This window comes from Hibiscus syriacus, unplaced genomic scaffold, assembly GCF_006381635.1.
Source record: "Hibiscus syriacus cultivar Baekdansim isolate YM2019G1 unplaced genomic scaffold, ASM638163v2 tig00110895_pilon, whole genome shotgun sequence".
Classification (NCBI taxonomy): Eukaryota; Viridiplantae; Streptophyta; class Magnoliopsida; order Malvales; family Malvaceae; genus Hibiscus; species Hibiscus syriacus.
In genome coordinates, this window is record NW_024062903.1 from 1 (window position 1) to 51,133 (window position 51,133).

The following is a 51,133-nucleotide window of genomic DNA, read 5'->3' on the forward strand; positions in this document are numbered from 1 at the left end:
TTTAAAGGAGAATGGCAACGATCGTTCCAGGTTTTGAGGGAAATGAAGAGTAATGGGATACAACCTGATAGACATTTTTATAATGTAATGATTGATACTTTTGGAAAGTATAACTGTCTTGATCATGCCATGGCCACATTCGATCGGATGCTATCAGAGGGGATCGAGCCAGATACTGTTACTTAGAATACGCTAATAGATTGCCACTGTAAAGCTGGGTGGCATGACAGAGCGGAGCAATTGTTTAAGGAAATGAAAGAAAAAGGGTATTCACCATGCACTACTACTTATTATATCATGATAAATTCATTAGGAGAGCAGGAGAGGTGGGACGATGTGAAGAGCTTGTAGGGGAAGATACAGGCCGAAGGTTTGTTGCCTAATATTGTAACATATACCACACTAGTAGATATTTATGGAAAGTCTGGGAGGTTTAATGATGCCATAGAGTGCTTGGAGCTCATGAAATCTGATGGACTAAAACCTTCCTCAACCATGCATAATGCCTTAATAAATGAATATGCACAAAGGGTAAGTTATACTATCATTGTTTCAGTGCTCGTTCTCTGCTGTTAGGCCGAAGTTTCCTGCTTAACCCTGACTCGTGAATTACTATGATACGAATTCTTTAATCAATTCGTTGGCTGTAGAGTTGATTGCTGCTGCCTTAATCATAAATTCATGTTAGTATATATTCTCCACCAATGGGAGTCACAGTTAGTGAGTTCATAGTATATAGATTTGTTGAGAGTTCTGATCCTCTTCAATGCAGTCTGTATCATGATAATTCTCGTGCATGATTCCTGATTAGTAGGGAACTGTTTGGGCAAAGGGTGCCAGGTATACTTTTGACGAGTGAGTCGAGATGCTTAGGCAGGATTATCTGGGTCTATGTAGTCACAATAACAGAATATACTAGTCTGATGATCTGCTTGGCACAAAGACTGCATTTTCTATTGCTCTGTCAGTTTATTATTCTACTTAAAAGGTTTGAGGTTTAGCTAGAGCTAGCTTATATTGGATGAGATGTTTGTAGCTTACCTTTATGATCTTTTGTTTGCTTTTAAACAGGGTTTATCTGAGCAAGCAATGAATGCATTGAGGGTTATGGGAGCAGATGGCTTGAAACCTAATCTCTTGGCTCTCAATTCATTAATAAATGCTTTGGAGAGGATAGAAGAGATGCCGAGCATTTGCTGTGTTGCAATATATGAAGGAAAATGTGAGTACCCTGTTACCTACGTTGCCTGATTTAAAATTATTAGTACCATTCATTTGAGTGATACTTATGACACTGTTATCTGGTTTGGTTCATATACAGGGTGTGAAAGCGGATGTAGTCACGTGTACCACACTTATGAAAACTCTTATCCGTGTTGACAAGTTCCATAAGGTATTTATTAACATGTTCTTTCTGCTATGAGGATGAGATGTTAGCCCGCTGCTTTCCTGTATCATAAATAATATTTTTTGTATACATAAGCATTTAGATCAGTTGCCCAGTGTATTATTTTTTTGCTGTTTTTGTATTCTTGCTCTTTATATGCTGGGTCATGGTTATAAGTCACCCTCAAAAGAAAACAACTATATATCTCCATATTACCGACATCTCACTATCTCCCACACCTTCGGTATATTCTCTTTCATATAGCACATTGAGTCCAGTTTTTCTAGTTGTCCTTTTCACTAAACATTGAAAGATCGAATAATTTGTGGTATTGGTCTAATCAATGCTGCTTCTATCATAGTTGCTGTGGATGTAATGCATTGCACCATGGCATCTGTTTATAATTAACATACATGTTTTGTTATTGATGCCCTGTGGTTTGGATTCAGGTCCCGTCTGTCATTGAAGAAATGATTTTGTCTGGTTGTGCTCCTGATAGGAAAGCTAGGACAATGTTGCGGTCTGCTCTGAGATACATGAAGCAAGCGGTGAAGTCGTAGTTGACAATCCATGATCTTTTGATGTACGGACCTTTTGTATAATGCCATCACAAAAACGAGCAAAGCAAGTTTTCCTTGCGGTTCCGGCTAACAAGTTCCTCAGCTAAAAGAACCTACTCAGACTTTTTTTTGTATCGGACACTTTTAACGTACATGGGAATCTTCTGCTACATCCAGTAAACCTTTTTTTCCTTCATAAACTGTTTTGCAGGAACAATCTATTCATGTTGCCATGCGGGGTCATCCTTGTGACTCATCGGAGTGATCGAACTCTACGAGCCGTGTTTCAAGCTTGGAATGAGGAACATTCGCCATATGTTAGGACTATTATACGTAACATGAAGAAGTCCGCCATTCTCATCTTTGCATATGGGTCAGACACCATTCTTTTCACCATTTCGAAATAGAAACATTATATGTTGTGTATCATACATCATAACAAGTAACACTATATAGAAAACAACATTCAAAATGTACTTTAAGTTCTGTTCTCCATATTTCATTTATAGAAGAAATAATATATTTGACATGCCTGCAAAAGCTCTAAATAAACCCTCGAAATTCAAATATAAAAATAAAAATGAAGTGTAATGAAGTCAATAGCTGTAGCTTGTGCCTTAATTTGCTAACAAGAATTAGCTTTGCTACACCGGAAATGGTAAAAATAATATCTACAGTATCTAAGAAGAATGTAATCGACATACAAAAAAGGAGGCATCTAATTAACGTGTACAAAATCACAACATTCTCGTGCCGTTGCCCTGAATTTGTATCCAACATAAAAATTCAAAGAGGAATGGCTGAAACAATCTGTCTGCCGGCTTTCGAAATTCGAGAACAGAACATGAACAATAGCAGTACCGAGGACAACAGGAAAAGTCTGAAATACGTTCTTATTTCCTGGCCGACCTCGAGAACCTCCATCTTCTTCCCGTATCTGTTTCTCCTTCCCATCAGGAACCATCAAAGTATTCGTCAATGGACACCCATTTGTCCACCTTATGTGCCTTGGACTGGACATCAATCTGCCGTGGTCCCAGCTTAACTTTGTGAAAAAAGCAGCAGCCCAGTCATTGAGAACTCTCTGAAAACCCAAACAAAATCTTTGTTTAGCTGTTACCGATACACCAAATAGTGAAAGAGGCAAATTAACATACCTTGAAGGTGGTGTGGTCAACTGGATTGAACATTTTAAAGCAGTCTTTTGTTGTGGCCGTACTATCTCCATAAATCTGCCACCCAACATACAAGTATGGCTATCAATGAGATAAATTCGCTTTATTTATTTTTGTGGAAAGAGAGTTTACAATCCAAATACCTCAAAGGTGAATGGCATGGGAACTCTTACAACATCGTACATGTAATCTGTTGCTGTCCATGTGCTAGATACCTGAAATTAATAACATTCATATCTTAGTGGAATGAAATTGCATGAAAACAAGTAAAATATAGACACAACTTTTTTTTTAGTTTTAACAATGTATTTGAAACCAGTGGTCGCTTTGTAGTACCACCTGTATGACGGGTTCAACCGGCTGGTCCAATAGGATATTTTGCTATTATGTACATGATTTTGATGATTTTGCTTGCATATATAGCAACTCACTGAAACTATAGTGTTCTAGTACAAAAATAGGTAGTTTAGGATTGATGTTATTGTCAAGGACCATTTACACTACTAGTAAAATGATTAATTCAAAAGCTCTATTGAGACTGATCCTATCACTCACATTCTTGGAGTATTACAGTATTACAAGTAGATATTATATGCATATATAACTATCATGACTTATCATCATTGCTTCAAGTATAAGAACACAACCCGACAGAACCACCAGAACCAATCATGCAACGCTTGTGGCAATGAACATTATTCAGCTCTTCGAGCAACAATCTCATTTGTTGAGAAGGCAATCCATCCGGGGTTCTATTTTTGGTCATATGGCATAAATAGTGCCTACATGAATTAAATAAAAAAACAATAAGTGTGTCATATAGGAAACAAATCTGACCTATTTCTAAGAGAAAAGTCGAATACAAAAAGCATAAAGCAACATTATACAGGATTAGACATCCAAATTTTCTCTTGATTATGGATTAATATCATTTTATTTAGAGATTTTATGTTTTGTCATGTATGGAAGCATACTGAACCAGCAGGATTGATTCCTCTTCACAATAGGTGAAAGAAAATTTCCTATTAGTGAATCTAGATCTCCTAGAGGTTTCAATGTCCAAAAAAGGTACTTTATGACAACCATAGAAAATAATAGCTTAAAGTTGCACAATAGTTAAGGAAAACCAGTACTTGAAGTAAAAGAAAGAATTGTTACATGCAATTCATGATCACTCACCTCCATTCCAGAGTGTACATTAATCCATATGTGAGGATCAAATAAGGCAGTTTACGCATGATCTGGGTCTCAGGCTCACTAAAAGGAGCAATTCCAGGATTCTCTTCAAATGGATCATAGTCCTATATTTGAAAAAATATTTGAATGAAAAACCACATCATGTAAATGGACATACAACATAAACATGAAACTGTAGTAAGAACTCTGTCAAAGAGGATTTGCATGAAGAAAATGGAGAAATGATGAACCTTCTCCTTCTTTCCCCAATCTACACTCCAATTCCTATTAAGATCAACTCCTCTCCCTGCCAAAGAAACCCAATTTAAACATTTCAAATTTATCACAAGATCATAGGTATTTTATATCGTTAAGATAAAATTGAACTACCATTTCTCCTTTCACAAAGATTTCCCGCTTCAACAAGCTTCCGACCGTTCAGATTCTCCATCGGCACTACCTGCCATATTATTGGATGTTAGCACTCAAGTGTAAATGGTCTGTATATTATCTCAAGCAATCTAGCATCACATGCTCGTATTAAGTAAAAAAAAATCTTATTCATACTTCCTCCTGTAGCAAGCTCGCAGTTGAAGTTTGAGTAAACTAAATTTTCTTAAACAAGTCACTTCACTATACAGAGGCCCAACATAAGCCAGGAATGTTCTTGCAAGTAAAAATGTACCTTTACAACAAACATTCTCGAGGATAGCATTTAAGGAAGCTCGGTCCATCTTTGGTAGAAACTGTTCTTCACTTAAGATTGACAAGATCCGCAATGCCAGTTCAGATGTAATAAGCTCCCGTCCATGCTGCCCAAAACTCTGGAAGACAAGGAATAATCTGTCAAGAAAACCAGCAAGTACTAATCTGAGATCATGTATTAACTACATACCAGACAAGAAAAAGGTTAGCAGATACGTTGACTGTATGCAAATTTAAACAGTGGATTCAATCTGGTACCATCTTCAATAACTACAAGGCAAACTATCAATTGTTCTTGCCGTACTATTTACCAAATATGATTAACAGAAACTTACAAGAAGGATCCGGAACTTGGATTTGTCATCACTGTCTTTCTTACTATGGAAATAAGTAACAACAGTTATCTCTGACTTGTACCCTTTGTTTCCAGCTCGGATTGTTCTACCTGTTTATGGCATGAAATATAAAACAAAATTCTCATACAAAAACTGTTTCCAAATATAAGATGTAGTTCACCTACAGTGAGTTTGTCAGGGTGTCTATGCACCAAAGACTTTATTTGTTCAATCAAAGCATCACTGCAAAAATATAAAATAAATTAAAACATGATAACAAAACTCTGAAATAAAGTTCAGCGGCACTTTTAAAACGAGGATTGAAAAAAATTGAGCATATGTTTGGTTTCTGAACTAGATTCTTCAACCATTTCAACAGACTTGACTAGATTGGTTCATTTTGTTCTTCCAGTCTTACACTTGGACTGTTACTCCTTTTGTTCTCATGTGTCTAGATCTAAAAAACACTCAACTTAAAAAAGTATGGCAGAAAGGTCAAATCTGACATTCAATTATTGCAGATTCCACCATGCCAAATTAATCTCAAAACAAGATGATAGCATGTAATTCTCCAAAATTAATCTGGAGGTTTAAGGCTTCAAATCTCTGCTTGAAAGAGAGATCACACAGTCAATTTGACAACAGAAGGCTAAGGAAGTATCGAGAACACATTTTGCTATAGAAATCTCCCGACTTGAATCAATAACACATTTTCATAGAGATCGCTCTACTCGAATCTACTAAGATTTCTAATCGTAAGCTGTATTTTAAGCTTATCTATTTCACGCACGAATTTGCAGCAAACCTACTCTTTCCAATTCTTTCTTGGATTCAAAAGATTCGTTCATAAATGTTATAGAAAAATCAAATTAGTCTAACCTACTCTATTTGACGATGCTATATTTTTCAAATTAAATCGAACGCCATTAAAAAATACAAATAATTTTAATCATGATTGAAAAACAATAAAGAGTTAAAAACAACAACAATGAAGAAAAAGAGAAAAACATACCTGGAATGGTAAAGATCCCGGTTGATAGGAGTGAAAGAAGGTTGAGTGAGATCAGCATCTGCTCTAGCGATAGCAATAGAGGGAATTGGCAAAGAGGCAGAAGCGGAGAGGAGATAATAGACGATAAGAAATAAACCACCCATCGCCGATAAAACCAGAAGAATCACGCTGACTCCGCGGGTGGTGGACTGGACGGGGCGGGCTTCTCTGTTAATTTCCATTTAGTTTTTCTGGGATATATAGTATAGAAGATATATACTTTCACTAGATGACTGGAATTTGCAGTTTTACTTTCATAAGATTAATTATTGCTTTTATAGGTTAAAAAGTTAATGAAATTATTATAATCATTAATAAAAAATAAATTTATTTTAATACTTTTTTAAGAATTACCCGATCAATGATGTATTAATTATTCATACATATTTGGATGATGATGATTAATGTTATACCAATGAACGAGAATATAGCGGATTAAATTTTTAAATAGTTATAAAATATTATATTCATATTTTTTTTAATTATTAAATAAATATTAATATTAATATTAGATAAAATAATAGTAATAAACGATTATATAATAAATGTATTCAAAGTGACAACGTTAAAATATAATAATAATATAATTAACTAATGAATGAAAAAGTAATGACTGAAACTTAGCTTTCGATGAAAAAATTTCAATCCATTACATAAATGCAATTAAAGTGAAGACGTATAAAAATGTTATATATCAATTAAACTAAAACTCAGTCAACAACTTCTTTTTATTGTAATTTTTTAATTAATTAAAATAAGAATTAATTGTATCACATATCCTCAAAGCATGAGCTTCATTTTAAATTGGTCCTTAAACTTTTAAATGTTTCAATTTAATTCAAAAATATGGTTATCATTCTAAATTAGTCCTTAAACTTTGAATATTTCAATTTCATCACCAAACCATAACTTTCACTCTAAATAAGTCCCTAAACTTTTTGAACATTCCAAACTGATTGAACCTAATTACTTATTATTTGGATGAATTTGAGGATGAAATTAAAATGTTCAAAAGCTTCAACCATTTTGAGAGAGGGTCATAATTTAGGGATGAAATTAGAGCGTTCAAAAGTTTAAGGATTAATTTAAAATGAAGTCGTAATTTAGGGATGAAATTGAAATATTCAAAAGTTCAAAAACCAATTTAAATAAGAGTTATAGTTTGGGGATATATACTAATATGTTTTATCTTGCAATCTCTTGTAACATTTTAATATCTTTCTCTATGACATCGCAACTTTGAATTCTTCAGAACTAAATGTCAACTGTGGTTAATTAACACAACTTCAAATGTTAGATGATCTGTCTTCTTCATTGTTAAACAACAATCCAGTCCCAGAATACTTGATAGAGTTCTACCCAAAATAAAAGAGGCAAGACATCGCCATCAAAAGTCAGGTTTTGTAAAGAAACTTCCAAGAATCAGCTGTAAGAATTGTTTGCTGCAGAGTCTTTGCCTTGAGTCGCCGGCTATTTCTCGCTTTAAACAGATTAAAATGATTTTCGTGACAGTTATTATTATATGTACCGAGGTCATGTAGTGATCATAAGATATATGAGGCCTTTTAGGTACTCTACGATTTCAGATCCGCCGATCTTTGAACTTCCGAACACTCTGTCAACAAAAGTTATCGGAACCTGTAGACAGTAGAAAACAAATCAATGAGATTGAGAAAGGTGGCTTAAAGATGAAACAGGGGACGGGACGAAAACCAAATAGGGTATAAAGCATATGAACACTCCAACGTAGATAGTTTCTGTACTATCTGGTAAATGCAGGGGAGGACATTCAAATGTAAGAGTTGATGATGGTAGTTTCCATCACCAATTCTCGTCTATAGATAAATAGGAAAAGGGTGAGTATTTGATGCACTAACAGTGTATAATTCCATGCATCTTCATGCTCACTGGCAGTCGGTGCAAGAAGAAAGTTCACTCGAGGTTTGAATATCTGTTAGCTTTGTTCGTTAGAGTACAACTGATGAAATGAAGTTTACCTCTTCCATGCGATATCCTTTTCTTGAAGCCCTAACAATCATCTCCATTTGAAATACGTATCCCTTGCTAACACGGAGGAAATGACATCTTTGAGGACCGATTTCTTATAAAGCCTTTTTGAAGAGGAGAAAAAGAAATGTTAGGTCTAAAGATTGAAGCTATAACAGCATGAAATAGCCCATTTTCTGTTTTGATTAGTTCTCACACCTGAAGGATCCAGTTAAGTCCGATACACCAGGCCACAAAAGAGTCTGTGCAAGAACATTGGCTCCCCTACTCGTTAGCTTGCGCATCAGATTCCATCCATGCACACTGCCGCCTGTGACATATCGTGTTCCAGTAACTATACTGGCACCGGTTTCCAGCTGCTTCCTAAAAGATGTCATGGATCGGCACGTTAGAAGGATTTGAGCAAATCGGGTATAATTATAGCCCAAAATGGATCAACCAAAGGATTGCTTACTTGATGAAGCTTGGCAAGTATTTCGGCTGCAAAATGAGATTGAAGAAATAGATCAGCATATGTGATAGTAAATAGGCACTGAAGTGTTCTAAATGGATTTAACTGGTAGAAAAGGCATATAAAAACACAAAACTGCACTTGCATGATGTGATAGATCGGCATCCATGATTACAACAAAGTTTCCAGATACATGCTTCAAAGTTCAAACCATGTATATAAGCTGTTCCTGAAACCAATAACGATTCAAAGGTCAACTCCAGATTACTCCTGAAAGGGAATGATTTTCACTTACCCAATCCAAGCTTCTTAGCTCTCGGTCTCAATAACTGCATGATTAAGGGGAAAGAAGCAGATGTAAGCATACAAGTCGATTAGCAAACCAACTGTATATGAATCAAATTTCAAAAGTATATTAGCATGGAACTTACTATACGATCTTCCCCATACAGTTCTGCAGATGTTTCACAACTTCTTGTGTACCATCAGGGCTCCCATCATCCACACAATTATTTCAAAATCAACATCCCTGCTCCAGGGCCCAGGCATGAGAAGTTACAACAGCTTATACCCGAAGATATCACGAATAGGAGGAAAGGTTTTTTAAAATAGGTAAACCTATCTATGTTAACTTATGTACTGAGTGTTATGTAGCAACATTGCTACTCATTTTGATGAATATAAATAAATCCATTATAAATCAGAAAATGTTTTCCCTTCCATGGTGTCATCTCAATTCAGCAAAAACTCAGTTTCCACAAACACAATTCTTAGGAAATTTTAAGATATAGATATAGGAATTCGAATTTACAAAGACAATAAGTGGATCATTGATTAAAGTCCTGCGGTTGAATTTCACACAGGTGATGGTATAATTTTTTTTCGGCACTCTTTCCTTCCAACCAAACACCGAGTAAACTATTTTTCTACACCCATCATCCAATTCAAATCATTTCAAGAATAAAAAAACAATAAGATATAAAATTACATATATAATCAGCAGAAGATTCAAAGACGGTGGAGACCCACAACATAAGCTCGATGAGAACAAGAAAAGGGCGCGAATTTAAGAAAAGTAACCGGAACTCCATTGGAGCTCGTCAAGAGACTATTATGAAAGAGATCCAAGTAAAAAGAGGGAGAAAAGGAGAGATTCCGGAGTTGTTAGGGACATACCAGAGATGTTTGAAGATGAGATAGACGATAAGAGCAATGTTGAGGCGCTCGTTATAAGTTGGAACTATTATACTGTACTTGTTCTTTGCAGAATCCATTCTCTCTCCTCTCCAAACCTTGACCTTTCTTAATTCTTGCTTTCTTACCCTTTTCTTCCTTTGAGAATTACTGCTGTAATTTGAGTTTTCAGTTTAGGTAAACTATCTGTAAAGTCACTATTATAGTATTGTTCTATTTTAACCACTAAAGACTTTTTCAATTAGGTCACTAAATTAAAATAGTTTTTTTAATATCTCCATATTAGTTGGCAGCAGATAACTATAAACGCATAGATAAGATCTCGAACAGATTCACGTGACACGTCAAATCAAATTCAATACTGACTATTAGGTCTACCTAATATGACAACCGATAAATAGTTACGATAAACCTATGACTGACACACGCACTAAAAATTATTATAAATACCTTAATTGAGATTGAAATGACGCCTTTTACAAATGTCATTCTCCTCTTCCTCCTTTATAATCAACTCTTTACAATATAAAAATATCAGTTAAATGATCATTCTTTCATCAGCCATGATTCACCTAAATCATAAGAGATGAATCGCTCACTAACGAAATCACTTTGTTGTCATCAACAAATTTCAATCAAGTCATTACCGTTGATTGTTAATTGAAATGCTAATATAGAAGTTAAGTAAATTTGTATAATTATATTTTTTGTGACCGTTATATATTTGATCTATTTGGTCCTAATTAATCAAATTGATAAAATTCATAGTTATATAGTCAAACTAGTCACTCCTAATTTAGTGAAGTTACCCTTTTATTTTTCAACGATGTCTTACTTCTATTAAATTGGGCTAACAGAGCAAGCAAAGCAATATAATATAAACTCAATTGGGTAAAGGGCATAGTAGAAGACCCATCAAGCAGTGCAGAGTCAATTGGGCTAATCTTAGACCGTCCCTTTTGGGGCCGACATCTAAACCGGAGAGGGTGTAGAATGAGAATTAATCAGTGAACAGCCCAGCCGAGTATCATCTCTAGGGTTTTGCGATTTTCACAGAAGCAAAGCAGGCGGGCGAGAAACAAGTCGGAGTTTGGGCATACCGGTGAAGCTATTACACGAGGCGTCGGGTCACATCGTAACGGTGGAACTCAAGAGTGGAGAGCTTTACAGAGGAAGCATGGTCGAGTGCGAGGATAATTGGAATTGCCAGCTTGAGAACATCACCTTCACTGCTAAAGTACCTCACTTTTCCCTTTCCCCTTTATTTTAAGATGCTCATAATGTGTGACTCCTTTATGCTTATTTCGATCTGACGAATTCAGGTTTATGGTTTTTGCTGTGTTAGTGATAAATCTTAAAATGCTATAAACATTTGATTTAAATGTAGCATCGGAATCTGGACCTGGACTTAAGTTTATAAATAGGTTGAACCATTGAGTGGACTCAGCTGTAAAAGGAATTTTGTTCTCTCTATAGGACACGAGGACTCGGTTTCTAGCGGCTATGTTTGTACTATGTAGGATGTACGTGTTGTCAATTAGCTAAGAAAAATTGTAGTCAGATACTATATTGTAATCATCCCAGATTATTCCAAAAAAAAAGTATCGGCAATCACTGCTATATCGTACTTTGTCTGAGTTTTGATCAGTGATGACGTTGTGTTATTCCAGTTTGTTTTTTGTTTCAGTCAAATTTGGAACGGATACCATGTCCTACAAATGTTAGGCTGTGAACTGATTTAATGAAGTAACGCTGTTTCCGAGTTTCTTGCATTATGGTTCCTTACTATTTGTTTCCGTTTTTCTTTTCAAAATCACTCTGGTTAAATTTGCATGTTTTCATCTTCCCTCTGGTTTACATGAATTTGCAACTGAATTTATAATGATTGCTTTGGCTTGGTTTCAGGATGGAAAGGTTTCACAGCTTGAGCATGTTTTCATCCGAGGCAGTAAAGTCAGGTATTATGACCGTCTCCCATTCTCTACCCCTCACCTTTTTTGTTGTTTTGATGGGTTTAGATCAGACAAACTTGACTTAATAGGAAATATACCGCAACAGGTTCATGGTCATACCGGATATGTTAAAGAATGCTCCTATGTTCAAACGTCTAGATGCTAAAATCAAGGTACATTTTACTTGCACGTTTATGGTTTTCTGACATATACTTGATGGAATTTCTGACTTCGTTTTGTAACTTGATTAAGGGTAAGAGCTCATCTCTTGGAGTTGGCAGAGGTAGAGCTGTTGCAATGCGAGCCAAAGTAAGTTCATCCATCCTGTAATGAAGATCACTTATTCAGTAGCGTCCTTGTGTCTGTGCATGCGCATCAGTTCTCATCTTTAACTTAATTCACTCTTGTTTTGCAGGCTCAAGCTGCTGGCCGTGGCACAACTGGCAGAGGTGTTGTGCCATCTATTCGTAGGTAAGTGTTGATCCTGTGAAGTGCTTTCCAATCTCTTCCATCGGGAGAAGTATTCATCTTTGCAAGCTGTTTGGAAATTGCTTACTATAACCAAACTTGTACTCTTCATATTTGATGTGAAAAATAAATTAGATCAAAATAGTGCTCATTTGCTGTGTTCGAATTGAACAATTGCCAATCTGTTATCATTTCTAATGGCTTTTTGTTCACAAGGATCGGGTACTTTTGTTTTCAGTTCTGATTTTTATGCTTGCATAAAGAAAGAAATGCAAATAATGTCAAATTAGTTCTTTTATTCATAGGGGGAATATCCAAGTTTTCATGATCTAAACAATATCTTGTTGGAACACTACAATTATTTTTCTCTGGGAAAGATAAAAAGGAAAATCATAAATCTCTGGGAAAGAGAAAAAAACGAAAACTAAATGAGAAAAGGCATTCTTCATGGACGAAAACTCCTAGTCAGTATCATGATCATAAACCCAGGGAGCAACTTGTGTTGCTCGATTGCACCCAAATCACCACCGGTTCCTACTTGGTGCTGCTGGATTTGATCAATCAAGCAGCAAATGCTTCTCTTTGTGCTAGGATTTGCCCTCCAACAGAAAAGTTGCTGGCTCGGTTTTTGCAGCATAACCATACTTAGATGTACAGTATTTGCGGTGTACGCCTGTAATTTTCCCCGACGCTGCCTTCTGATGGAAATAACCATCATTTGAGCAATCCCTACACCAAAAATACAAGAAATAACAAAAGTAAGCTTTGCAAGAACATAACTTTATGGTTACTTAAGAAGATGAGCTAGACGGACTTACATTAGTTGCTCTTCTGAGTAGTTAATATACCACTCACTGGTCTTGCTCCAGTGCTTAAACCCACCAATAGTAGACTGAGCAGTGAAAATAGCAGCGGCGGCTAATAAAGAAGGCGGAAATTGAAGCATTTCACTCAACTAGGCAAAGCTCAATCATGAAGAACGACAGAAGTTCAAGCTGGTTCAAAGTCGCATTTAAAACTATCTCAGGTTAATCAATATTGTTGGATGAAAAAGCAAAATGACAATGTTTTGTGGTCACAAACCTTCCTGCTAGATTGAGCAGCTTTGAGAAATCTCCTCATAAACACATACGGCGTTGGAAAAATAGATTGAATTGTAAAGTATTGATCATCAATCTCTCTGCAAATCAAGAGGTATGCATGTATCATCCCCTATTACTTATAGATTCAATATATTTTAGAAACAATGTTGAATCACAAACCATGTCGAGCACTTCTTTCCTGTCGTAAGCCTTGTCAGAAATCAGAATCAGATCCTCTACAACCGGAACAGAAATTTCTTCGTATTTGCAGGCAACAAGCATGGCTGTTATTCCGACCAGCTGAAGTTTCTTCCTCACTACCTGATGAGCCGATAGAAACCTATCGATTATATTGACAGTCAGATATAGGGTTTCTTCCATCAACTCAAACTTGTAATGAACCTGTCAAATTCATGAAATTTGAATTACTACCTAATTCATCTCATAACAAGGAGCATGTCAATTAATGTAACATTTCGCTTACCTCTATCAGCCAGTCGTGGGATAGCTCATCCTTCCGTTAATGTCTCGCTGTTGTGCCATATAGTTTGGAGGAACATGACCGGCACACTGCAAAAATCAATGAAAAAAGTTGAGAGAATCAACCACTCAGTAACTACTCAATTTAAGTTGCAAATGAGCATGAAATCACCTCTGCCTTCCTGTAGAACTCGTATAAATCATCAATGTACTCGACAACTGCAAGAGGATTATTTTTATCACAGTTGTCAATGTCCAGAAAAGGCTCTACATCAATGTCTTCCATTTCAACCTCCTGCAAATGGAAGCATAACATCAGTGCCTTTCAAACAAAAACAAACCCATGATACAAAATCGATCGATGAGTCAGTAAAGGGAAGTGTCCTATACCATCCGGTCAATCTCCTCGGACATAGCTTCAGCATGTTGCACAAACATCTGCATATCGGATTCATTACTTGCCTTGGTGTCATCCAAATCTATGACAATGCAATCATCAGGTTGATTTGGAAATGGCACCGGAAGGACTGATTCCTTGATTACCTGTAAGAGTAAACTAATCATTATCATCAAAGTTTCAATAATACCTAAAAATTATCATTGTAGCATTAGTACCTGGGGTTTGATTTGCTGCTTGTTAGCCATCTCGGCAGCAAACTTCCTGATAAAAAGAACCATAAGCAAAAGAGGCAGAAGAATATGTCTTCTGGAAACCAAAACAAATCACAAAACATAAAGAAAATTTCACTGACCCAGTAATAGGTCTATGCACATGCGTGGATGGGATCTTATTAGAGACTTCATTTCTTCTGAATTAAACACAAAAAGAAAATGGGCAAAGAACATCAACACTATTCCTTTATTACAAATCATCATTTTTTCTTGCTGCTGAGAAAAAAAGAAATACTCATTTTTGGCTACCAAGAGAAACCCACTCATATACATCATTTACTCGTATATTATTCAGGAATCAATCAAACAAAGCCAACAATAGCAAAGAGGAAGGAAGAAAAAGGGGAATACTTTCTTTTCTTTTTCGGCAACCAAACAGAGAGGATTTTAAGAAATTACTCACTCAGATAAAGGTCTCTTTTTGACAGCACATGGGACAGGTGGAGCTCCAAGCACATCACGGTTAATTGTGCACAATGCTCTTCGATTCTGCTCGGCCGCCGCCAGACTTCACACCTCTGCCGGCACGCAAACCCCCTTTTATTTGAAATTAAAAAGAAAACACGTTTCTTTAAAAACTTGAAATTTCCACTAATTATTTAAACATCAAAAATGGGGTTTAATCAGTCACCTTGAAGATTTGAGGGTCCAATAACTCCAGGATTGTTCTCGTCTGATCCAGCCATATATTCCGTATCTACAGACAACGGATTTATGGAATAAGAATCCCCTAATGAAGGTCGTCAAAATCAAGACCCGTCGATCAAAACTAAAGCAAATAATTTTTAATGATTGAAACTGAAAGAAATGATAAAGACCCATTAAAGAAAGAAACAAATCTTCGATTAGAAAACAGTCAAGAACCTGTCTCAATTGAATTTTCCTCGTTGATCTTTGAACTCCAATCAGAAACCCCGTCTCGTTTGATGTTTCACTTCACGGAAAAAAGGGGGAAATGAAATTAAAAAGAGAGATTACCCAAATCTGTCATTTGCAAATGGACAGCAATGGAGTCTCTCTCTCTCTCACTTTTCTATTTTCTTTCTCCCTTCTTTTTTTTGGGCGGGGGGGTTTCTTTTCTTTTACAGTAAAGGACCAAATTAAATAGAGGCCAACAGAACATCTCTAATTTCAAACCTAACGGCTACTTAATTGGATGTATAGTCACAACGCTTAACTCCGATGCCATGTGTTTTCAATTTGTAAGGCCTTTTTTATTACTATGGTAAACTGTACAAATGGTCACTGAACTTATTTAGTACTTGTACTTTGGTTACTGAACTTTTATTACATGCGATATAGTCACTAAAATTTTAATATACTTTTATCACAATCAGTGTCATTAAGAAAAAAACTGATTTAGCACTTTAAAATCGTTTTCCCTAAAGAAATCTTAAAGTATTCTTTCAAATCAACAGTCCTCGACCTTCTTATATCCACATAAATAGTTATTAAACTTATAAAATAATTACATATTGTACCGTTATTTGACGACTTCTATCATTGTCAAACAACACAACGCTCAATATACTAAAAGATCGCCATCCTCAAACTTTTCTACCAGCTACCCCTCATATGATTCACTCAACATTTCTCAAAGTTCTTGACCAAGCATCAATAATTCATCTCCTACTTGGAATCATACTCTTCGCACTTCTTGATTCGGTTAAGGTTCAACTAAGTCGTGCAAAGAGTCGATTACGATGTTGTTTTAGGGTTTTGTACGGTCGAAACACAAGACTTTGAGTACATCGGACATGCTCGAGCTAACAAGTTTATTGGTTCACTCATCCATACGAGCTGATCATACAAATATGATTTCGAGATTAAAATTAAGGGTGCGTTTGGTTCACGGAATGTAAGATTACCGGGGAAAAAGATTCGGTGGGAATAAGATTACTGAGAATGTAATATTTTTGTGTTTGGTTCGTTTAACAAGAATGTAAGATTACAGTGTTTGGTTAAAGGAATAAAAGATTATTAGAATGTATATTTAGCAAATTGTCCTTATTATATATTTGTTTTTTAACAAGTTGAATTCTATTTAATTTTACTATAATTAATTTATATATTTTAATTAAAATTTTAAATTCATAAAATTCATTTAATTTTTTTACAAAATTGAAAATATAAATAGGTTTACTGAAAAGGTAAAATTTTATTTTAACCCCTAAACTTCATATAAAATTCTAATTATGAACTTTTTTTGCAAATCTAAAATAATTTAAGGATAAATTTGCAATTTGACCTTCATAGAATTTTTTTTATTCAACGACCGAAGAATGATATTTTTGAAAAAAAAAATTAAGGGTATTTTAGTCCAAAACGTCGGGAATGTAACAATACCTAAGGGAATGAGGAATCACATTCCCGGTAATCTTACTCAAAAATACCACTGTTGGGAATAAATGATTACCGGAGGTTGGGAATGTTTGTAATCCAAACAGTGAAATGACATTTCATTCCCCCCCGATAATCCAATATTACCTGAATCAAACGTCCCTTAAAGGGTTTGATTGTTGGATGAGGAAACTCCGATATGGAGGTCAAGTTGGACCCTTGTTATTACAATGCATTAATTTCCCTCAAATGGTTGTTAAAAACACAACAAATCATGATTCATTTATTGTTTAAAAATCATTGTTACAAAGATATTATATGTTTGTTGTTGTTGATGTTTTTATTGTTCATATAGGCATGTGTTACAGAAGGAAGTGTTTGGTTCCTCAACAATTGGGATAACAGTAGCACTTCAATGGTAACTGATTTCATCTTATGCAACTCCATCCAATACCCTATTAAATCGTTACAACTTCTACTTTATTCGTGGCAAATGATTGGATGGTAAGGATATTTTAGTTGTATTTGAGACTTGGATGAAACAACAAATTAACAGTAAAAAAATTTAATATGACGAGTGTTACGTCTTTCGGTCGTCGTATTATAAGCAAAATAAGGTCAATGATTGTCGATTTAAAAGAAGATCTTAAGTCTTTTGGGAAAGCAAATTTTAATGTTTCGTGTCGACTTTCTTAATAATAGTGATTATAGTAAAAGTAAACTAAAAGTTTAGTAATTGTATTATAAGTTTTAAAAAATTGATAAATAAAACATAAACACTCTAAAAGTTTAGTAATCATTTATATAATTTATCTTTATTATTATTTCTAATTAGTTGTTTTTGGGTCAAACCATGCTGAATTAAAAGAGTATTAAGAAATTTGGGCTATGGAATATCATGACCCAAATACATAATCCGACCACTCACAAATAGGGATGACAACAGGCCGGATCTGGACTGGATCCAGCTAGATACAGATCTAAACCCATTTTCACATCCTGGATCTAGATCCGTCCCGATTTATGGGTCTAGAAAACTGAGACCAAGATCCTAATCCAACAGATCTCATGGATTTGGGTCCAAAACGGGTCTGTTTAAAAAAAGACCATTCGACCTATTTTTTAATGTAATAAAACTGTCATTAACTAATTCCACATCGCATCACCGATGGAGAAAAGATTAATTTCAATAAAACTAGTAAAAAAAAAAGAAAAAAAAAGATAAACTAAAGTCTTAAAAAAACTCCAACACAATTACACAAATGTCTTTTGAATAACACAAATATTAAAAAAATGTAGATCATGAAACATTCTATTTTCACAAGCCTAGTTTAAAACCTATTAGAACTCAACCCTATAAGAACCCAGTCTCTTTGTTTATAAATATTTATTTATATTTTAAAACCTATTATGTCATTTATATATATTTTAAGAGAAAATCGCCTCAGTGACCAAAAAAAGTTATAATATACGATTTTAACCAACTTTTTTTGGATTTGCCAAAATGACCAACAAATCGCAACGCGAATAAAAATCGCAACGCGATCCCCAGAATCGCAAATCAGTTTCCAGAATCGCAAATCAGTTTCCAAAATCGCAACGCGATTATGGAAAATCGCAATGCGAGCGATTCTTGAAAATCGCGATGCGATAGTACAAATTCGCATTGCGATTTTCCATAATCGCAACGCGAATATGAAAATCGCAACGCGAACACATAAATCGCAACGCGTATCCGTAAATCGCAACGTGTATCCGTAAATCGCAACGCGTATGGGTAAATCGCAATGCGTATCCGTATCGCAACGCGTATCCGTAAATCGCAACGATAATACATAAAATCGCAACGCGTATCCGTAAATCGCAACGCGATATTTAAAGCGCCATTATAATCGCTACGCGTATTTTATTTTCAAATTACAAAAAGAATATTAAGACAAAATCCCGTAATCGCAACTCATAACCTAAAACCTAAAATCACAACTCAGTCCCATCTCCATCTCTCACTCTCTACGGCGAAGAAATCCGTCCCCATCTCCGAAGATTTCCGTCCCCATCTCCGGCGAAATCCCTCACAACCATTCACGGTCAGAAATCCCTCACAATATTCAGAAATGGAAATCAACCTCCGAGGGTTTTTTTTTAATTATTTTTATTTTGAAATGTTTGCATTATTGTAGGTTTTTCATATTGAAACTGATGATAAGTTTACTGGTCATTTCAATAATAGATTAACCATTTCACTTAGATTTCATTTCGCGTTACGATTCTGTCGTTGCGATTTTCATTTCGCGTTGCTATTCTCTCGTTGCGATTTTCAGTTAGTATTTGTCTTTATCTTTGTTCTGTCTTTTGGTTGAAGTAATGCAATCCATTCAAGTTTCAATTTGCAGAAGAGTCGCAACGAGATAAATGAAAATCGCAACGAGAGAATGACTGTCGCAACGAGAGAATCGCAACGCGAAATGAAAATCGCAACGAGAGAATCGCAACGCGAAACCAAAATCGCATTGCGATTTTCATTTCGCGTTGCGATCTCTCGTTGCGATTTTCATTTCGCGTTGCGATTCTCTCGTTGCGATTGTCATCTCGCGTTGCGATTCTCTCGTTGCGATTTTCATTTCAACCAAAAGACAAAACAGTGTTGCAAATTTTAGTTTCAAGAATAAACTACTACTTTTTATGTTTATTGTTTTTGGTATATCTTCACAGTGTAGTTTTTGGTATATCTAACTTGTATGTTTATTGTTTTTGTAGAAATTTTTTTCGGCTCAATTGACCTTGAGAAATAAAGTCAGCCTGGCCACTACAATTGCAAAGAAGCTTTCACCTGCTCAAAGACAATTGTTTGAGGAAACCTGCTTCGGGCCATGGCTGAGAGTACAGCATCCGGGTGGAGATGCTAATTTGACCCATTTGTGGCTTCAGACCATGACATCAAATCTACCCGACAGTATACAACGTGGTGAGGAAGAGATATGGTTTCATTTTCCACCAGCGTATACTTGCTTTGGGCGGAAGGAGTTCTGCTTAATCACTGGTCTACGATTCGGACACGATGATGTAGGCCGGTACACTCGTCATATCGCCCGCCCATCATGGTTATCCCGGGTTTTTCCGGATGAGTCAATGGAGAAGCCGAACCTACATGTTGACGACCTGAAGAAATTATTTAATAAGAAAGCTGGTTTCACTCGGATGGAAGACGTCGATGTTGTCCGAGTATGCCTTCTACTACTTGTGTATGCCGGCTTTTTAGGCAGAGAGGCCAGACAACCTATTCATCGGGAGCTAATAATATTGGTAGAGGACCTGAATGCATGAATCTGTTTCCGTGGGGTTCGTATATGGAAAGCTAATAATATTGGTAGATTAGCCATTTCACTTAGATTGCTTAGTAAATTTATTCGGTTGCTGCCAATTCTGCTAAACTGTGTATTCTTTAACACTGTGAATAGTATTTGTCTTTGTTTTGTCTTTTGGTTGAAAGTAAATTTGTTCGGTTGCCAATTCTGCTAAACTGTGTATTCTTTAACACTGTGAAATATATTTGTCTTTGTTTTGTCTTTTGGTTGAAAGTAAATTTGTTCGGTTGCTGCCAATTCTGCTAAACTGTGTATTCTTTAACTGTGAAATAGTATTTGTCTTTGTTTTGTCTTTTGGTTGAAAGTAAATTTGTTCGGTTGCTGCCAATTCTGCTAAACTGTGTATTCTTTAACACTGTGAAATAGTATTTGTCTTTGTTTTGTCTTTTGGTTGAAAGTAAATTTGTTCGGTTGCTGCCAATTCTGCTAAACTGTGTATTCTTTAACACTGTGAAATAGTATTTGTCTTTGTTTTGTCTTTTGGTTGAAAGTTTCAATTTGCAGAAGAAGAAATAGTTTACTTTCGCAACACGAAACTTAAAATCGCAACGCGAAACCAAAATCGCAACGCGAAATGAAAATCGCAACGACAGAATCGCAACGCGAAACCAAAATCGCAACGACAAGATCGCAACGCGAAACCAAAATCGCATTGCGATTTTCATTTCGCGTTGCGATTCTTTCGTTGCGATTTTCATTTCGCATTGCGATTCTGTCGTTGCGATTTTCATTTCGCGTTGCGATTTTGGTTTCGCGTTGCGATTTTAAGTTTCGTGTTGCGAAAGTAAACTATCTTCTTCTGCAAATTGAAACTTGAATGGATTGCATTACTTCAACCAATAGACAAAACAAAGACAAATACTAACTTCAGGGTATTAGTTTGAAACATATTTTTCTTTGTTATCTGATGCATTTTGTGAACTATGATAGAATAATGACTTGGGTGAATACAATGCAAGTTTGAAACATATTTGTCTTTGTTTTCACTGTTTAAATATCATGTCTGTTTATTTACTGATTTTTGTATTTAATTATTTAGCGGCCCGATAGAGTGGATGCTTTACGTCGGGTTATGCTTGCACGACGGAGTTCACGCATCAGACAGCGTGCACGTGCTATTAAGTCTCCGTACACCCCAATAGTGCGAAGACACCGTAAGAAGAAGCCCGACTCGCCTGTCATCCCTCAAGAGTCCACTCCTATCGTTGAAGAGGCCCCCCATATCATTCCTCGAGAGTCCCCTCCCACCGTTCAAGAGGCCACTGTCATCATTGAAGAGGTCCCTCCCACCATTCAAGAGCCCGATTCACATGGCGTCATATGTAGGCTTCTTGAGAAACCCTCTGACGTGCCGGACATGATGGATTCAAGTTGGCTCTCGTATGAGTTACCGGCCAGTACCATACCGGTATCTGAAGAGGAGAGGGAACAACTACCGGACACAATTTTGGATAACACCCTTTGGGCTAAGACCGCAGTTGATTTTTATCTACATGAGCGGAGCAAGGGGTGTTTCACTGACATATGCAAGCTCACCGATGATATCTTTTTGTTGCTTGAACGGCCTTGGTGGGGCGTATTATTAGGGGTCGAAGACAATGGCTATTTCGATGGGGGGTAAGTCTTATATTTTTCTTATATTTCAATTTGATTAATTTTTTTTTTAAATTTATGTAAGTCACTAATATATGTCTTTTTTTGTAAAACAGCATATCGATGCGTGGGTGACACGTCTTCTAATAATAAGAAAACTTAAGAAAAATAAAAATATACGATATACAATAATGCCGACGTCTTTTCACGCCGTTCACTTGAAGAATGCACGAGATGAATCATTTGATTTGGGCAATGGACAAGCTAAACTTTATCCTGCATGGTGGGAGGTCGATAAGGTTAGTATTTATTTTAGATTGAGTTTAAAGGTTTTATGAAATAAGTGCGCAAATGAATGAATTATTACTTATGATTGCAGGTGTTTATCCCTGTTTTGGAACGTAAACATTGGATTCTCGTCGAGCTTCAGCTCCCATCCCTTAAGACAATAGTGTATGACAGCATGATAAATTACATATCATTGGCTGATTTAAGAGATGTTATTAAGGGATGAGCTCTCATTTGGCTAAATTCTTGGATGCGATCAATTATTGGACTCGTTCTGGAAACAAGAAGCCAAAGAAGCTCATATTACAGTTATTAGAGACGAGACCGCGCCACAACAAACGAGCGGAGCCAGAGGAGATTGTGGTCCTCTCGTATGCTTGGCGTTGGAGCGTTTGACGACGGGAAGCATCAAGTATCTACCTCCCACCGATAGAGATAAAGCTGCAGTAGGCTTGTGTTTCGGCATTATATGGCTAAATCGATATATACGAGACGCTGCCTACCTGCTCCGCGTTATAAAAATGTCCATAAACAATTGGTAAGTTTATATACTTTTGGTTTGAAAATGTTTGGTTAAGTAACTAGAATTCAATAATTTGCTGTTTGTAGGTTTTAGATGTGTAGAAAGTGTTGTTTGAACAAATGTTTGGTTTCTGCAGGTTAATCTCAGAAGTGAACTGCGTGAAAATGATGTCGAGCTGCAAAAGTTGATTCAATAGTTTAATTGATTGTTTTTTGATTGTTTAATTGATTTGTAAAAGTTGATTCAATAGTAGATGATCGGAAATAAGAATTATTGCTTATTTTTTGATTGTTTAATTGATTTGTAAAAGATGATTTGTAAAAGTTGATTTGTGTAATTGATGCGAACATAATTCTTATTTGTGCTTGTTTAATTGATTGAAATGTAATGGTTGATTTTGTTGATTTCAATCTGCATTATGTTGAAGGCAAAAATGACTATCGCAATGCGAAATGAAAATCGCAATGCGAAATGAAAATCGCAACGAGAGAATCGCAATGCGAAATGAAAATCGCAATGCGGAAATGAAAATCGCAATGCGTTTATAATTTCGCATTGCGATTATCTCGTTGCGATTTTCATTTCGCATTGCGATTCTTTCGTTGCGATTTTCATTTCGCATTGCGATTCTTTCGTTGCGATTTTCATTTCGCATTGCGATTTTAATTTCGCATTGCGATTCTGTCGTTGCGATTTTCATTTCGCATTGCGATTTTCATTTCGCATTGCGATTTTCATTTCGCATTGCGATTCTCTCGTTGCGATTTTCATTTCGCATTGCGATTTTCATTTCGCATTGCGATTCTCTCGTTGCGATTTTCATTTCCGCATTGCGATTTTCATGTTGGGATTTTCATTTCGCGTTGCGATTGTATTTTCCGTGTTGCGATAGTCAAATGCATGCCTAATAGTGATAACAACTGAATAACAAGAGTTGGTTAAGTCAAAATGGTTGGCCTGAGTCATTAATTCAACTGAAAATGTTAAAAGTTCACACATAAAATCCACATAATACAACGTTTGCATTTAAAAATCACCTAAGTTAACAGTCTCAAAAGGTGAAGCCAATCGTGATTGGGATTTTAAAGATGATTGCCTTTTGCTTGACACCATATGAGCTTTGGATTTTGATGAGGATCCATATTTTGGTAGAGGAAAGATGATTTTGATGGCACTGGTGATCCACATGTCAACCTTGTATGACCACTTTCCTTGCACCGACTACATGTCGATCTCTTCTTCTCTTCACCCTTAGACGGTATACGATCGTGACTTTTTGGTCGGCCAGGTAGCCTTCTGTCCATGGCTGGTGGCAAAACTGTTTGTAAGTCATCTGGTATGTCCCACTCAGAAGGATGTGGAATAGGGTAGACAATCTCGGCATAAGTCTGTCGATAAACTTCTGTAGTGTAGCAATCCATAGCGTATGCGCTTGAATCATCTTGGTTTAAATGAAGAGCAACTTTTATAACATGGCCACACGGATAACCAGATGTTTGCCATTTCATACAACTACACGTCTTTGCATTTAGATCGACTAGCCCATTTAAGTTATTATCCAGTACTTGAAACAAAGTGTTTGAACATGGTTCAACTCTCCATGACGTTGACTTCACAACACGTTTCGTTATCTTTTTTTCAGTCCATGGTGTAACACGATGTTCCAATGTTCCTGTAAATTTAAATAAACAATACTTAGTAAAATATATAAATATGATAAGTTACGAATTCAAAGAATAATACCTGCATGGTTTCTTTTCTTGTAGTACCACTGTTGAATAGAGGCTCGAAAAAACTCCATTAACATAGTAATGGGTAATTTCCGGGAATGACGACTTAGAGCGTTGATTGATTCTGCACTATTAGACGTCATGAAACCATATCTTGCTCCAAGTTGATGTACTCTTGACCATCTTTCAAACCCGACATCTTCTAGTGTTTGAGCACACTGAGGCAAAACACGTCTTAAACAATTTATATGCTTATTGAAATCCACTTCCCGATAAGCTTTTACAGCCTTCCAGTATGTCCATTTGTGCTTTTTTATACCAGCAGACCTTGATTTTAGATTTCTATACAAATGAACACCACAAAGTCCATGAAAAGCATCTGGGAAACACCTTCTAACAGCGTTGTCAATTGAGTTTGCCCTATCGGATATGATTGTCAGATTGCTAATAGGACCTATGCAATCCCTAAGATGCCCCATAAACCATGTCCATGAATCAGAGGTTTCAGATTTGCCAACCCCGTAAGCTATTGGCAATATCCCATTGTTAGCATCCATGGCTACTGCTAATAAGTTTACTCCAAGGTATCGACCTTTCAAATGTGCTCCGTCAACTATAATAACTGGGCGCATGCAAGTAATAAACGAACGAATCTACAAAATAATATACACAAGAAATATAATCATTTAAATGTGAAATGCATGTAACTAACAAAAATGAGTCAACAAAATTATATTGATTTACTAACCGTAGCACCAATGGCGATAAACAGCAACTCAAAGCGTCCATCTCTATCTGTTTTGATATGAGTTACCGACCCAGGATTTTTCAGCTTTAAATTGTGACAATAAGCCGGCAGTTGGGCAAACGATGCTTCTGGCGACCCCCTCAACAATTCCAAGGCATAACATTTGGCTCTCCAAGCTTGAGAATATGATATACTAATCTTGAACCGAGCATTCATGTCAGTCATAATTTCATGTCCCCGATATACCCTGCCATTCAAAAACATTAACTCAGCCAGAAAACCACCCAACACCTTTTGTTTGCCTGTCTATGGTGAGGAAAAACTTGGGTTCTTGAACATGTATGTTTATCAATAAAGTCCTAACTTGAAACATTTTGCAATCTTTTATTCTCTTTGCAATCATACGCCACGTACAGTTTTTGTCAATCATACACCTTGTTTCGAAACGATCTTTGCTTGATTTGTTAACTTTTAGTTGATAGCCATCTTCCACACATTTCGTATATAAAGCTATCTTCAAGTCTTCCTTTGTATCAAAACAATCATCTTTCTTGATACGAATAACTTTTGTGTAACAATCAACTGCTTTCTTATCAACTCTTCTTCCGGTATCTGAAGTAATTCTGGCATATTCCAGTTATACGCCCTGGCATTTCTTTTCTTCGGGACTTTTTCTTCTTCTTTTTCTTCTTCAGGATTATATGAATTACAGAATGGATGTTCAACATGTTCATTCACAGTCGTAACTTCCTCCTCATTATCATCAACATTACATTCTTCGGCAACGGCTGTTTCATCATCAAAATTCGGGTATTGACCAATATCAATATCATTACACGCATGGTCTGTTTCTTCTTCTGAAACATCATCAAAATCCGTGTATTGACCAATATCAAAGTCCGGATATTGACCAAGACCAAATTTCGAATACTGACTAGTACTCACAATTTTTTCTGTTGGCTCATCATCGTCTAACTGGTCAATACGAAAACCGGAATTTGGTGCTGAAAGTTGATTGGGATTTGGATTAGAGAAAGGTTGTGGGTTTTGAGAAAAACTTAGTTGATTACTACCCGCTACTGACCCAACAATACTACTTCTAGGTTCAACAACATACAATGTAACATCATCTTGTGAAACACTAATGTAAGCAATGAATCGTTCAACATCTTCATTGTCGGTTAACAAATAAACTTTACCATTTCTCTGATAAGATAGCCTAAATCCACTTAGGGGCTCTAAATTCAATTTATTTGAAACACGTAGCATTAGAGTTTCATAAGTTAACTTTTGTAAAGACAATTTTAGTTGAAGATTCATGGGTAAAGGCATATATTGTAAAACACCATGAACATTATCCCATGACCCTCCAAAACACAATCTATCCAAACATGATCAACATTAGATGATTTCATGGTTGTAAATTAATTTACTAAACAGACGAGCTGCGAAACTAAAACCTGTTGCCGGATTGGGAAGGATGTCGTTGGATATAGGAACGGATGTCGCCGGAGAGAGTGATAGATGGAGATGGAATGAGTTGCGATTTAGGGATTTAGTTTATGATTTCAGTGTTATATACCCAAAATTTCAGTGTTGTGATTTACAGATTCTCGTTGCGATTTACGGATTATCGTTGCGATTTACAGATTCTCGTTGCGATTTACGGATTATCGTTGCGATTTACGGATACGCGTTGCGATTTACGGATTATCGTTGCGATTTACGGATACGCGTTGCGATTTACGGATACGCATTGCGATTTACGGATACGCGTTGCGATTTACGGATACACGTTGCGGTTTACGGATACGCGTTGCGATTTACGGATACGCGTTGCGATATACGGATACGCATTGCGATTTACCCATACGCGTTGCGATTTACGGATACACGTTGCGATTTACGGATACGCGTTGCGATTTATGTGTTCGCGTTGCGATTTTCATATTCGCGTTGCGATTATGGAAAATCGCAATGCGAATTTGTACTATCGCATCGCGATTTTCAAGAATCGCGTTGCGATTTTGGAAACTGATTTGCGATTCTGGGGATCGCGTTGCGATTTTTATTTCGCGTTGCGAATTTGTTGGTCATTTTGGCAAATCCAAAAAAAGTTGGTTAAAATCGTATATTATAACTTTTTTTTGGTCACTGAGGCGATTTTCTCTTTTAAAAATCAAAGGTGGACTTTTCTATAAACGGATAAATATGTCCAGACTCGATATTTTAATGTCAGATTTGAATCCAAATCCATACTTTAATCAGAGGATCCATATCCGATCTGGATCTGTCGGATTTAAAATTTTAAGATCCAAACCCGGATCTAAATCTACAAATTTGGGTAGTGTCCAGCATCCATCGTCATCCCTACCCACAAATTCCAACCTAGTACCTTTATTCTTGCTTTAAAATATGGCAAACTACCGCAATGATCATTTACATTTTATTTTATATATTTTACTCATCAATTTTTAAAAAAATAAGTTTTGATCACTGAAACATTAAATGCAATTAAGTTATTGACGCGAGACGTAAATAGAAGAGTTAAATTATTTGAATTTATATATAAATATAAGTTGTAACATTAAATTTTAATAAAATTATTTTTTTCAACATCTCAAATTTAAATGGTCTATATAATAAGTGTTCAGTATATAAATTTTTATTATTTTGAATATACTTTACATCAAATTTAAATTGGCATTTAACTCCCAAGATAATAATTTAATGACTAAATTAATAGGACATATTCAAAATAATATTACTAATTTAAAATTTTAACTAAAATATTGTAAAATTTGAGATCAATTATATTAAGTTAGGGATGTTTGGTACCATTAAACATTGAAATAACTAAAAAACAATTATGATAATAAGTCGGAAATAATCAAAGCCTAAAAGAAAACTTAGAACCTCGTGAAATCAACCCTTCATCTATAGGTGAAATTTGGTTTTTGATCCCTATACTACTAAATTTGTTATTTAATCCTATAATTTAGTAACAGTTATTTCACTTTATAATTTCATTAGTTAATTTGAATAGTTAATTATTTCAATTTAAAATGTTATATACTCATGCATGAATCAAACTACCTCAGTGATCAAAGGGATAAACGTTATCTCTAGATGTTTCAAGTTTGAGCACAATAAATTTTAAAGGTGTTTAAACTTTCATAATTAAATGGTTAAGAACGTTTAAAATATATACTACATATAGGGATGGGCATGGGTCGGGTTTTTGGTCCACCCGACCTGACCAGAGAACAATGAGTCCTCCACCAGAGACCCGACCCGACCAAAACAAATTTTCACCCTACCTGAACCCGACCCGATATATAACTTAAAAATCCGACCCGAAATAATAAAAAAATTATTTTTATTCAATAAAAATAGTGACTTAATTGAAAAAAATAATATATAGAGAGGTGTTATTGTAGTTATTCATAAATATTTAAGGTAAAATTATATATTTTTCGAATCGGGTCGGATATTTTTCACCCTAAACTCGAACTCGACCCGACCCAAACCAGATTTAAAAAAAAAAAAAAAATCGACGCGACCGAGTTGGGTCAAAACCCGTTAGATTGGGTCCCATGCCCATCCTTAACTACATATAATCATCGTAGATTAATACCAAAATACTATATGTTACTGTCTTAAAAACATATATTCCAACACAAAAGAATTATAACAGGCGTTTTTTATTTCGAAAAAATAATATTAAAACTTTAACTAAAATAATTAATTATTTGAACTTACAAAAGCAAATCATGGCCGTCCATTTAAGAGTAACAAACTTCGATTATATTTTAAGAAATAAGCCGCGAAAAAAAAACCTTTATTCTAACAGATAACACGAAAAACCCGCAAAAGAAATTCACTCACGTGCCAATAAAACACTCCGGCGTTCATGCAAATTTAGGATTAGGGTTTCTTTGCATGTCCCTATGATGATCTGCCTCTTTCATTCCCGGATAATATTGTCAATGATTCATGTTTGACGTATAGATAATTGGATTTACATCTTGAGTTAGTCTAGCCAAAAATTGAGCCGGCGCTTGGCAAGTCAGTCACATCATATTGATAGTCGTCTAGATCTAGGGAAATGAGGTAGCTATAGCAGAAAACAACTTCAGATGGTGATGGATGTTGGAGAAAGAGACGGAGATAGCGAAGACGGAGGATTTGAGAAGTTCGGGGAAGATAACGGAACGAAATCGCCCGCCTGTTTGGTTGATGAAATGGTGAATATGATGGAATGCGTTTCTCGATTTGGGGATTATCGGAGAACCCAAAAGAAAGAGTGTTACAATATGTTTAGGCGATTGAAGATTTTCTTGCCTTTATTCAATGAAATTCGGCAGTTCCCCGATCAGCTCGAATGGTGTGGCTTCTTTGTATAAGTTGAAGAAAGCGATTCGTTTGGCGGTGAAGCTGTTGAAAACTTGCAACGAGGGTAGCAAGATTTACCTGGTAAGAGGGATACATCAATTTGCTGATATAATCATTTTTATTTTGTAATGTCAATTTAGGGATGTGCATTTTAACTTAACTCGGCAGGTTCTAATCTTATTTAGTTTGATTGGTTCAGTTTTTTATTTTAAAAATTTGGGTTTGGATAAGTTTAAGCACTTAGATTTAGACTGAAAAAAACCAACCTGATATGAGATACTATAATTATCTAAATAACTGTAATAGTATTTCTATTTATTTTTCAATTAAATGTTTATTTCACCTAACAATAACATATATATATATATATTTGTGTGTGTGTGTGTGTGTGTTATATTTGAGTAGAGTCGAATTAGGTCAGTTATGGGTTTTAATCGCAAAAAATGGGGATGGATGTACCTTCCTAGATTTGAGTCAAGCTAAATGCAGGTGAAAATATTTAATTTTTTAGTATGATTCGGATAAGTCAAAAACCTCATTTGATCTATGACCATCCTTAAATATCATGGATATGAAAAAATTCTAATTGTTGCTTTAAACTTATGTTCTGAGTTTTGCCTTTGTAATTCAGGCATTCGAGAGTGAGGCCGTAATGATTAAATTCCACACTGTTTTCTGGAAGTTGACTCAAGCTTTGGAAGAGTTGCCTTATGATGAACTTCAGGTATCTGACGAAGTGAGGGAACAGGTAAGAAAATATTATCTTTCTTGCATGTCAAGATACATATATCTATATATGCATATACACATACATAGATATAAGATTATGAAGCATAAACACTTTTGATAGGATATGTTTCGTATTCAAAGTAGGTAAATTTGATTATTGGTAAATAATATGTATATGATGTTTATATAAAATTGTATCTGGATTGTAAAACAGATTCAGCTGATGCTGACACAATTAGCCCGAGCCAAAAGAGAGCAGATACACAAGATATAGAGCTTGCTGTAGATTTGATGGCGGTTTCCTCAAAAACTGATGAAAGGAATGCTGATATTGCCATTGTAGAAAGGCTAGCCAAAAAGCTAGAACTACATACCGTTGAGGACTTGAAGATAGAAACCGTAGCTGTACAGAAACTTGCTAAAGAAAGAGGCGGCATTTCAGAGTCTACACAGCAGCAAATTATACGACTTTTCAACAAATTCAAGCATTTTGTAGGCATGGAAATTACCAATGTTCTTGATGATCCTTCCATTCCACAAATATCGGGGAAATCCCAATCTTCGGTCATCCCTCATGAGTTCCTCTGTCCCATCACAGTTGAAATAATGAGAGATCCTGTTATTGTTGCCAGTGGACAGGTAACGTTATATGTATACACTTGAAAGAAGAAATGTAGAAGTGTTAGAAAAAGTTGGGTTGGAGCGGTTGTTGGCAAATAATCCCTTTTAGATTAGACGGAAAGTAGCGGCCGGTTGTTTGGTGGAGGGGAAGTGGAAAGGAAGCCTTGTATGGTGACCTATATAATGATCCTTTGTTTATCGTTATCTTCAGTCCATTTACTCTCTACTTTTTCTCCATCGAACAACCACAACACTCCACCCAAATCAGAAGAGGTAAACCGTTAACAACCGTTACAATTCAACTTTTTCATTCAACAAAAAAAAAGTTTTGCATCAATGAAGAGCCGACCTAGCTTGGGTCCACATTCGGTTCTTTTTAAAACAGTATGAAATGTATATGTATCATGATCTGTCAATCGGTATTCGGTAAGGTACTGCAACTTTCTTAGGCCATGTCATTGAGCACAAGCCAGTATTGTCGACTTTGGGTACCTTGTGCTCATGACACCGGTATGAAGCGACCCAAGGAAGCATTAGAACCTTGTCAGTCGACCGATCATGACAGTTTATCATTTATTTTACAAGATGATCACCATTTTATGCTATGGGAAACTTGTTGATTTTATATGTTTCCTGTTTTTTTGATGAAATTCAGACATTTGAAAGGGAGAGCATCCAGAAGTGGTTTGATTCTAATCATTGAACTTGTCCAAAGACCAGGCAGACTCTAGCTCACTTGTCAGTGGCACCAAATTATGCCCTCAAGAACCTTATAACACAATGGTGTGAGAAGAACAACATTCATCTCCCCAAGAAAGAGGATCAACCATCTTCCAAGAGATTCTTAGCTGATCACAAAGACGAAATGTCGTGTCTGGTTAACAAACTATCTTCCAGTCAATTAGAAGTGCAGAGAAGGGCCGTGAAGAATATCCGTATGCTTTCCAAGGAGAATCCAGAGAAATTAGAGTTTTGATAGCCAAAAATGGAGCAATCCCACAATTAGTGCATCTGTTGTCCTATCCGGATTCTAAGATCCAAGAGCATGCGGTTACAGCTCTATTGAACTTATCCATTGACGAGTCTAACAAGAGGCTCATAACCGATGAACGCGCCATACCCCCGATAATAGAAGTCATGCAAAAGGGAAAGTATGGAGACTAGAGAGAATTCAGCAGCCGCTTTATTTTTGCTTGTCGATGCTCGACGATAACAAAGTGACGATAGCTCTCGAAGATGGCATTCCCCCCCTTGTGGATTTGTTGCAGAACGGAACGATTAGAGGTAAAAGGGATGCTGTCACTGCACTGTTCAGCTTATCTCTCAACCACTTAAATAAGGTAAGGGCTATTGAGACTGGCATTGTCCCACCATTACTGGAGTTACTCGAGGACCAAAACCAAGGCATGGTTGATGAGGCTCTCTCCATCTTATTACTTCTTGCAACTGCCCGGAGGGGACACGAGATCGTACAGCTCTCGTTCATCGAAACTCTTGTCGACTTCATCAAAACTGAACCCCTAAGAATAAGGAGTGTGCAACCTCAGTTCTTCTCGAGTTGAATTCAAATAATTCATCTCACATCCTTGCAGCCCTTCAGTTTGGGGTATATGAGCATTTAGTTAAGATCAAGCAGAGTGGAACAAATAAAGCTCAGAGGAAAGCAACTGCTCTTTTACAGCTTATGAGCAAGTGTGAACAAATTCCATAAATTTTGTCAACTATATACATATATGCATGCATATCCATATATATAGATAGAAACCCCAAATCTAAATTAGCTGTTGATTATTCTTTTGTCTTCACTTTTTTGGGGTTAATCCTCTCTGTAAAGAGATGATGATAATCTGTTCACAGATATTAGAGTATGTATTCCACAATTAATTGTGGCCCGTAACTTAGTAGAGGTATTTTGCTTGTACTGTATTCATAGATGAGGAGCCATACTGGTTTTCCCTTAATATCTTAATTTCCCCTATAATTTCTAATTTATGCAGAGTTGTAGATAAATCTTATTAGTAGGTTTTTGTTTTTAGATTTTCAGTAAGATGTATGTTGGATTTAAAGTAAGGCTGAAGGTAAGATAAATTATAATAAAAAAGTAAAATTGAACTAAATTTATATAAGTCTATTTTGAACACCCCTAAGTAAAAACGTTATTTCAATCACATAATTTATTTCTATTAAATTTAGAATGAATTATCATTATGAAATAGTTACATTTTTTTAGCATTAACTAATAGATACAATTGACCATAAATTTTTGAAAGATATAACTTACAAATCACGTTTTTAAGGATCTTTTTACTCTAATTTAGGGACTTTAAGATTGGTGATATATGATTTTTTTAAGATTATTGTTTCATGGAAATTTTAGGTCTTAATTTTGGATTTACACGTATGCACTTGTTCCACTTAGTCTTTATAATTTTTTATATTATATAAATTTGTTAAATAAAAAAGTTAAATGATACAAATAATAAAAAAACAAATATTTTAAGCTATGAAAAATGACTAACTTAAAATTGAGACAATATTTTATCTAGGTTTGAGGATTATATTAACATATGATATATTAATTAAATTTAAATTTAAAATGTTTTTAATACATTAATAATAAATTTAGTTATTATGCATAAATTTGGTGATAAAAGTTACCATAAAATTCTCAAACTCGAATAAAAAGTTAATTTTTTATTAAAAACTTTTACAAATCATAAAAGTTAATAAATTCTTTCATTATCATAAATTTGTAAATTATCTTTAAAGATGGACTAAAAATCATACTATAAATAAATAAATTTGATATTCTTTTAATTATTAAAATCAAATTAATTCAATTTTCTTTCCTTCTTTTTCTTTTTGTTACTTAACTCTAATGTAAACTAGGTTGAACCTATTGAACGACATCAATAATAAAAGAAAAAAATTTGATTCGAACAAGGTTCAAATTAGAAGATCGGGCTTACCGTGACCACCAGACTTAGCCAATTCTTGGAGAATGCTTAACAAGTCCGTGAAGGAACTATTCCGAGGCGTCCGAGAAAAGTGACGAGGGCGATGGGGGCAGTGTTGTCGAGGCTCGTGGATTCGAACCGAGACATGCGAGCAGATATCTGTAAGTGAATTATACAGACTATTGGGCTTGCCCAGAACCATCAGATCTGGCTCGTTCCTTGGAGGATTCTAGAAGGATAAGGTTAGGTGGGATTGCCTTAAATTATGGGAGGTGAGTTATGTGGGAATCAATCCTAGCCCTTCATGTAAAACGATCTTAGCCATCGATTAAGAAGGAGCTCCCCTATAAATAGAGAGCTCTCCTCCTCATTTGTAATTACCCAATTCCATTCTTCTCTTTGTGAGAGAGTAATAAAACTCCGAGGCATTTGCTCTATTCTTTCTGAGTTCTTTAGTTCTTGTTGCCTAGCTTGGTGGCCAGGAGTAGGCACCTTCGTGTTAGCACTTTCACACGATAGTCCGACCTTGTATGTAAGATATATATATTGTAGACACTAAATTTTCACTGCAGCTGCTTCAAGTGCCGCATCCCTCGCCCGAAGAGTCCTCAATCCTCACGTCGATACTACCACCCCCGATATTCTCGACAGCAAACAAGGACAACCAATCAAAATAAACATTTTAGCTTCAATAGGAAACTCTAAAAATAGCTAATCCTTAGGCTATTTAAACGATGCAAAATCACATACAAAGGGGGAAGCTCAAAACACTCTGCTAATCATCTCTCTTTCGAAACAGTGGCCAACTGAGCTAAAAAATTTCACACACACGCCACTCAACCCGAAATCAGCGACCAAAGCTTGGAGTTCCTTGCAGTGAATTTGACTGAGCTTGACATACATGAGAATAACTTATATGTTGTGGTTCCGAAATTCCTTGCTCGGCTTTCAAATTTGATTTCTTGCGTCTCAGTTCTTGTAGCTTGCATGGACCATTTCCAAGAGAGATATTCCAGAGAGTAAAATACCATAAATTTGAACCAGTTGAAGAACAAGGTTGGAGAAGGCCGCCTGGCGATCCGAGGTCTCTAATGTTTGGAATTTCAGCTTCGATGATGATGAATCTAATGGGGACAAAGTGCTATTGAACTTTGACCAACAAGAATGTCTCCAGAAGCAGAAAAGAGAGAGGAATAGATAAGCAAAAAGAGAAATGAATGGAGAAATAACAAAGCAGAAAGGGGACCATGTTTTAATAGCTTGATTCATTTAATCTTGGGAAGCCCACGTGACCAATAGCTTTGGGTAAATTCTCCCATTGGTCCTTCAAATATTATGGGTAAAATCTTCTCAAGGCCCTCTAGACTTTGTACATTTCCATCAAGGTCACTAATGCAGTTTTTTTCCTTATTTCGATCTCTTAATTCTATAATAGTTGCGTTTTAGTCATTATTTTTGTCTGTTTGGTATTTTGGGTTGATTTTTGAATTTTACCTTATGATTTATCTTTTTTTCTTTTAGTCACTATGTTACATTTAGTTTAATTATCATTTACTCCTTCATATTTCTTGGTTAATTTAATTATTATTAATTTATTTTAATTTTTTTATATTTTCATTTTATTATTATTATTTTTTTTACTAATTTCATTTATATTTATTTGTCTATTTTCTTTAATTTTATCGTTATTATACTAACATTTTTTTCTTTTTCCTTTTTCCTTTTTGCATATTTACTTTTATTTTATCTTATTTTTTAGTAGAAATTCCAACCAATCAGAGGTAAGTAACTCGAATCGGGTTTTTAAATTTTTAATTTAAATTTCAAATTTTCGCAATTAAAGGCAATCGAAAAATTAATTGGTACCGAAAGGGCGGTTCAAGGGTGCTAATCCTTCCTTGACCGTAACCGACTCCCGAACCCGACACGTTTTTGGTACAACGCAGATCAGGTAAGATGGTGTTCGACCCACCTAAATTCGTTTTAAAGTGGTCCGGTCGAAGCTCAATTCCGGGCCCAACCGAAAGACGGTCGCGACAGCTTGGCGACTCCACTGGGGACAGGTAAGTGAGTCTGGCCATAATTAATTTTCAGTTGTCTTTTTATGTGAAAATGATAAATTTTAATTTTAATTTATTTATTCGATTCCAATTATTTACCTTTGATTTTTTTTCCAAATAAATAGTTGTACTAACATTTTTTCAATGATTTCAGATTTTTGAAAAAAATTCATCTCAGGCTCTATTCCCGAGCTCCAAACCCTATTTAAGTGGGGGGTGAAAGAGACGCCTTCGTGTGAATTTATTCACCGTGCGGGCCTAGCAAGTAACCTTCGGGATTAATATACCTTATGTCTTCGTGTGAATTTATTCACCGTGCAGGCATAAGGGAATGTTTCCTCTCGAGTTTAACTTAGTCCACGTAAGCTTGTAATGGGCTTAGGACTAAGGGTCTGGCAAGCCCAATGGGGCACCGGCAAGGAGAACTCGAGTACCTTTTTAGAACTTAAACCGGAAGAGTACAATGAATTAGAGCCCACCCCAAAACCTCATTCCAAACCCTAGACTGCTTTTATTTCCTACTTTATTTTTTGCTCAAAGCATGCGAACTAGACAAATATGCGGTTAGGATTTGTTTGAAATTAGCATGCGGGATAGAGATCATGTCTGGGTAGGAATAATAAGCATGTGGGGTAGATATCATATGGGGTAGGACTTTTCATTTGCATATTTTTTTTATTATTATCCTTATCTCACTAACTTTTTTTCTCCTTTCATTTTTGTTCTTTTGCATTTTTTATCATTTGCATCGTTAAAACGAGGTGTTGATCCACCAAAAATGTGTTTGTTAAACATAAATAATCTATATTAATGGACAAAGGGGTTATAATACAAAGAGATAAAAAGCTCAGAAGTCCAATTGTGATCAAATAATACTCAGAGACAAAGGTTACAGGGGCAAGACAAGGAAATGGTTACTGACTCGGACGCTCCTTGCGAAAACTACGAGAACAAGATGGTGAAACCCTAGCTAAGCTGGAGACCATTATTGACGAATTCCAAAAATAAGTTGACAAACTTCGGATGGAGGGCTCCAATGGCACTTTCGTTTGGAACAAGCTAAGCATAGAGTGAAGGCCGGGGATGCAGTCATTCGAGACCTTTTTTGGGGCAAGTAACTCGTCACCCGTACAAGTTTAGCCAAAGGAGCCGGAATGGTTCGACAGGATATTCAACCGGTGAAAAAGAGGAAGACGAATCAACTTTCCCAAGGTTGTGCGGGATCTATACCATCAAAAAGTTTTTTGTCTCTTCAGACGTAACATTTTTATCCCCAATAAGGATTATTCAGAATAATAGACACATTTCTCGGATCAATGCCTCGAACATTTCATGCATCATGCATTCAGACATATTGTGCATTTTGTTAATTTTCTTTACATTCGCATTATTTTCCTCTTTTTTATTACATTCACATGTCTCATAAAAAATGAGAACATTTCGATCCCATGACCTACAAAGAGCTCTACAAATAACTTTTTGACACACACATGTGGTGTCACAATATCCAGAGAAATCCATGAATCCCCGTACCCCAGGTAGTATGATGAGAACGCTCATTGCAAAAATCATAGCGGAGTCCCAGGGCGCACTATCAAGAATTACTCCACAATCAAGAGAATCATACAGAAAATACGTAATAAGAATCAGATCGACTTCAACAACTTGGGGGCATTCAAGTGAGGAAGATCATTTCATCATTTGAGACATTCTGTTTGAATATGTTTTTTCATTATTTCTCAAGTTTTTGAAAGGAATTTTGAATAAATTTATGTTACTTTCAAGATGTTAAGCAATGAATCAGATTTGCAAACTTGCAATTCTTTGAATATCATTTGAATTAAGAAACTCTGTAAATGGTTTAAAGTTACAGATCTTTTGACAAAGTAACATGATTTAAAACAAGGACTTTGACCTTACCCAGAATATACCCTCAAACACCGTACCCTGCTCTTGCTATTAACCAATATAACATTTTCCTTTCATAAGGTGCGAACAACATGGGGCATCATTTGCATATGACAATTACTATACTTTTTGTTTAAGACGTTCAATGATGATCATTATCTTTACAGATGAAATAGTCGAGTAAGTGAATCTAGTTTAGGTTAGTTGCTTGAAAATTAAACTCTAAAGATGAAATTTTTAACTTTCAACAACACCTAGACTATAACAGGTTCTTCTTGACAATCTTAAGAAATCCGTAAAACTGAGCTATTCCGCTAAGGCAATTGGTTATAGAGGAAACTTGAAAGCCCTGGCCTTATGAATATATTATATTCAAACCATGACATTGCTTGAACACTTGGCAATTCGGTGTTTGCTCCACTGCCTTTGTCAGGCCAAAGACTTTGTGATGAGATGAACCTTTCAGTTAAACCTGATAAAAGTGATTACAATATTAAGCTATCCCTCTAAAGCAATTGGTTGAATGCCCCCGCTTTATGGATTCAGCTAGCCAGATCACGACAAATTAAATCAAATTTATCTAAGCAAGAAATTTTCGGTAATGATGGACTAAGGGAGTTAAGGAACACCTGTTATAGTCAAATTCACACGAGCACTCAAGAATTTCATTTTTAGACCGATATTTCTACACTACCTTTATTAGAGGAGTTTACAAAGCTTGAACAAATGGAAGATTTCGGAGGACTGAAATAGAAGGTCTAATAATTGTTTATGCTAGTTGCGTCATTTTGTTTGCACCCAATTAAAATGCCAGACTAAGAAAGCATGTGGCGATATTTCAAAAAACAATGATGACATTTTGGGTTACCGAAACCTTAGGTCAGCCTAAATCCAACTCATCCCTTTGAACATTTGTCAAAGAGTTGTAACTCTGAAAGCATTAAAAAGAGCTATTGATTCATTTGATATACTTTGAACTAATGTTTACAATTTGATTCAATTGCGAACAATATTTTACAGAATTTTCATCATTTTCCCTCCTAAAACAAGAAAAAAGAGAAAAACATTTTCAAACAGGACAGTCTCAAATATGAAAGATCTGTAAAGCCAAAGCTCGATAAGCAAATGGGGCACGATCAATTCCATGAACCAGATTGGCAAGCAAAACACGAGACTCCATCCAAGAGATAACACATAATTCATTCATGTTGCATGCATCTTAGACGTACGTAGGTGCATCACATTCATCATTTTAGCAAACATGATTTTTTGCAGCTTTTAGAGTCAAGTTTTGACTTCAGGATAATGGATACTCGATTTTCAAGCGTCTTTAAAGAACGAAGGTGGTTGCTTAACTCAGCAGTGAGAAGCTTCACCTCAACCGACTTGACATCTCATAATCAATTTCATATAAGTTCGAGAACTGATTCAGAACAAATCCAGTTTAGCTCAACCCAACCATGAGCAACATGTTTCCAGTTAACACTTTCAAGCCAGATTTCAATTCCACAACGGAAGATATTCGGCTGTCAGAATTTGTCAGTGGGCTTTCCGTAAAAGGGGGGGTCATCCAAAGATCGTCTTACTTGATTCAGACTCGCTCAAAGGAACCACCTGAAGAATCATGATCGGCTTCGACCCGTGAAGGGAAGCCTTTTTTTTAAAACAAATCTTTTGCAGCTTAGCTCAAGGCCAGAAGGGCTATCTGCCATCAAGACCTTCAAGTTCAACTACGCTCAGCTTCGAGGGCATATCATTTACAGCATAACTTAAGTCGAGAAGGGTTATTTGCCAACCAAAAGACCTTTGAGTTCAACTACGCTCATCTCCAAGGCATATCATTTGCAGCATAGCTTAAGTCGAGAAGGGCTATATGCCAAAGACCTTCAAGTTTGATTACACTCAGCTTCGAGGGCATATCATTTATAGCATAACTTAAGGCTAGAAGGGTTATCTGTCACCAAAGACCTTCAAGTTCGACTCCGCTCAGCTCCAAGGCATATCATTTGCAGCATAACTTAAATCGAGAAAGGTTATCTGCCAACCAAAGACCTTCGAGTTCGACTACGCTCAGCTTCAAGGCACATCATTTGCAGCATAACTTAAGTCGAGAAGGGATATCTGCCAAAGACCCTCGAGTTCGATTACACTCAGCTTTGTGGGCACATCATTTACAGCATAAGTCAAGGCTAGAAGGGTTATATGTGACCAAAAGACATTCGAGTTCGACCCCGCTCAGCTCCAAGGCATATCATTTGCAGCATAACTTAAGTCGAGAACGGTTATCTGCCAACCAAAGACCTTCGAGTTCGACTACGCTCAGCTCCAAGGCACATCATTTGAAGCATAGCTTAAGTCGAGAAGGGCTATCTATCAAAGACCCTCGAGTTCGATTACACTCAGCTTCGCGGGCACATCATTTAAGTATACCTCAAGTCTAGAAGGGTTATCTGTGACCAAAGACCTTCGAGTTCGACTACGCTCAGCTCCAAGGCACATTATTTGCAGCATAGCTTAAGTCGAGAAGGGCTATTTGCTAAAGACCTTCGAGTTCGATTATATTCAACTTAGAGGCAAATCAAGCTTACAGAATAGTTCAAGGCAAGAAGGGCTATCTGTCAATAAAATTGTCGAGTTCGATTCCAATCAACTCGATGACACATCATTCACACTACTTGTCGTTGCAGTCGAGGTTTTCAAGTCGAGAAGAAGATCTGGGTTAGCCGTGCCTTAGTGACAAAGAACCGTTTTTTGACAGCATAACATAAAGTCGAGAAAAACTACTTGTCAACGAAGACTTTTCGAGTTCGATTTCATTAAGCTTGAAGGTCTATCAACCACATGGTGGAGTCAAGAACTCTCACATGAGCAGGCTTGTTCACAAGCCTATGTGTACCGAACGAAAATTTGTGTCCTTTTATCTTTGCCCTATTTTTTCGTTCCACGAAAAATGACAAAGAGGGGCAGCTGTAGACACTAAATTTTCACTGCAACCGCTTCGAGTGCCACATCCCTCACCTGAAGAGTCCTCAATCCTCAAGTCGATACTGCCATCCCCGATATTCTCGGCAGCAAACAAGGACAACCAATCAAAATAAACATTTTAGCTTCAATAGGAAACTCTAAAAATAGCTAATCCTTAGGCTATTTAAGCGATGCAAAATCACATACAAAGGGGGGAAGCTCAAAACACTATGTTAATCATCTCTCTTTCGAAACAGTGGCCAACTGAGCTAAAAAATTTCACACACACGCCACTGAACCCGAAATCAGCGACCAAAGCTTGGAGTTCCTTGCAGTGAATTTGACCGAGCTTGACATACAGGAGAATAACTTATATGTTGTGGTTTCGAAATTCCTTGCTCGGCTTTCAAATTTGATTTCTTGCGTCTCAGTTCTTGTAGCTTGCATGGACCATTTCCAAGAGAGATATTCCAGAGAGTAAAATACCATAAATTCGAACTAGTTGAAGAACAAGGTTGGAGAAGGCCGCCTGGCGATCCGAGGTCTCTAATGTTTGGAATTTCGACTTCGATGATGATGAATCTAATGGGGACAAAGTGCTATTGAACTTTGACCAACAAGAATGTCTCCAGAAGCAGAAAAGAGAGAAGGAATAGAGAAGCAAAAAAGAGAGAATGAATGGAGAAATAACAAAGCAGAAAGGGAACCATGTTTTAATAGCTTGATTCATTTAATCTTGGGAAGCCCACGTGACCAATAGCTTTGGGTAAATTCTCCCATTGGTCCTTCAAATATTATGGGTAAAATCTTCTCAAGGCCCTCTAGACTTTGTACATTTCCATCAAGGTCACTAATGCAGTTTTTTCCTTATTTCCATCTCTTAATTCTATAATAGTTGCGTTTTAGTCATTATTTTTGTCTGTTTGGTATTTTGGGTTGATTTTCGAATTTTACCTTATGATTTATCTTTTTTTAGTCACTATGTTACATTTAGTTTAATTATCATTTAGTCTTTCATATTTCTTGGTTAATTTAATTATTTATTAATTTTTTTAATTTTTTTATATTTTCATTATTATTATTATTATTATTTTACTAAATTTCATTTATATTTATTTGTCTATTTTCTTTAATTTTATAGTTATTATACTAACATTTCTTTTTCTTTTTCCTTTTTGCATATTTACTTTTATTTTATCTTATTTTTTAGTAGAAATTTCAACTAATCAGAGGTAAGTAACTCGAATCGGGTTTTTAAATTTTTAATTTAAATTTCAAATTTTCGCAATTAAAGGCAACCGGAAAATTAATTAGTACCGAAAGGACGGTTCAAGGGTGCTAATCCTTCCTTGACCGTAACCGACTTCCGAACCCGACACGTTTCTGGTACAACGCATATCAGGTAAGATGGTGTTCGACCCACCTAAATTCGTTTTAAAGTGGTCGGTGGCGACTCTAACCCAATTCATTCACGTCGAAGCCCAATTCCAGACCCAACCGAAAGATGGCCGTGACATATATATATATATATTATCAATATATTAAAAAAGTATCAACCAATATATTTTTATTAAAAAAATTTATTAGAAAGAATTAAAGTACATTTGGGAATTTATTAGAAAAGGAATTGGTTAAATAAAATTAAAAAATTGATCCAAAATATAATGTTTGAATTGTTTAGAATTCACGAATTAAAGAAATTATGAATAATTAAATGTAATTTATTTTTGTTGATTTTAAATTTTTAGAATACATATTTTTAAATAATATTTATGAAAAAGATTTTTAACTTTTTTAAATTATATCCAACAATACCATACCTTTAATTTAATGATATTTACGAAAACATTTTTTAACTCTTTTAAATAATATCCATAAATACATTGGATAAATTATACTATTTCTCACTAAACTTAATCTCTCTCCTATTTTTCCTCACTCAACTTTCAATTTGATCAATTTGCTCAATAAATTTTACAGATTTAATTATTTTGCTCGCTCAGTAAAGTTTAATGACTCATGGTGTAATTTACCATCTACGGCGGTCGACGATGGCATGACCACCTTATGTTTTTATTTTATTTTATTAATTATTTTATATTAAGTAATAAAAAATGCCACATCATCAACTGTTAGAGAGAAAACGGTCTAGTGAGTAAAATGATTCGATTGTAAAGTGCAGTGACCAAATTGATCAAATTTAAAGTTAGGTAAGAAAAATAGGAGAGAGAATATAGTTCAATGAGAAATTATGTAATTTACCCAAATATATATAAACCAACCTCATTTTCTTTATAAAACGTGTTGAACAAGTATTTGAGGGGCAAAAATTTGTTTCCCGTCTTTTTCTCTCCATTTGGTCCCCACCTCCATCCTAAGCTTTCAAAGAAAAAGAAAAACAACGAGTTCTGCTTTCAAAGAAGAATAATTACATGGAGGAGGTGTGCGAGGGAAAGGAGTTCTGCTTCCCTTCCGAAGAGGAGCGCATACTCTCGTACTGGTCTCAAACATATGCTTTTAAGGGTCAGCTAGATCGCACTGAAAACATGCCCGAATACGTCTTTTACGACGGCCCGCCCTTCGCCTCTGGAGAGCCTCATTACGGTCACGTCCTTATTGGGACCATAAAAGACATCTTCACTCGCTACAAGTCAATGACCGGTCACCATGTCATCCGTCGCTTCGGTTGGGACTGCCATGGTATCCCTGTAGAGCAAAAGGTTGACGAGAAGCTCGAAATTAAGCGCCGTGATCAGATTGTCGACATGGGAATTGATAAGTACAACGAGGAGTGTCGGAATTTTGTCATTCAGTGTTCCGAGGTTTGGGAGAAGACCGTTACGAGGTCTGGGCGTTGGATTGATTTCAAGAATGGTTATAAGACTATGGATATGAAGTACATGGAGTCTGTGTGGTGGGTCTTTTCCGAGCTGTATAAAAAGAAACTCACCTATAAAGCATTTAAGGTCTGTTTAGAATTACATTCCATTTTTTCCTTGCTTTTGCTTTCCATTACAGTTTCTTTATTAACAAGGTTGTTGTCCTGTAGGTCATGCCTTATAGTACCGGGTGCAAGACCCCGCTATCTAATAATGAAGTCGATAAAAAAGAGAACTACAAGGTATCTTACTTCGTTTTAATCTCTCTCTAGTTATTCTTACTTGAGTTCCTATGACAATTTGGTCTATTAGTTCTCTGATGACCTTTCAGAAATGTTCCAAGTTCAATACAAATTCTGTTTTCACCTCTTTTAACCCAACGGGCTCTTGAATGTGCAGTCTGTGTCTGATCCTGCAATAATGGTGGCTTTCCCCATAGTTGGTGATCCAAATAATGCTGCTTTTGTGGCTTGGACGACAACCCCATGGACCCTTCCCAGTAATCTTGCACTCTGTGTCAACGCAAATTTTGTCTATGTGAAGGTATATTGCCTTCCACTTGTTATCTATTTAGGTCATCAGCTCAAGATGGTCGAGCTGTTTTTATCATGTCATATCTACATAATTTTGGGTTTAATCAATGCATACTCTTAGTTTTAGTTTATACATGATGCTGTGTACTGCTTGTAACTTTGTTATTTGATTCACTCCTGTCCTGGAAAATCAGCTGCTTCATCATGAATTTTCATAATTGCTTAATTTATGTTTTATCACTGAAGTTTTTAAATAGCCTTTCCATTCAAATAGATGGAGCTTTTACAAAAGGAGTGGGATCATAATACTGAAGTGCATGAATAGTTTTTCCTTTTCCTAGCACTTTCTTGGTTGATGCATGTGGCATAAATAGTTGCATCTTCTTTTATTTTTAAGGCATGCCTGCACGCAGGACGTAGATATGACTTTCTTCCTAAAGACATGGGTTTTGTAATTATATTTCAGGTTCGCAGTAAGTACTCTGGAAAAATCTACGTGGTTGCTGAGTCAAGGTTGTCTGAGCTTCCAACTGAGAAACCAAAGTCAAATTCATCTAATGAATCTTCTGGTGGTTCCAAGAAATCTAAGAGCAAAGGAACTTCTGGTGAAAAGACTAAAGATTCTGCAGCTGATTCCTTTGAGGTCTTAGAAAAATTTTCTGGGGCTTCATTAGTGGGGAAAAAGTGAGTATTCATACTTATAGTTCTGTTTTTGGTTGTAGCTGACTATAAAAGAACTTTGTATGGTCTGCATCCAAGCAGTTCTTTTGGGAATTATTAAGCGGTGATATCTAGCTTTAGGCACCTTGGTTCATGCGTTAAGGATCCCTGTCTGGGTGATCTCTAGTATTCTATATTATACAGCAATTGGTCTTCACAAGTAGGAATGAAATGCAGCATGTGCAGCATTAAGTGGAATATATAAAAGCTGCAGAGCCGGCGATCGATATTTGGCTTCCAGTTCTAATGTTCTAGAGAACATTAAAGTTCATTACTGTCTTTTGTGGTATTTAAATTGGTTTGAGCCAATGCAGCTTCTTTGTAGTAGGATACTAAGAGGGAACATGTGTTGCAGGTATGAACCATTGTTCAACTACTTGGAGTTTTCAGATGTTGCTTTTAGGGTAATAGCTGACAACTATGTGAAAGATGATAGCGGTACTGGAATTGTACACTGTGCTCCTGCATTTGGTGAAGATGATTACCGTGTTTGTACTAAAAATCAAATAATCAATAAGGTTTGCTCTTAAGTACTTTGTCTGAGTGGATTTCCTCCAGCTATTATGATTGTTTAGTCTTATATTTTGATGTATAAGTTGATACATATTTCAAAATTTTCATTTGGCGTTCATGCCTCGGTAATGTTCTTGCTTGATGGTTTTTGCAAAATTAATACTTTTCTGTTATGAAATTTATGCTCTGGTTGTCCATGGAACATGAGAGATGGGTTCATAACATTTGCTTCCGAAAGAAATTGCAGAATTCTTCGGGAATCCTACAATAAGGTTCATTTCTTTTATTCACCATATTTGTTTGCACTTTTATGTGAATTGAATTAATTTCCATGCTTTTTTATGTTTTAACTCTCAGATTAATATCACCCTTCTTTTTACTTCTTTTACCATTTATTTATTAATTTTTGGCATGTGGGATGAGAATCTGATTGTAGCAGTTGATGATGATGGTTGCTTTACTGGGAAAATTGCTGATTTTAGTGGGCACTATGTTAAGGATGCTGATAAGGCTATCATTGAAGTAGTGAAGGTCAGATTGATGCAAAATTTTGTGTTTTTGTTTGGCAAACATGATTTTGACACCATAATTACTAAAAGGAGGAAAACCGTGGAGATCTACGACAACTTAAGATAATTGTTTATAACCCTTTTCGGAGCTCCTATGTTTGTTGATAGTGTCATATAAGGATGCTGATAAGGCTATCATTGAAGTAGTGAAGGTCAGATTGATGCAAAATTTTGTGTTTTGTTTGGCTAAACATGATTTTGACACCATAATTACTAAAAGAAAGAGGAAAACCGTGGAGCATCTATGACAACCTAAGATAATTGTTTATAACCCTTTTTGGAGCTCCTATGTTTGTTGATAGTGTCATATAAGACCTTATGTTGAATCCATGGCTTCTGATGCACATATAAAGCTAGTGTTGATGGTTGTACTAAGAGTCTTGTTGACATTTCCTAAGATTTGTTTCTTACTAGGTTTTATGCATTTTTCTTTCTCCATAACTTACCTATCTCATCCTTTATTTCTCAGGCTAAAGGCAGGCTTGTTAAGTATGGAACCTTTACACATGACTACCCTTTTTGTCCGAGATCTGATACACCTCTTATTTATAGAGCTCTTCCAAGCTGGTATGTTTGATTCACTCTTATTCAGAAAGAATAAGAACCCTAGTTTACAGCTTCGCTAAATAAAAGTTTAAGCTATATTCCTCTAATGACTGTTTTGTCATGCCTTTACTTTAATAATTTTTTTTTTTGCAAAATCAACTTGTATATTAATTTCTGTTGTTGGCTCGTTTAATTATCATCCTGTTGATGCTAGCTTTACATGCGCCCTATTGGTTGACCTGATTTTTTTGGAATCATAGAGACATGCTATATGTTCTTGTAAATCCCTTGAGGAGCATTAGTTGACAAATGTTCATCAAATTAAGTTCATGATAGTTGAATTTTGTGTGCTGTAAACATGGTCATCACAAGTTCTTTTAACTTGAATTGCAGTTTCCAGAAATAGAAGCTTATCCTATGAGTGGCTTTTGAGTTATGTCAGTGTGTGCATATATAAACAATTTTGAGCTGGTGTAAGCATTTTGTTTCTACATGGAATGGGCAAGTAGGCTGCAGGCTTTGATGATTTATGGATTTTGCATTTTTGCCTTTCTTCACGTGACAAGGTTTTCTGCTGAACAGGGAAGATGGTCTAAATTGAGACATGTGGAGCGAAGAAATCATTTAAAGTTAATCACTGGCTTGGAAAAAGTTCTGTAGTTATTGAAATGATTTACAACTTTTGTTGCATAAGTTCCACATACTTTATTTTGCGGAAGGCATTTAAAGTTTGCTTTGCACCAGAAAACTCATGCGGTGGTCATTAATTAACTAATTTTTTGCTTGTTTCTACATTGTGTATTTATCTATAGGCAACTATTGATATCTTTATGTACAGGGACTGGAAATTATGCTCTTGCTTCTTTCTTTTCGTTTTCTGCTCTATTCTAGTAAAGTCCTGTATCATATTATAGGTTTGTGAAGGTTGAAGAACTGAAAGAGCAATTAATTGACAACAACAAACAGACTTACTGGTACCTGGTTATGTGAAGGTTAGATGACCCTATTAAATGTCTGTTAATATTCTTCTTTTTACTTGAAGTTTGTTCAATTGGTCTGGTGTATTCATTTTGTTTGCATGGGTCTGGATTTAGCTCAATGAAAAGCTTAAATTTGCCTCAGAGGCAGATTAAATATTTATCTTGTATTCATGTTTGTTTTAGAATGTGACCTTCTTTAGTGCTTCTTGTCATTTTACAGGATAAACGTTTTCACAATTGGCTGGAAAATGCAAGAGACTGGGCTATTAGTCGTAGTAGATTTTGGGGCACTCCAATCCCTGTGTGGATTAGTGAAGATGGTGAGGAAGAAATAGTCATGGATTCGGTGGAAAAACTTGAAAAGCTTTCTGGGGATAAGGTTTGGCTTTCTTTTCTTCTCACTTTTAACATGTCTAAGATGTTATTCTTTAGGAAGGTAGGTGTTGCTGGCCTCTATCTATTTATTTTTGTCCCTTTTCTTTCCACATTTGGTCCTCCTTTTCTCCTTGGCTGGGGATTGTCATGATAGATTTAAAACTTTCCTGCTTCTGTACTTACCATTTTATTTATTTGACATACAATGGGAATTGGTTCTGCTTAAGTGCAGTCTTGACAAGTTAAGACCTTAACTAAATCCTTTAATAGAAAGAGAAATCTATTATTTTGTTTATTGATCCCTGTGCCTTTAGCAGTATATATGTGCCAATTACGGATTCCTTATTATGTGGTTAGTTTCAAGCATTTTCTGAAATTCTAAATGGATGATGATCCTCAGTTTGTTTCACTTTGCCTACTCGTGGCACCACCTTAATTTTTTCTCCGTTTAAGTCTCTTGGAAGTATTATAGTTTCTATATTTATTTTGCTATTGAAAATATTTGGCTAAGCAATTTGTGGGTTGGTGTATAATTCAATTTATTATTTCAGGTCTTTGATCTCCATCGTGACAAGATTGATCATATCACTATACCTTCTTCCCGTGGTCCAGAGTTCGGTGTGCTACGACGTATAGATGATGTAAGGTTACTCAGTTTAGGTTATTTTTATGCAAAGAGCTGTTATTTATTATTAGTAACTATCAGATTCTATGTTGGTGAATACTGATCTAGTATCCAACCTCATCAAGTTGATCAATTTTAATTTTGAGCTGACTGCATATTATTGGAGTTAGTAATTTTTAGATGCAGCTTCTGCTAAACACCTTCATTTCTTAGTTCCTATTGCTTTTTTGTCTTTATGCGTTAGCATCAGTCTTTTCTATAGTTAATTATGCTGAATTATTTTTGCAGGTATTTGATTGTTGGTTTGAGAGTGGATCAATGCCTTATGCTTACATCCACTATCCGTTTGAGAACATTGAACTTTTTGAGAAAAATTTCCCTGGGCACTTTGTGGCCGAAGGACTAGATCAAACTCGTGGATGGTTTGTTCCCTACTGTTATTCATTATTCCTAGATTTTAGAGTACATGTGGATTGAGTTGATCTTATGCATTTTGACCATTTTGCAAACCAAATGAGCATTGAGTTGCTGAATTTTCTTTTTTGTTTAATTTTTTTGACATGCATGATTAATGCCGAAGCATTTTCCATTGTCTTATAACCCTTTAATTTTTCTTTATTGGATGTTGTGTGAGGGTAGATGTAACAATTTTGGAGTTTAGATTGCCATCTCATCCAGTTAATTTTTCTCATTTTAGTTATCGTTTTCCTCTATGTTACATGGACTCAGGTTTAAGTGTCGGGTGCTCGGATATGGCTAGATTTTTCTACGTTTTTCTAATTATAAAATATCCAAGTGTTGGACACGGGTAATTTTGTAAGATTGGGTAAAGTCTTTATGTACTTGGTAATTTTAGTAATAAATTTTTGAAGTACTCTTTTCCTCCTTCCAATGTTCGTAGCTTGATGGTTATGAAGGTTTTACACTCTCATGGTGTTGTCAACTGCTTTATTTGGGAAACCTGCATTTAGAAATCTCATTTGCACTGGGCTTGTCCTTGCTGACGACGGAAAGAAGATGAGTAAAAGGTTGAAAAATTATCCTTAACCCACGGAAGTCATTAATGACTATGGCTCTGTAAGTCATTATCTGTATATATTTATTTTTAAAAAATTGTTCACTATATTCAGGCTATTTTCTCAATTCTCTTTTTCAGTCTCTCTCTCTCTCTCTATATATATATATTAGTTACATGAACTTTTTTCCATTATTCACGTCTTGAATCTTGTCTTGATCTTATAGGATGCTGTACGGTTGTACCTTATGAACTCCCCGGTTGTTCGGGCTGAGACCTTACGTTTTAAAAAGGAAGGAGTTTTTCGTGTTGCGAGTATTTTCTGTTTGTTGCCTGCTATGTACCAGCTCTTGCTTCTGAGAAGATATTTTTTTATCATCTTATTGTTTCCTTATAGTTAGTTTTTGGTGTTCTGTTGCATATTTCTGACATTTATTTTCTTAATCCCTTGATATCTTCCCAGGTCAAAGATGTCTTCCTCCCTTGGTATAATGCGTATAGGTTTCTTGTTCAAAATGCTAAAAGACTCGAGCATGAGGGTTCTGCCCCATTTGTTCCTATTGCTGTCACTGTTCTTCAGATGTCATCTAATGTGCTTGATCAATGGATAAATTCTGCAACTCAAAGTCTTGTTCACTTTGTTCGAGAGGAAATGGATGCTTATCGACTTTATACGGTTCTGTCTATAAACCAACATAACCTCTTGGAATTTCCTTGCGTATATATCAATATGAGACACATTGAATTTAATACTAAAGTCAATTTAGAAATTTTGGCAACATATATCTGGGGTTTGATATAGATTTCCCACTTTTAGCATTCAGTGTTGGCATCAGTTTAGCAACTGAAAAACTGAAAAGAATGTGTATATACATTAGATGCTATGCATTAGTTTCTCGTACATCTATTATATCACTCTGTAAAACTACCATAGCACATTTGAGATTACCTTCTTTCAGTAGATGCTATGCATTAGTTTCTTGTACATCTATTATATCACTCTGTAAAACTGAAAAGAATAAGTATATACATTTTTAGGTGGTTCCATATCTTTTGAAGTTTCTTGACAACCTCACAAATATATATGTGAGATTCAACCGTAAGAGACTGAAAGGCCGTTCTGGAGAGGAAGACTGCCGTATGGCACTCTCCACACTTTATAATGTATGTACTATCGTTTCATTTTCTTATCGGCAATTTATTGCTTCTAATCTGTTATTATGCATTCAGTAATGATCGTATAACTATTTACATGGTTAGAACTTTGTACAATGGTTTTAGGTGCTTCTAACTTCATGTAAGGTTATGGCTCCCTTTACACCGTTCTTCACTGAGGTTCTTTATCAAAACATGAGAAAAGTCGGTGATGGAGCAGAGGAAAGCATCCATTATTGTAGATTTCCTCAGGAAGAAGGAAAGGTATTGTTCATTTTTGTTGTAATTTTGCTAACATAGGCTGGTC

At 35.8% G+C, this 51,133-nt stretch overlaps 2 protein-coding genes and 6 pseudogenes across 2 annotated transcripts; 4 read left to right on the forward strand and 4 right to left on the reverse strand.

The window, feature by feature from the left end:
* Positions 1-3: 3 nt before the first annotated feature.
* Positions 4-2,429, forward strand: LOC120146129 (annotated as a pseudogene).
* Positions 2,430-2,603: 174 nt separating this feature from the next.
* Positions 2,604-4,790, reverse strand: LOC120146122 (annotated as a pseudogene).
* A 65-nt stretch (positions 4,791-4,855) lies between these two features.
* LOC120145903 lies at positions 4,856-6,574 on the reverse strand. Its single transcript, XM_039159618.1, has 2 exons — positions 6,351-6,574; positions 4,856-5,141 (listed from the first exon to the last, which is right to left on the reverse strand). Exons 1-2 carry the CDS (start codon positions 6,569-6,571, stop codon positions 4,856-4,858), a joined length of 507 nt encoding a protein of 168 aa, XP_039015549.1. The 5' UTR covers positions 6,572-6,574.
* Positions 6,575-7,922: 1,348 nt separating this feature from the next.
* On the reverse strand, positions 7,923-10,121 carry LOC120145904 (annotated as a pseudogene).
* Positions 10,122-11,078: 957 nt separating this feature from the next.
* LOC120146121 (small nuclear ribonucleoprotein SmD3b-like) lies at positions 11,079-12,557 on the forward strand. Its single transcript, XM_039159776.1, has 5 exons — positions 11,079-11,278; positions 11,947-11,999; positions 12,100-12,166; positions 12,246-12,302; positions 12,409-12,557. Exons 1-5 carry the CDS (start codon positions 11,219-11,221, stop codon positions 12,466-12,468), a joined length of 297 nt encoding a protein of 98 aa, XP_039015707.1. The 5' UTR covers positions 11,079-11,218; the 3' UTR covers positions 12,469-12,557.
* Positions 12,558-12,979: 422 nt separating this feature from the next.
* Positions 12,980-15,682, reverse strand: LOC120146120 (annotated as a pseudogene).
* A 13,467-nt stretch (positions 15,683-29,149) lies between these two features.
* LOC120146119 lies at positions 29,150-32,802 on the forward strand (annotated as a pseudogene).
* A 10,531-nt stretch (positions 32,803-43,333) lies between these two features.
* Positions 43,334-51,133, forward strand: part of LOC120145996 — an 8,798-nt pseudogene continuing 998 nt past the window's right edge.

Coding starts and splice junctions, on each gene's coding strand:
- LOC120145903 (XM_039159618.1), bottom strand. CDS start 6,571: ATGGAAATTAACAGAGAAGCCCGCCCCGTCCAGTCCACCACCCGCGGA. Junction 5,142..6,350: donor CGGGATCTTTACCATTCCAG/GTATGTTTTTCT, acceptor TTTTCTTGACAG/ATTATTCCTTGTCTTCCAGA.
- LOC120146121 (XM_039159776.1), top strand. CDS start 11,219: ATGGTCGAGTGCGAGGATAATTGGAATTGCCAGCTTGAGAACATCACC. Junction 11,279..11,946: donor ACATCACCTTCACTGCTAAA/GTACCTCACTTT, acceptor GCTTGGTTTCAG/GATGGAAAGGTTTCACAGCT. Junction 12,000..12,099: donor ATCCGAGGCAGTAAAGTCAG/GTATTATGACCG, acceptor ATACCGCAACAG/GTTCATGGTCATACCGGATA.